The sequence below is a fragment of the Cnephaeus nilssonii genome (genome assembly GCF_951640355.1).
Source record: "Cnephaeus nilssonii genome assembly, chromosome: 11".
NCBI lineage: Eukaryota > Metazoa > Chordata > Mammalia > Chiroptera > Vespertilionidae > Cnephaeus > Cnephaeus nilssonii.
Window position 1 is genome coordinate 41,219,200 of NC_137082.1, and position 60,948 is coordinate 41,280,147.

Genomic DNA, 60,948 nt, shown 5'->3' on the forward strand with positions numbered 1-60,948 from the left:
GAACCTGTTACCTTCCTTGCAAGCTATATACCATATTTCTATTGATGCAGCATAAAATTACATTAGCTTTTTTATACAGAATAATATTTTTGAACCATTTTGCATGTATATAAGATTTATATCCCCATCTTTTCACATGCATTATTGTCACAATCCAGAAACCTCCCTTGATTTATATTTTTTAGCCTCAATAAAGGGCTTTTGTATTGGTCTTTGTTAAATTACATCATGTTGGTTTTCATTCCAACATTCATGTTTCATTTTGAATCTTGATTTCGCCTTTCAATATATTAGCTATGGCTACTTGCTCTGTGTCACCTACAAATTTGATGAGCAATCTTTCTAACCTTCAGTAAAGACTTTAATAAAAAAAAATATATTGAACATGGTAGGATAAAGAGCCCTATGGCATGTCATTAGAGACTTCCCTCCAGGATGGCATCATAACTATCTAAAGCAGCCAGCGAACCACATACACAAATAACAATACCGAGCATTAGATGGCATGTGCTAAGCGAGCAGTGAGAAAAACAAACATGATACAGATAAAAAAACAACCCAGAACCAACAGACAAGGCTCTCTACTTTAGGAATTAATTTTTCAAATACAATTTTGGCTACAACAGGGCACTTTCAAAAGGTGTCTTTCCTTCCTGAAATGTGTATATACTATATAGGTACTAGGGTTACAGCATAAAATCCATTTCCTACTATGGGTCTCACCCAGAAATTCTTCATACTGGTATAGTAAAGCATGAGTAGGATTTGAAATGGTATAGAGAAGGAGAGAATAAGCCAAGCCAAAAAAAAAAAAAATCTTACCATGTTTTGGATCAATCAACTCCTATAAATGTGACTCTTCCCATTGCTCGTTTTATTCCCCTCCACCCCACCCCAGCCCCTTCTATTGTAAGCAACCCCAACATGCAGAAATCAATTTTTAAGTATATATATTTGCAATGATTGTTTGGTTTTCCAAGAAATTATTCACTTTTAAAATAGGTCTAAAGAAGGCTCATTTACAAGGCAAGTGGCCCTGGTTTAACACACAATCATTTGACACCCATTTTTCAGAATACCAAGAATACAAAATATGCAGGATTCCTGTGATTTATTTATATTATGAAACAAACCTAATGTTAAACATGACCCTTGAAACTGTCCCCACATCTTTCCAGTCAGAACACTTTGATGATATAGTAAATATCACTATGGTTCCACTTTGAAGAAACAAGATTTAAATAGGGCTTTGCCCCATCAAGTAAATTTTTTTACTTAAAACTTAAAATCCTCTTCAAAAGAAATACCTCAGTAAAAAAAAATGTGCAGTAAATTCTCAGAAATGACATAACTCTGAAGCAATTCTGGTCTCACTGGTCACATTAAATCATGACAGGTTCTGGTCTCTCATTCTCTACCCTCTGTTCCATTCTTGGTCTGAAAATTAATTACAGCTAGGAACCACAAACTCAGAATATAATTTAAAACTTGAAGCAACAAACCCATTCACTGAATCAGATCACTCAGAATTCAAAATTTTTAAAAATTCATTTTTAAAAGAGAATCCCAAAACCTTTTTGTTATATGAAGTTAATCATTACAAAAGTATCCCATCAGAAATAGCTTTTAAGGTTATAAACCCCATAACAACTTGGATTCAGATTTAGGATATCTAAAAAAGAGCCCTCAGGAAATTAACCCAATAATCATAAAGAGCCCATTTTGATAAAAGGGGAGCATGCGTGGAAAGGACTTTGGAGAACATCTGCATGAGGAGGGCACTAGACAACAGGATTGCCTGGTCCACCTCCAGATTCAGATCTTGTTTCCACCACACACTTGACCTTGAGATTGCAGGTGATGGACTAGACACAGCACTCCCTAAATCAGTAATTTCTAACTTCCGCTAACTAACTTCCAACCTTACCCAAAAGAAGAATAGGGGGAAAATAAGGGGAAACTTAGTCCATTACTTTGAGATGAGATCTGAGTAATTCTTTGCTGGGTTTTTTTCCCCCTTCTTTATACAAAAAAAAAAAAGAAAGAAAGAAAGAACAGTCATCCTCACTCCACTAATATGAAAGATTCTTAAGAGCAAGGACCATATCTAATTTGTTCATTATTCTACCCCCAGCACCTAAGTAGTAACATATTTCAAGGTGCTTTTTGTTTGTTTTCTGTTTTTTTGCTGCCCACTATCGAAGCAAACTTCTTATTTTAAATGATTCCCTAAAGTGTGCAGTAGAATCAGTGCCTCTCCTTCTCACCCTTGGATAGCTAGGATCCTGGTATATGCCATAAGAGAGGGCATCCCCCTCCCCCACTGGCTGTTGCAGAAACAACATAAAAACACAGGGATAGCCTGTCTCTCTTGGCAGCAGCAACAGAGACAACAGTGACCACAGAGGCTTCCTAACCAATCTATTGCATAGTGTGACCTTGACTTTGCTGCTGTTCCCATTGTCTCTTGATTTCTGCTTGCTTTCCAAGCTTGACTCTTTTGTATTTCTATTGCCTCTGTGAGCTACATGGTTTCTTCCATGGAGTTCTTTTCTACTTAAAGACAACTTCGCTTACTTGGAAACCAAAAGTGAAAGAGGCACCTAGGATGTATTCAATAAATATTTCTTAAATTAAGAAATAAATTAATGAATCAATGAACCATCACCAATTTTCTATATAACACTTTACAATTTCCAAGAACTCTCCCATATTCTGAGTTTTGCACCTGGTGGCTGCCCCCACTAATGTTCCAATATTTAAGTTACAATATTTAACGTAAGAGCTGGGGAATAAAATTAAAATATGAACATAAAAGAAAGTAAAACAATTTTTTCTCAAAGGAAATTAGATAGTCAAATAGCTCCAAAAAAAGAAGTCTATAAATAGGAACTAAAACTTCAGCTATGAACTGAATGACATTCACCGGGTCCACTGTGGTTGAAAACAGTTCACCATCTGAGTCACTGAGGGAACAGCATCTGCAAGTGCAAAAACTATATCTCTTCAAAACACAAAAATGTTTGCTTTAATCATATGAATCTATCTAACCTCTGGCTTGTACTTTTGAAATATATTTTTATTGATTTCAGGAAGAGGGAGAGAGAGATAGAAACATCCATTAGAGAGAAATATCAACCTGGCTGCCTCCTGCACGCCCCCTACCGGTGATCAAGCCCACAAGCAACAGGGCATGTGCCCGAATCCAGAACTTTGACCTCCAGGTGCATGGGACAAGAGGACCCTCAACCAACTGTTTCTACTCACCCCACATTTACTGGAGTGAAATCAACCATAGCTCACTCCTTCTCCCTAAAAACACCGCTACTTAGATTAATACTAAAAAGTGGGGACGGGGGCAAATTAATACTAATTTACATCCAAATTAAATATCTGTAGTTTTGTAGCAGATGTACTAGTATACAGAATATCATTTACAGGATTTTCGGAAATCTTTCACAAGCCCAGATGGAAAAGTTTAAGGGCTTTCCACATATTACAAGCCATGTTTGAAACATGGTGGTTCAAAGCATAATGTTTCAAAATTGTCCTAAGGATTTCACTTTCTTTTTACCAATTTATGTCGATAAGGTAAAGAACTTCACATGGGCATCATATTTGGTTTATGGGAACACAAAGCCCCGAAGCCAGGTTTCCCCAGTCTGATAGTTGGAAGACCACTACAAAATCTATTAAACCACCTCAGTAAGCAAGACAGGAAAGGCCATTTTGTGTTCAGTGACCTATGCACAGCCCCGTGGATTGTGATGAACCTCTGAGGTCCCTCTTTGACTCTGTATCTGATCTCCAGGGAGCCAGTGCTCACCTCTTTCAGGATAAGGTCTAAAGAGCACATTTCACCAACAAAGGGAGATAGTAAATACTTCAAAGTAGTTTTAAGAAGAAAGAAAAATGAAACATTGGGGATGAGGCGCTTTAAACCTTTAATATTTTTGTTCTCCATAGCCTATAAATGCCCTGTATAATTTGTGACGCCCATAAAACGTAGTATAAAAAAATAATTTCAAATTGTAAGGAAAACCACATGAATTTAATACGACCAAAGAAGAGAACATAAAATGTATATACCAAAGGACTGCCCTCTGGCTTCCAGGGCTTTTCTGACATAGGCGCGCGCGCGCGCACACACACACACACACACACACACACACACACACGCACACACGGCTTTTCATACACTATCTGGCCACATCAAATCCTTCTACAGTTTTGCATCAATATAACCCTAATGGCTTCTTTAGCTTGTATTCGCCACACAACTGTGCCCGCTCCTTGTTCTGAAAGCCTGGGTCAAAGAAGAGGGAAATGGAATCCACCGCCCTCGGGCTCCCGGCTCCTGCCTCGAGGGCACCAGGAGACGGCGGTGCGCGGGCTGGAACTCACCGTCCTCGACCCGATGGGGCTCGCCCTGCCCTCGAGGAGGGCGGCAGCGCCGGGGAGCCAGGGTCCGGGGCGCAGCGGAAGGCGCAGGGCCGCGAGGCCCTAGAAGCCTTCGCCTTCGCCTTCGCCGGCCGAGGAGCTCCCCGCGGCCTCGCTAGACCCCGCGCCCACGTGTGCGGGACCGGAAGCGCCCGCCGGCCGCCTTCCGCCTCCCCCACCGGGGCGCCAGGTGGGCAGGGGCGCCAGGCCGGGGCACCCACGGGGCCGTGGCCTCCACCCTCCGGCCCTTCTCTTCACTCCCCCTTCGGCTCCTCCACCGGAGGCGGGAGCAGGCCGAGAGGGGAGCCAGGCCCGTGGCCTCGCGCGCGCCCACCGCGCCGGGCCCAGTGCGAGGAGAGGAGTCGGGGTCGTGCGCGCTCGGCCGGGGCTGGGGCCGGGCCAGGTCGCCTGGACCAGGGCACCCGAGGGCCGGGCCGACTTCCCCCTTATCCCCCGCGGCCTCCTCACCCCCTACTCGTTCCTGGAATCGATCGCGGCCGCTGATTTTTCACAACAATTGCAGCTGTCTAATTCATCAGTGAATAATTAAATCAGAAGCGGCCGGGCCTGCCGTAGCGTCGGAAACTAGGGGTCTCCCCCTTCCAGATCCCATCAAATCGGGGCCTCGTTGGGAGACAGGAGGGCAGACGGGGACAGGCCTCGGCCTGGGTCCGAGCTGGTGGGGAGAGGGAAGGCGAGCGGGGGCGCCGCTCCGGGTGCGGAGAGAAGTGGGATTCAGGAGGGGCGCGGGGTGGCCTGCGGGAGGAGGTCGAGGGGGGCACTGGGCGCGCCGACGGGCGCGGCTGCCAGGCCTGCAGTTCCCCCGCCGGTCCTGTCGGTCCTCGGGGCAGGTCCACCCCGGCCCCGCCGCGCCCCGCGCGGGGCTGCGGTTTCGGTTTGGTGCGGACCCTGACTTTGCGAAGGGAGCGGAAGCCCACCCTCGGGAGGCGATCTGCCTCTAAGGAAGATGGAGAGGAGCCGAGAGAAGCGCCTAGAAACGGCATTGATTTAGACATCAATCCTGGCCGGCTCCCTCCGCCTCCGCCTCCCGCCTCCCGGGCCGCGGGGCCGCGCAGCCCCCTCCCCGACAGGCGGCGCGGCGCGGGCCGGGAGAGCGGGACCGGGGGCGAAGGGCTCGGCGGAACCGGGAGAGCGCGGCCGGCCCGGGAGCCGCTCGCAGCCTCCCGCGCCCGCGGCCTCGACGCCAACAGGTCTCCCTCCGCAGACGCGAGCGCGGCGGGCACGGCGCTCCCAGCCCCGGCGGCGGGCGCCCCGACACCCGGTTCTTTGGGAGCAGACAAACCACCTGTGCCCGGCCGGCCCGGAGCTGAGTCCAGGGGCCCTGGGGGACCGCGTCCCGCAGTGAGACAACGGCCGCCTCCGAACCTGCGGACGGTCAGAGTTGCTTTTTGTTACACGTTTGGAAACAATAAAAAATTTAAAGTCCCCAAAAGTGACATCGAAGCGATTTTCCAAAGATAAAATGCTCCTTCAATAATCTGAGCGTGGCCTTTTGATCGTGTTATTTTGAAAGATCAGCTCCGACTCCCTTTGGTTATGTCATGTTTGGAAGCTCAGACCAAGGAATCTAAAAAAATATATTGATTTTCTTAAAGAAATGGTCTGATTCGCGTAAACATTTTAAATCCTCGGGTTTCTTCGTTTCAAATATAAATATTATATTTTGAAATCGGAAAATATACTTCTCAAGTTTAAAATCTGGCCAATTTTTTTAAGTATACTGTATACTTTTTTAAAATTCTATGGGAGCAAGACAATTGAAATTATACAAAAAGACTTTAATAATCTACCATTTTCATAGAAAGGGGAAGTCCTGGATGTTTGTATCAATACCTAAACAATATTGAATATGCAATCAAAAATAGTTATGTCCAGAGCAAATAAATAAGTAATCGTTTTTAAGAAGGTCATAAATAAAAGGCGATGCCCGTGCTTAGGGTCTCAGAGCAACTTGAAAACGGCTCCACTTTCAGTTAAATTTGTCCTTTTTACTGCAACTTTTGCCTTCCCTTTGAAAGGACAACAAAAAGATTTCACGCACAACTTGACCTGAACAAAAGGACCTCACGCCAGTTTATCTTTTGTGGGGTGACAACCGGGGAGAGGAAAACTTTATTTCAAGCACACTTGAGTTGTATTTTCTGAAATCCACGGTCAAAAAGAAAGTAGGATGGCAGACCCACAAAGGCTACAGGGCCGGGAACTGAACGTCCTGGGGAAGGAACTGGAAGTCCATTGAGAGCAAATTCATCCTCGCTCTCCGGCTACGAAGTAAGTCGTTCTTGTGAGAGCTATGCTGGTGGCTTCCCACCCCAACCCAGAAGAAACCTTCTGATCTTCGCAGGTTCGAATCCTCACATTCCCCTTTACTTCTTTGAATTTGATTTCCCCCGAAAGAGTGAAATTATGTCTCCCACCGATTCCACAGTAATAGCAGCCACGAAAACAGAACCGAAATGGGAAGGGGGGCAGATAAGGTTTTGTGATGGGCCCCGAATTCCCGGCCGAGGTCCCAAAACCCAGCCCCCGTGACAGTGACCTCCTGCCGGGATCAGAGGCCCCAACACCCACTCCTGCCCAAACTCCTCCCGCGAGGGGGCCAGGAAAGCCGGAGAGGGCAGGGATGCATGCATGCGTGTGTGTGCGTGTGTGTGCGTGTGCGTGTGTGTATGTCCCTGAGGACACAAAACTCCAACAGTTCCCTATCTATAGGAGTGGGGGGGGGGGCGGTGATCAAGGTAGGTGACCTAGTCCCTGGCTTTCTTCAAAACTAGGCAGGTGGACACCCTGGCAGAGTACCTCTGCGGTGCTCAGTGTTCTGGCTGCCTCTCCGGACTCCGGCCCCTGAAGCAGGTGTCAACGCTCTTTGGGGTGGGGGTCTTCTCTTCCCTCCCCCAAGACTGACCATTCCCGCCCGCGGACTACTGAAGCTGTGGTAGGGCTTGCCCCCAGCCCAGCCACCCTGTTGGGTTCACCCCTGCTGTCCCCATTCCCCACTTTCCAATCTAGGCACTGGGCTTGGGGCTCTAAGGGAAGGCTCTCCTGTACCTTCATCCCCCGCCCCCCAAGAGGCCAGCTGAGGGTGGGAAGAACACTAGCAAACTCCAACTCTCCCCCACCCTGGCGCAAAGTGTTCTTTGTTAGCCAAAAAGTTAAGGGCGGTCAGTTCCTTGCCAGCTCTGCCAACTAACCTGGTGTTTTCGATTTTTAACAACATTCACATGGAGGAAGGATACTTCCATCTCACCACCTGGACTTTTTTTTTTTTTTAACTTTCCTAGATTCAACCGAAATCTAAATGTGTCCATGAGTTTCTGAGCTGAGAGGCCAAAGGGAGTTCGCGGAGCTTTGGTTTTAGTTTTCCTCACCCGGTGCTCAACTGGCCCCAGCTTTCAAGCAGAGGAAAATTGAAGCTAATGGAGATATCAAACAGAGCCACAATTCCGAAGGCTCCCTTTTCCACCACCAGCACCCACCGTCCATCTGCAAGTGTAATCACAGAGCCTTGCGGTGTCTTCATCACCAGGGGCTCCGGAAAAGGGGGGAGAAAATTCTGTTCCATGAAAAAGGCACCCTCTATTATCACTTATTATTTGTGTATAGCAACATAAGAATTTCTCCCTCCTCTTGGAATTCCCCCACAATATTTAAACAGCATTTGTCGTCCGATTCGTACAAACGCTTGAGGCCTTTCTGGAAGCCCATTTCCATTCAAAGGCTAGAAAATTGCTCTCCTTCCTTTAAAAAGGGGGTGGGGGCAGGCGCAGCAGCGGCAGCTACAATAGACAACAACAAAAAAACTTTCTCCTGCATAATCCTGGCTCCCGGAATGACAAAGAAAATATATTGACTTACCCCTGAACGGATGATGTGTTTGATAAGGGGGGGACTTTTTTGAAGATTTCTGTTCGGGAGCTGCACAGACAGCTGCAATTCATGGACGATGCTGATTGCCAGAAACGCTATAGATTGGCATGGGGTCTGCAGCTCACAGATCCTGATCAATACCCCTACACTCACACGCCAGATGGTTTGGGGAAGGACAAAAATAAAATAGTCCAAATCAACCCACCATTATGTCTTTTTGTAGTGCTCGGATAAACCTAGTTGTAGCACAAATGTTCTCTGCTCGACACAAAACCTTCTCCAGCATTTTGAACATTTGGGTGGAAATCAGCAGCCCTCCTCTTCCCGAGATTTGGGTTGTGGTTACTGTTGTTTGGTGAAAACAAAGCTGTTGGGCCCCTCATCCAGACTGGGCTTACTTGTGGGCTCTTTATTTTTGTGTGTGTGAATAATTTATAGGGTCTCTGTTTTAATTGAATGTCCACTGCTTTCTCCCTCTCAGAGCCTAAAAAACAATTTAATGTGAAAACACGTATGAAAAGTAAAAATTTCCAGTCTTTTTCTGCAATTGCTAGCTCAAGTTCAGATTTTTTTCCCCGTTACAGTACAATAGGTTTTACATTTGTCTTCAAAGCTGCATTTTATGTAAAGGCTTCTTTTGACCCATTTAAGTGTTTGATCTTAAAGAATATCAGACCTGTGGATGTGGCACACCAAGAAATGGACATCCTTCCCCTGGTAAAATGGCTAGTGCAACTGTTTGTCCAGATTCTACTAGTCATGAACTAGCTCTCCTGCTACCACAGTTCTGTATAGTCTATTTGCTGATCAAATGCCAAGGGGAAGGGGGAACAGGCATGTAACTTCAAATTAAAAGAAAAAATTCTGAGTCGAAGAACTTGTGAAGCCTAGTGTATATGTCCTAAACAAGGGGCAGTTAGAAAGCATTTTTATTTTCTTAAAGAACAATAGAAAAAGAAACATCAAAGATACGTTAAAACGTATTTGAAAACCTTATTAGTACTGATGTTCTTAAAATTATCTTCAAGTAGAAAATAAATATTCTTCCTTTTTTTTTTTGAAAGAAAGGGAAAAGGGCATGCAAACCTAATTCAGTCGAAAATTAGGAGGCTGGCTAAACATACCCATTAATTTTCCTTTTAAGTGGGTTTTGGTTTGAAATATAAAACCTCAAACCACCATTGGAAAAAACAACGTGAAAAATCTGCTTTAATCTACCCCAATGAAATTATACACAAAGAAGCCAATACTATTTCATGATTTCCCTGAGATCGCCAATATTGATCGAGCAAAGGGGGAGCTACGGTGGGAGAGAGGGAGGAGAAAGGGAGGAGGGAGAGAGGGAGCTAGGCAGCGAGAATATGCAACTCACCTTTCAACTCCCCAGTACTTGACTGCTCCCAGGCACACCGAAATGCAATTCCTAGGATATTTATCTTGATAGCCTGGTAAATGAGTTTATCATTTTGAAAAATTATTTAAATGGCAACTTATATATTTAGTTTTCTGTATTGAGGCACTGCCTATCCATGTCCAAGCCTGGGATCACTGGCCAGTCTTTGAGGCTGAAGCCAGGGCAGAGGAGGCTGCTTCAGCACCAGGGCATACCCGACAGACTCCTTCCCCTAGCTTGCACTCTTATTGCCTTTTGTTCAATTCCATGTATATTTCAAATAATAACTGTTTCAAATTATCCCAAGTGTCCAGCGGCCATGTATAAGGTGGGGTGTGGGGAGAGAGACGGTAGGAGAGGGTGAGAGGGAGAGAAAAGGCAGAGAAACAGAAAACTGAATTCTTTCACCGGTCTAGTTTTGTGACATTACAGATGTGAGCATCCAGAAAAGTATGTCTACAATCCACTTTCTTACCCAGGCTTTGGTATTACAGGGAAGCAGCTATTTGAAATAATAACTGGTAAGGTATTGTCCGGAGCTCCATGGTAGACCTGTGAGTAACATCACTGTACACTTCATGTGACAGGATTGGGGGGGATGGGGTGGGCTCAGGAGGCTCTGTAGCTAGAAGAGAGGAGGGCAGCCCTAAAAAGTCAGGGAGACTAAGAACTATTTTCAACGCTTTCTTCAGCTCCTGGAAGGCACATACAGTATGCCAGACTGTGCCCTTGTTTTCCCAGCAAGTTTTCTCTAACAGCTGGAAGTGGTTGGAGGGGGCTGTCTTAAGGAGACCCCCTGCTCTTCTTTTTGACAGCTGATCAAAAGAAAATAGGTCACGCTTCTCAAACTTATGTCCACCCTGTCCTTAATTACTGTCTCTTTAAACAAAGGCAACATCTGCGCAACCTCGGCTAGCTTGAATCTTCTGGAGGCAAACAGAGCGCGCAACCTGCTTTGGAAGAATCTGCTACTTTTAAGGCTTGCGGTGTCCGGTGGCTCTGTCGCTGCCACCTCTCTCCGTGCCCCCACCCGGGTCGCAGAAATCTCCACCTTCTCTCGACCCCACTCCGGGGTTACCGAATAGCGGAAATTCTAGGTAAAAGAAGGTGTACTTTTTAAAGCTGCGGCTTGAGAGCGTTCTAGAACTTGCCGGGGTTCTGGTCTTTTCAGAAACAAGGTTTGGATATGCCAATGTCTGCCAAGGCTTCATGGCATCTACCACAGCCCTAATCCGGGGTGTTCCTCTCCCGGGATTCGAGAGGTGTGTGTGTGTGTGTGTGTGTGTGTGTGTGTGTGTGTGTGTGCGTTCGTGTGTGTTTGGGGAAAGATCCACGGGTGTCGTCCCAGACCGTTTACATACTCCCTGCCCCCAAGAGAAGTTTGCTTACTTTAGGCAGCGGCAACAATCTTGCCGCAACACCCACCCCCACCCACACACCACCACCGACAATTTTTAAAATTAACAAGTCTCTAATGAGGCAAGCATTTGGTCACATTGAAACCGAAGCTCTTGGAGTTCTAGCTTTGTTCTGCAATCTAGCAGGGCCCTTCTGAAGCCTCATAACAGGGAGATTTATGGGCTCGCCAGATAATTAAATGATATTATTGTGTTAACTTTGCATGCACTACCACGGGCCGAGCCGCCTGTGGGCTTGCTGCCTCCGCCAGCCGCAGCTCACCGGCGGCGAGGGCGCTGGAGTTCCTCTCGGGGGTAAGATGAAGCACGCCCCAGTCTCGGGAATTTGCCCTGCATTAGAAAACATTAGCGCCCGCATTTTAAAATGCTAAAAACTACTGGCTCCCAGCTAGGGACGCTTGGGAAGTGGCTTGCTGAGACCTGTGTTTGTTTTTACACCAGCAAGTAGCGGAGTCCTTTCCTCCCAGCTTTCTAGCCTGGAGAAAAGCTCCGGGGTGAAGCGAAGGGAACTGAAGCAAGGCCCTTTTCCCCCAGATCGCAGCTGTTGGGGTTGGGAGGGGAGAGACACAACGCGGCATCTTTAACATAATTTCTGTCCCCAGCTCGCACTCCTGCCTCTCTCTTCCTCTTCTACCCCTTCTTCCCCGCCCTCCCTCTCTTTGACGTTTGATTCCAGTGGCAGAGGAGAAAAAAAAAAAGACAGAGCCGTCAGCCAAACCTGAAACGCGCAGCCCCGCCTCCTCCTAAGCCATTGGTAGATGTGCGCAGGAGGCCCGCCCCCCAGGCCAGCCGTGGCCTCGGAGTGGCTGTTCGCGGCGCTCATCGGGTGCTGCCCCGCCCCGGGTCCGGGAGGGTAGGTTGGCTGCCCCGGCCGGCGGCAGAGCCCTTCTGGACAGCTCCCGCTCACCCAAACAGAAGCCGTCCGCACCGGAGCGGGCTGGGACATGGCTAGGCTGCGCGCCGGCCCGAGCGGCGGGGCTCGGTGATCCCTCCCTCCCTCCCCGCCCCCTCTCCTCTCCCGCACGCACGCCCCGCCGCCCCCACCCCGCCCCCACCCCGGGCGCGCCCGCCCGCAGCCCGGGGCGCACACCGCACGCACGCTCCCCCTCCACACACTCACGCAGTCTGGTGCCCTCCCCTGCTCCCGCGGCGGAGCTCCGCCACGCGCGCCTCGCCAGCCCGCCGGCCGCCCCCGCCGCCCCCGTGCCCCGATGGACTGAATGAAGGCTGCCTACACCGCCTATCGATGCCTCACCAAAGAACTAGAAGGCTGCGCCATGAACCCGGAGCTGACAATGGAAAGTCTGGGCACTTTACACGGGCCGGCCGGCGGCGGCAGCGGCGGGGGCGGCGGCGGGGGCGGCGGGGGCGGCGGCGGGGGCCCGGGCCATGAGCAGGAGCTGCTGGCCAGCCCCAGTCCCCACCACGCGGGCCGCGGCGCTGCCGGCTCCCTGCGGGGCCCGCCGCCGCCGCCAACGGCTCACCAGGAGCTGGGCACGGCGGCGGCAGCGGCGGCGGCGGCGTCGCGCTCGGCCATGGTCACTAGCATGGCCTCGATCCTGGACGGCGGCGACTACCGGCCCGAGCTCTCTATCCCGCTCCATCACGCCATGAGCATGTCCTGCGACTCGTCCCCACCCGGCATGGGCATGAGCAACACCTACACCACGTTGACGCCGCTCCAGCCGCTGCCGCCCATCTCCACCGTGTCGGACAAGTTCCACCACCCGCACCCTCACCACCACCACCCACACCACCATCACCACCACCACCACCACCAGCGCCTGTCGGGCAACGTCAGCGGCAGCTTCACCCTCATGCGCGATGAACGCGGGCTCCCGGCCATGAACAACCTCTACAGCCCCTACAAGGAGATGCCGGGCATGAGCCAGAGCCTGTCCCCGCTGGGCGCCACGCCGTTGGGCAACGGGCTGGGTGGCCTCCACAACGCGCAGCAGAGCCTGCCCAACTACGGGCCGCCGGGCCACGACAAAATGCTCAGCCCCAACTTCGACGCGCACCACACTGCCATGCTGACCCGCGGTGAGCAGCACCTGTCCCGGGGCCTGGGCACCCCGCCCGCGGCCATGATGTCGCACCTCAATGGCCTGCACCACCCGGGTCACGCTCAGTCCCACGGGCCAGTGCTGGCACCCAGCCGCGAACGTCCACCCTCGTCCTCGTCGGGCTCGCAGGTGGCCACATCCGGCCAGCTGGAGGAGATCAACACCAAAGAGGTGGCCCAGCGCATCACCGCCGAGCTGAAGCGCTACAGCATTCCGCAGGCGATCTTCGCGCAGAGGGTGCTGTGCCGGTCTCAGGGGACTCTCTCCGACCTGCTCCGGAACCCAAAGCCGTGGAGTAAACTCAAATCTGGCAGGGAGACCTTCCGCAGGATGTGGAAGTGGCTGCAGGAGCCGGAGTTCCAGCGCATGTCCGCCTTACGCCTGGCAGGTAAGCCCAGAGAGTCACCTGGAGCCAAGCTGCTGGGGAGAGGACTCCGGGGTGCTTGTGGCCCCAGGTCAGCACACCTAGCACTACTCTGGGTTCCCGCCTGTTATCCCCTACACACTTCCTGTTCTTGACTTTATTTCTTGTTCCACTTCCTCTTTCTCTCTTCCTTCTCTTCTTTCAGCTCTCTCTTCTATTTTTCTTCTTTTCCTTCCTCCTCATCTACAGCTTTGATCTACCGACTCCCCCCTACACACACACACACACACACACACATTTCATTTGCCTCCCTCAATGTGTCAATGTTGCCCTCTCTTTCCGAGGCGAAATGGGGTGCCTGGTATCCACTAGGAGCCCTCTTTTTCCAGGACTCACAGAGACCAGGTATTACCCTTGTTCAAAACCCTGTGCATTGAACACTTGCTTAAACAATACATTTCAGTTTTCCAGGCTGCCTAGTCTCCCTGTATGGAATCGGTTGAGGGGCTTTGCTCTTCGGAAGAGAAAAAGATCTCTCTGTTCTCCTACCCACCATATCAGGCAAACTTCTTTGGTTATTGGCAGGAGTCACAGCCTTGCCCGCACCGGGAACTGGTGGCTAGACTGTAACAGCGCTTCCTGAGCCCTTCTTTGGCCTTGGCGTTGGCGCAGGGACTTTCTGACCCAAAGAGCCGACTTGGGCTAGCTCCCACGTCACTGTCCACAGCGAGGGGAGCGTGCAAGGATGAGGGTTTGCACTGCCACATTAACCTCTGGGAGAATGGGGGAAGAGAAACTAAGAATGGAGAGCGCTGTGCCTCACTTGCCAGCCACCCTTGCCCCGCTCCTAGCGTTTGCTGGGATTTGCCGAGGTTTGGCTGGGCTTGGAGAGAGGTTAGGCGCTCTCAGGGAAGAGGTGCTGCGAAATTAAGATGCAGGTTAGTTAATGCATCTTGGCCGCGGGCTACAGGCTCCGCCTTTGCATTAAGCGGACGCTGATTGTGCGCGTCGCGCCGTGGCGGGGAGGGCTGACGACCAGCGGGAGGGGACGAGTTGATGCGCTGGTTACATTGTTCTGGAGCTGCCTCGGCTCTTTGTGCCTCCTCTAGTGGCGGAGCCGCGAGGTACAGCCCTCTATTGTTCTAGGAGCACAGACACCTCCTGCGTGGGCGGCGGGAGCTGTAGAGAAAAACGCAGCAGTGGCTGCGCCTTTCTCGCAGTTGCGCGCTTTTGTGCGCACAGAGCCAGCGAGGTGCGCGTGGCAATTGCGCTGTTCTTAGGAACCAGCCGGGGGCCCATAGGGTCTAAGTGTCCAGGCACCCCATTGGGGAAGACACACTGTACCCTATTGCAAACAGGATTGGGCAGCTTCTCTTGGACCGGAGCGATCTCTCGGGGCCCGCGGGCCATCAGGGGGATAAGTTGTAGTGGCATTGATTTCCATAGGCGGGGACAGTGGGACTCACGCGGTTCTGTGGGTTCTGAGCCAGCCGCACACAACGCGCTTCCGGAGGGGAAAGCTCGGCTTCCTCTCCGGCGCCCCGGGCTTTCCTCGCACTGCCCAGCCTGGCTTATGGGGTGCACTCTACCGACAGCGGACCGGGCTGGGGGACGTGACAGACAGCATTTTCACCCAGGCTTGGGAGGGGGTGTTTCCGATCTGAACACCTCAGCCTTTGCCTCCAGCGGCCCCGCAGTGTTGATCTGGGAAGATAAAAAGAAAACTAGCTTTGCCGGAAAGAGCTTTTCAAATCGGCGCACGCCAAGTACTTTTGCTTGGATTTAGAAGTCTACTTTATCTCTCTCTAGCTTAGTCTTCATCCTCTCCTACATTTTTCTCTGATTTGCTCTTGGTTCCTAGCAAAGATTAAGCAGTGAATAGAGAGTAGCGGTGAGATATAAATTGGAAGCTTACTGACAATTCCCAGTACGTTCAATGAATGGTGTGATTCCCTTTTGTTTTAACCCCCCCCCCCCCCCCAAGTCTCTCTCCTGAGAGCTCTAGCGTGTGCTAGCTTCCTGGACAGAGGCGGCCAGAAGGAACTTGGCAGCTGGTCTTTGGGGGGTACAGTTAAAGGCTGGATGACAGCTATTCCATTCCAGCCCATCTCAGAGTACTGTCGCCCCCTCACGCCTGTGGAGCAAAGGACAGAGCTAAAAAAAAAAAAGAAAGAAAAGAAAGAAAGAAAGAAAGAGCACTGCCTTCCTTTCTATGTATCTGAAAGTGGTGTGGCAAGTCATGTTTTACTGTTAGCACTCCGAAATGACTGGGTTGAAGGATAAGTGTGGCAATTCTGCGGGGACCCCACCACTGAGAGTCTCAGGATGACTCCTCTGGGGCTTTTAGGAGGAGCCCCCAAACTGCCTCTGAAACTGCCTCCTTCAGAGAGTGGGAAATTCCTGCTGAATGCTTTGCTCAAGCATTCAAATTTGGTCTGTTTTATTACCCCAAGTTGAAAAGGGACAAGAGCTTTAGCCTTTTTATCTGGTCATTTTATCAGCAACTACAAGCATGTTGAGTGGTCATTATTACATAGAAGGCTTTTCAGTTTGGGGTCGGTAGATCAGTCTCTTCAGACACTGACACAGAAGCTGGGTTGGTAAGTAGGTATTATGTACTCGGGAGCATGAGGGGACTGGAGCAAATGGAGAAGAAAAGCTGAGGCCTTTACCGCCAGGAGTATCGATCGATTGGAATCCCCACCGGGCTGGGCTGTTGCTGAGGGCCCACACTGTTGGGCTCCGGTTCCAGGGGTTAAACAATCCTAGTAGCTCCACAGGGCTGCTGGGCCTTGTCTCCCAGCCCTGTGCCTAGAAGTGGTGCCACCCTCCCACTCCTGCTCCAGACCAGGCTCGCTCTATCTACCTACCTACCTACCTACCTACCTATTTCCTTTTAGTTTCCCTTTCTCTTTCTCATTTTGGGCCCCTCTGAGTCTTGCCAGAGGCCCAAGCAGACAGGGGTTTGAGGGACTTAAGAATTAAGATGTCTGATATGGACCATTGCCTGCAAACCTCACGTTAGGTGAAGCACACTGTCACAACAGAAGCAGGTCCTTCCTCTCCCCCTGCCCACCTCCTCGGTGTACACAGCTCAAGGTAGCATTTCAGGAGGGAAAGGAGAAGACGTCAGGAAACTCAATTGCCCCAGCACTAGGCTTCAGAGAAATGGACTCCAAGTGCGGGATTTAGTTTGGAAAGGGTGGCAGAGGCAGCAACTGCTCCCAGCTGGGCCTCTTCAGGGGCTTCCCACTGCCGGCTCCCGCAGGGCAGTTTTTATGAATTGTGGCAGAGGCTGGGAGGACACACTCCCACGGGTTTGAGAACCAACACTCTCCAGCTTGCCAGGAAAAGCCTCTAAACCAGGGGTCCTCAAACTTTTTAAACAGGGGGCCAGTTCACTGTCCCTCAGACTGTTGGAGGGCCGGACTATAGTTTTTTTTTAAAAAAAAAAAAACTATGAACAAATTCCTATGCACACTGCATATATCTTATTTTGAAGTAAAAAAACAAAATGGCTAAAACACCCGCATGTGGCCCGCGGGGCCATAGTTTGAGGACGCCTGCTCTAAACCAAGGCACAAACAAGAACAAAGAGGGAGAGAACCCAGACAAGAACCTGGACGGTGTCCCACCCAGGAAAATCGAGGCCTCAGCGGCGGGAGAGTTGCCTCCAACGCCCAGAAGACAAAGCAGAGCCCTCAGCCCTCGACAACATACCCTGTAACCCGGGCTCCCGGGTGGTCTGCTAGGAATCTGCCTCCAGTCCCAGACGTGGACAGACTCCGGACCTCTTCGGGCAGCAACGCCCAGTGGCCAATCTGGAGCCAGCTCTGTTCCCGCAGCAGAGGGCTCTTAACCAGCGCGACCAGATGCCGCCCGGGCCACCTGAGGCCCGCAGCAGTGAGCATGGCAGGGCACCAACTGTGTGCCTGTCTCCTTCTGAGCGAGGCGGGGGTGAGGGTGTCTTAGGGTACACCTCCGACAGGCACCTCCTAAATCAAGGAGAGGGAGTGGGGACTTCATTCTCAGACCTCTCCCCACTCCACACCCCTCACCCCAAGGCTCCCTGCCCACCTCAGCCCAGCTCTCGCTAGTTTAGTTCGGGATCGTGGCCAAGAGGCCACAGGCAACCAGGTCGGTAGGGAACACGCGGTATTTTCGCCTGCTGGATGGTCGGATTAATAATTGAAAAGCTCTCGCTACTGTCCTTGCTTGGTCAAGCCCCGAGTGCCGGTAGAACACCTCCCTTCCACGCATTACGGTGGACGGGAGCGGCCCCAGGAGGCGGGATGTAGGGAGGGTAGCGAAGCCGCGCGAGAGATGTAGCCCCGGCCAGCCGGCGCCCTGGACGAGAGAGGCTGCGCATTTATTTTTATTCCAGGCTTTCCACTGTGTGGTTATGTCACTTTCTCAAACAAATGTGTATATGGAGAGAGATCGATGCTGATAATGTTTAGAAGATTAAAAGAGCATTAATGCTGGCAACAATAACGTAAACGTGTGGACCCAGATTTCATTGATCTGGAACCTGATCCGGCGCGTTTCCAGTAAGCCCGACCGTTCCCAGCAGAGCGCTCGCCCGGGCTCCCGGCGCTCCCTGCCGCGCTGCTTCCCCAGCTCCTGGCGGGTTCTCGGGTCTGCCTGGCGCTCCTCCCCAGGGCGGCCCCAGATACCCGAGGCTTTCTCTTGTCGCAGGACTGCCCGCCTACTTCGCCAGCTCCCCAGCGCGCGCGCACCGCTTCCTGCGTTTTCTGCGCTCTCGCTCCCGCCACTGGCTCTGCAGGTGGCTGTGTGTGGGCTTTGCACCACGCCCTCCCAGCTTCCTTGTCCTGGAGGAGTCCTCTCCCCCTCCCCCAGGCACCTACATCTGCTCCGGCAGGGCCCTGGGCAACTTCGTTCCTCCATTGAAACCATCTAGGAAATTCAGTCACCCCCTCCATATGCGGGAATAACCAGACCCTACTTTGGAAATGTCTCTAAAGCTGCCTGCCAACCCCGAAGCTTCCGGATCCGTGGATCCCCTCTCATCCTTGACTGCTGTTCTCATTAAAAGAGAGAGCTCGTTCGCATTAAATGTCCCCATTCGCAGGCTTTGCACACAGATGCATTAGTTGGACAATTAAATGCAGCCTGATGACAAAGGCCTGGGCTTCATCCCTCAGAAATGTCTGCTCTGCAGCAGGCTAATTAGACCAACCTGGGAAGAGTCTTGTTTCCTACCCAGGCTGGGGCGGGAAGGTAAGAAAACCAGACTGGAAGACCTCCCCACCACATCCTCCTCTTCGCTCCAGCAGGAGAGAACTGGGGCTCTCCTCTAGCCAGGCAGGGAGGTTTGCCCTGGGTAACCGGTCCTGACCAGAAAAGAAAGAACATCTGAGCTCTTCCTTCCTGCCCACACCCTGCCACGGCTCCCTTGCCAAACGCTGGATTATTCTCCCAGGAGGAACAGTAAAGGCGAATTTGACTAGAAAGAAGGAAAGAGATGAGATATGGTGAGGGTGAGACGAGAGCTTCATTGTTCTGGCTTTTTGAAATTATAACTCCAGTTGGAGGAAGCTAAGCTTTTCCTCTCAGAGAAGGTCTCAATCCAGAAGGAAAGGGATTTGCTTTCCTTCTCCAAGAATGAAATGAGAAAAAGGAGGAAGGAAAGGAGTATGGGGGAGAATTGTTTTGCTTGGAGTTGTAACAAAGGATCAATGGATTTTTCTTTCTGTCCTCCCCTGATGGGGGTCATCTTCCCACCAGTAGCATCTGTTTAAGAAGGGAGCTTCGATATAGCTTCTTGATTCCTAGTCAGAATGTGCCCTTACTCCGCTCCTGAAAACTACAGTGAACTAGGTCAGATACAGAAACTGAAGGTGGGTGCTTTCCTTCGGTTAGGGAGACAATTGCCCCTCCCCACATGCCCCACAATAAGGATCCCTATATTCTCCTTCTCTGAGGGTTGAATGGCATTTTGGAGAGTGGGGTCTTAGACTCTCCCCCACCCCCATCTTAGAATCCCAAAACAGGGTGAGGATCCTGGTGAGTGGTGAGGGTGGGACGGAGGGGAAACTGATTCTTCCAGATTCTCTGTGTCTCCAAGAGGAGACTGCTCCACTCCCCTCTTGAGCCAGGTCTGCACAGAGGCAACAGGGACCTGCCCCTCATGGCTTACCTTCCCCCTCTCCAGGCCTGAACCTTGAGAGATCGAGAACCTGCTTCTCCTGCTGTTTCAACCCCAAACTTCATTTTAGGGTCACCTGTTGGTTTTCTAGCCATTAGAACCTTTTCTAAAGGAAGATTAGAGGAAGAGGTTTAAGGAGTTCTCAGGAAGAAAGTACTGGGCCCTACATGCTATGGCTGGTGATGGTGTTGCAGACACTGTGTTCAGGAAAAATGGTATCATGTAGAGCGGGGGTTCTCAACCTTTCTAATGCTGCGACCCTTTAATATAGTTCCTCATGTTGTGGTGATCCCCAACCATAAAATTATTTTCGTTGCTACTTCATAACTGTAATTTTGCTACTGTTAATGAATCGTAATGTAAATATCTGTGTTTTCCAATGGTCTTAGGCTCTACAGCAGCGGTTCTCAACCTGTGGGTCGCAACTAGCAGGGTCGCCTAAGACCATCGGAAAACACAGATATTTACATTATGACTCATAACAGTAGCAAAATTACAGTTATGAAGTAGCAACGAAAATAATTTTATGGTTGGGGATCACCACAACATGAGGAACTGTATTAAAGGGTCGCGGCATTAGAAAGGTTGAGAACCACTGATGTAGAGAGACTCCCTGGAGGAATGAAATTCTCAGAGGAGAAGCAGAAAGATTTAGTTTCTGGGTTCCTGCCAAAGGAAGGGAAATGAGGAGGGAATTAAATAGAAATAATTGCCTGGATAAAGGGCCCTGGGGAAAAGGGTGAATATTGAGGCACCCTAGGCATTAAACTTCACCAAAGACCCTCTGGATTATGTTCACCCCTGACCACTCACAGACCCTTGTTTTTCCTGACCTGGGGAAAGTCACTTCATCCAGGGGGGTACTTTTCTGGTGGGGAGAGACCATGATGAGGAAGCCCAATGGGGCCATTTATGCTGTCAGGTGCAGAGCCTGCTGAAGATGGGCTGGGGAGGGGGGCATCATCACCCCTCATCACCCAATCTGCCCCTCTAATCCATTTCAGTGACTTTGGGAAAGGCTTTTTTATTTCCATGTCTCAAGATAAAGACTGAAAAATAAACACACACCATGCACAGGTTTTTGAAGGGATAGGAAGGGAGGAGGTAGGGAAGATGATTGAGTAACTCAGCCCACCTGATGCCTGAAAAGGTGTAGATAAGCAATGCATAGAGGCAGGCTGCAGGGCGTGCAGATAGAGTCTCACTTGAGGGGTAGGGTTCCTAGAAGCTGTGGACATCTGTTGTGAAAAACTGCCCATGCAAATTTTCCCAGAGGGAAGGGAGACTCTGCCTTCCACCTTGACGCCTCTCTCGCCATTTGAAGATCCATTACTCTTCTGTAGAAAGCAGACTTTGTTTGGGTTGGAAGCACACCTCCAATGTAATTTAATCAGCATTGGACTTTGGCTCATGTAATCAAATATACATATACTTTCTCCTGCAGGAAGAAAAATAATTTCTCTGTAACTGCTATTGACTTGAAGTCATGTAATCTCTGGGAAACATCACGTTTTTAAAGGGAAAGGTAAAATTAAGGGGAAAAGAATCCAGTTTTAGTGGTTTGCCTTGTCATTGCTAAGAGAGCCAGTTACCACCTAAGAAAGGGCAGAAAGAGCATTCTGGAGCTCACATACTTGTGCTGCTGCAATTGTAGATATTTCACTTCAGATTCCTGTGTTGTCAGCCTTCCACATTTATTTTTGTAGGAAACAAGGTTGACTAGCTCACCAGACCCCAGGAATTTGGGCTTTATATTTGCACTGGGTGGACATGCTTGGAGGAACGGGTTTCTTCCATTTTTCTACCCTGTTTGGAGAAGCCACAGACAGCAGCAGCTGGATCCCAGTGGACAGCAAGCCCCTTCATTAAGGATGATTGGTAGCCATGCCAGCTCACTCCCCACTGCATCCCCAGGGCCTTAAGCATGGAGCTCTGCCCTAGAGCATCCCTCTAGATCAGGCTTGGACTCCCCACCCCCAGGGCGAGGCTCTGGGCTTTACCCAAGTTGAGTCTGTTAGGGAATCTGTTGTAAACACAGATCCATTGATTTGCATTTGTCAGAGAGTAAAGTTAAACCAGTGAAAAGAGAAGCCCTTACCCTTTTATGTAGGGCCAGGGAAACCTTTCATATTGATCCTATTGATCCAACCTTTCCCTTTAAGGAAACCACATAGTTAAAGACCCTCGTTCAATAGATTTACCCTTCGCACTTGTGATATTCCTTTAAGTGTTCTCATCTAGGATAGCTGGGCATTAAGCCCACACTCCAAACCAGACAAAAATGAAAAGAGAGTAGGAGGGGAGGGGTCAGGAGGCAGAATTGTGGGAAGTGAAATTGAATCAAACTGAAATGTGTAATGATTTGATTGGGGGTGTTTTTCTCATTCTTCTAAGATGACATGCAGAGATAAAGACAAAATGGATGTATTTAGCATCTCTCTTTTTTTTTTCCAACCAAAGAAAACCTATTTACATGCTAGAGTAGCAACATCTGTGGAACATCATTTTCCACTGTAAAATTATTTCAATCAATCCACTAGCTTGGTTCATTTAAGCTGGTTCACTTCAAAGCAGTAATACTTCCACAAAAATTATTTTGGTTCATTTGTAGCAAATCAGGAATAGAATTGTCCTCCGAAAATGCAGTATTTTCTGGAGGCTCTGTATATGAACATGGACACTGAGAGAGGGCTTGAAGTTGTGTGTTCTGATGGAAGTGGGTAGAGACTAGGCCAATAATAAGGTACAACTTTTCCTACAGTGCAGTGTAGATGGAATAGGAATTATTAAATGTTGCTCAGTCTTGCTCGTGTTTGCAGACATGAAAATGAAAGTCCTCTTTGTTTCCAGAACTGTTGGCACGATCCATTTCCTTTCTTCCTTGACCCTTTGGTTCTGTGAATAACATCCATTTGTGATTTTTTTCCCCCCAACATGGTGCATGTGCAATTCCTAATTGGTTATCTCTTGGGTTGTGTTCAGATATTCATGTTTGTTTTATGTGATTGAAAAATATTAATGATTCCTTAGGTGAGCTAATGTATTTATCTGCTGAGTGAGTTCAAAGGGCAGAGTTCAGCTTTGGTTCAGGTTAATTGAACAGGAAGCAGTGAGCTCTCCAGGCTGTGTTTAACTAGAGTCCCTTAAAATATCACACTCAGCAAACACACAATTTCACAGCCCTCATCCTGGAGTCTGATGTAAGAGGCACAGATCAACTTGAGTTGCCTGTTTAAAACCCCAAAGCAAAGCATAGCAACTGCAACAAAACCCTAGAGTCCCCCTCAGGGAAGAAGAGTTTTCTCATTGGCTAATTGCTTTATTGGTAGCACTGACCTGCAGAGCAGCTGCAGGGGCCTGGATGAAGGCTGAGGCCTCAGAATAATGTGCTCCATTAGAACAGGGCAAGACATTTTTTGTTTACTCAATTGGAGCACCCTGCAAAGTGCCATTAACCCCAGCCCAACAGCACTCCTGCTGCAGAAGCCAAAGGTCAGGCCAGTCAGGCTGTAGGCACAGCTAGCTCTGCCCTGGTAGGAGGGAGGGAGCATCCTGCTGGCATTGCCCTCCCCAAACTTGGCCCAACCAAGTGGGCCCCTCCAGGGATTTGAGCACAGCAGGCAGTTACAAAACTTGTTCACATTTCCCAATTGCTGAATCACATTATTGATGATTAAACAATTTTGATCTAAGTACCATCAATCACATCAGAAAAGAATCCTCCCACTGACCCTTTCTTTTCTATTTATGTTCTCTTCATCCCTGTGAGTTACAGTAAATAGAATTGTGCAAACGTTGCTTTTTAGCAGGAATATAGTCTGGATAAGTGCTTGGATCAAGAGGAGGACAGACCTCCAAACAGGGCTGGGGGTTGTTTAACAGAAAGAAGGTTGGGGTGGACTCAGCAGTTAAGGCTTCCTCCGAGAGCACCTTGAACTAGAGTGCCACCTGCTGGGAGTCTTCTCACTGCAATGAGTCTTGCACCTCCCACAAGGCTCAAGTCCCTTCCTCCACTTTGTTCCTAGATCTTGGACCCCATTCCTCATCATCCTGACCACTACCTATATTTTCCTAGACATTTCTTTTGGGACTTATTCCTGGTCATTTGGGACTCTAACTTCTGCCTTTTCTCATTCATTGCCAAAGAGAAATCAGCGATTCTGCTGTGTGGGGTAATAGTCTGCACATTGAGATAATAGTTTCCTGCTTAGATGGAAAGTGCTTGGAGAAAGAGGGTCAGAGAAAGCAAAAAAAAAAAAAATCTGTGGGAGAGGAGAGGAATGGTTATGTGTGTAAGAGAAATGGTTCAATTGATGGTGCCAGTGAGGGCTATACCAACTGTAAGGTGTTCTGAAAAGGTAAAATATTGCACAAAAGTGAAGGGGTAGGAGAGAATTAGTATGGGCAGGGAGGACATCAGGAAAGAGATATGCCAAAGCAGCAAGCCAGAGGTGGGCTCTGTGAAATCTCCTGGGAAGAGAAAAAGTGAACCAGGCATTTTGCAATTGCAAAGAAGTGAGCCAATGAGCTAGACTGGGAGCCTAGCTGTGGAGCTGGCTGTAGCTCCGTGGGCGGCAACTGTTTCCAGACTCGCATCGATCAGGCCCAGAGCCCCTGGCAGCCTAGCGCCTGTGGGTGGGTTGCTGACTCCACGCCTGGGCGCAGGCTTCAGCACCACGAACAGCGCCATGGAGAGCCCAGAGCCATGCGCTTGGGGGCTGCAATCTGAGTGCCTTCCATCTCGACCCAGAGCTGGGCCCTTTATGGGGTTAAATCCAGGCAGCACCCTCATCAGTAGCTCCAGCTCTCTAGGTCTCAGTACCCCACACTACACCCCCTCCCCCGCAGACTGAACAGAGCCTCAGATTTTCCTCTTGCACCCGTGGCTCCGGTTCTCTGAGCGAGGTCAGCAATAACAAAGGGAGAAGAGGCATTGGTGAAGACAGGACAAAAGGTTCTAAAGGACCCTTTCCTTACAAAGAGGAAGACCATTACCTTTTTCTGAGTGGGGGTTGGAGGGATTAAACTATTTTCACGATGTTCTGCCTTCTGCAGGCACTGATTACTGCTCTCAACATGATATTTCAGATTTCAGATTTCCTCTCAAGGTTTACAGTCTGGTTGCCCTCCCCATCACACACACACACACACACACACACACACACACACACACACACACACAGAGAGAGATATACACAAATGGATACTTTCTCCCCCACCTACTTCTGATTTTTGAAAATATGGCTTTCATTATATTAAACAATACTCTTACTTTATATCAGCAAAATGTTGAAGGAAGAACCAGCTATAGGACAGCACTATCTCCAAATAATCTAGAAACCGGGTTTGATTTCTTGAAAACCATCCTTGATGGGGTTCTCTTTAAGAAGTATCTCTTCATAGCTGTTTTGGGCCACTGGTTGAGTCACTGCCCCCAAGCCACACAATGGAGTGCTATGGCCTTGACCAGGGTGGGAGCTGACATTAGGCACTGACCCCTGACTCTGGCTGCTCTGTTTTATTTGTGTTCTTATTTCAGAGAAAAGAGGCAGGTGGGTCCTTTTGGCCTATGATTGGGGACAATTCACATCTTTATGCGTTTCTAGTAAAATAGCCTTTGCTTTTCCAAAGCTAATTAAAATGTAAAACTCTTCCTTTATTTCAAGGAATTTTATACTTCAAACCTAATTTATTACTAAAGGGAGGTGGAGCATAGGAACAGACAAGTGTGTCCCCTTTAAAAGAAAGTCAAGGGTATGATAAATGAGATTTTCTTCCCTGTGACAATTCATTTTTAAATTCCAAGTGGCTCTTGGATGAAAGGAAGAAAAAAGTCCAGCCCAAAATTAATCTGGTAGAGCAATGATTTTCAATGTTGAAAAAATAATTTTCTGTGTTTAAATATCTAAAATTTTGCTCTAAAAATGAATAGGTACATTATTTGCGAGAACATATTTGAATCAGATCTAAGAACTTGTTTTAGGTCTGTTTGGTAAACACTGATAAAAGCAGTTTTTTGAGCCATATGATCTTTGAATTTGCACTATCCAAATCTTTTCCAGTAAAACATGGATTTGACAGTAAGCAAAGTTGTTTTTTTTTAAAAAAAGTTTTTTGTTTTGTTTTGTTTTTTTAGCAAAGTTCTTTCTTTAAAAGTCTTTTTTTATATGCATCACTGCATTTTATTAAAAATAAGGCAGTCCATAGACACAGATAACAGTATAGTGATTACCAGAGGAAAAGGAGTGTGGGGGAAGGTAGAAGACAGTAAATGGGGGATAAATGACTTGGGGTGGTGAACACACAATACAATATACAGATGACGTATTATAGAATTGGACACCTGAAACCTATATAATTTTATTAACCAATGTCACCCCAATAAATTAAATCTAAAAATAAGACAGTCTACTCTGCAAGCTTGTACTAAATGCATTTCTCTTCTAGTGAACTCAATGTGGTTTTAAAAGAATATTTTGACAAGACTGCTGTGTAAACAGGACCTCGCCTATAGTCTTCTTTGATTTCAAATACTAAAAAGTGTGTAGAGTGAAAGAACTTTTTACTTTTCTGAAACAGTATGATAAATTCCTAAATCTAAAAGGTTTTTTAAAATCTTGGATTCAGTTGCCTCCTAATGTATGCCTAATGAACTCAGTGAATGAATTCACTTCAGTTCATGTTCAAGGCACAAGAGTGAATTCTTTATTCACTCCCAATTCTAACCCCTCTCATCATTTTCTAAAAATTCCTCTGAAAAGGAAGAGACAGTCTTCCTATTGAAAAGCCAATTCCTTGACCTGATTCTGGGCCCCTGCCTCTCCTGCCTTCTTAGGACTCCAAGTTTTTCTGTGCTCATAAAATACTTCCCATCAGTACTTTTGTGCTCCAGTGTCTTCTGTGTTTTTTTGTTTGTTTTTTGTTTTTGGTAAATATATTTTTATTGATTTCAGAGAGTAAGAGAGAGGGAGAGAGAGATAGAAACATCAATGATGAGAGAGAATCACTGATCGGCTGCCTCCTTCCCGTCCCACACTGGGATCAATTGATTGAGCCCACAACCCGGCATGTGCCCTAACCAGGAATTGAACCTTGATCTCCTGGTTCATAGGTCGATGCTCAACCACTGAGCCATGCCTGCCGGGCTCATCTATCTTTTTTTTTTTTTAATGTTCCCCCCAACACCTGTTCTAGCTTTATCTCTTCCTTCCTTTCACTTCTAGAAAGAATTACTATAACTCAGTGCCTATTTCTTACCTTCTATTTCAGGCCCAGCACTTTAGTCTGGTTCCACCACACCTGTTTACTAAACCTGCTCTTACTAATGTCACTATTGAGGTCTTTGTAGCCAAATCCAATGGACACTTCTTAGTTCTTAATCTGGCCTCTCCACAGAATTTGACACACTGCTGACCACCTTTTGTTCTCCCTTTCTTCTCCTGACTTCTGAAATACTATACTCTCCTATTTTTCTTTATAGCATTCTGATCACTCCTTCTCAGCCTCCTTTCTGGGTTCCTCTTGCTCTGTCCAGCTAGCTCGGCATTCTGGCCCAGGCTATTTTATTTTTGCACTCAGTGAACAAACCCTGGATAATCTCATCAGCTGGTTTAGTATCTCTCTACACTGAGGACTGCCAGTCTCTCTCCAGCCTTGATATGTCTCCTGAGCTCCAAATCCCTATTTCCTTCTGCATCTGAACATCTTTGCCGCAAGTCCACAAACTCAGTCTATCTCATGTTCCTGTCTCCTCGCCCCCTTCACCATTACCACCATATACGAGTCTCTTATTTTATTCCCTCTCTCTTTCAATAACATCACCTTGTACACAGAGTCTTAAGTCAGAAACCAGTCATTCTGGGGGAATGGTTTGTATATGTGTACTTATGTCTGGCCTTATTTTCTCGCTTTCCTTTTTGAAAAGGGATATTCTTGTCTATAAATGTTTTGTTCAATAATAGAAATATTAGAACAATTTAGCAAATCAGAGAGACTGGTTTCCCTTTTGAAGTCATTTTAATAATAAGTAAAGTAGCCCTCACCAGTTTGGCTCAGTGAATAGAGTGTTGGCCTACGGACTGAAGGGTCCCAGGTTCGATTCCAGTCAGGGGCACATGCCCAGGTTTCAGGCTTGATCCCCAGTGGGGGCATGCAGGAGGCAGCCAATCAGTCATTCTCTCTCATCATGGATGCTTTTGTCTCTCTCTCCCTCTCCCTTCCTCTCTGAAATCAATAAAAATATTTAAAAATAATAATAATAAGTAAAGTAAAATTGCATATAAATGGTCATTACTTGATATACAGCAAATTCCTAGATTGCTATTTATTTAAATTTACCTGTGAAGAGTAAAGAAAAAAGCCCTAGCCAGTTTTGCTCAGTGGATAGAGTATCAGCCTGCAGACTGAAGGATCCCAGGTTCAATTCTGGTCAAGGGCATATGCCCAGGTTGTAAGCTCCATTCCCAGTAGGGGGCATGCAGGAAGCAGCCGATCAAAAATTCTCTCTCATCATTGATGTTTCTATCTCCCCCTCTCCCTTCCTCTCTGAAATCAATAAAAAAATATATTCTTTAAAAAAGAGTAAAGAAAAAAGCCAGAGGTCAACATCTTATATTGATACGTTTACCCTCTTCCTTTCTCATTTCTTTATCTTTTGGCAAATGAGTACATAAAAAAGTTACTTAGGATCCTTGAGACCCAGTAGTTCAAAAATTTTCAGGGATGTTAGACATAGTTTTGCATACACAGTACTGAACTAAGTAGTAAAGAATAGAAAAAATTAAGTAGCTTTTTTTTTTTTACCTTTGATTTTACTGGCTTTTAAACATTTGAGTGGATAAATCCTCATTTACCTTCACAATTACCCATATGGCATTGAGTGAAAACAGATTTTATTATTATGTCAACTTCCGTAAGAAACTGGAACTAAAATAATTAGCTAAATGTCTTGTGTGGAAATTCTATATTGCCTTGTGATATTTTTATCTTTTTTACAGTAATGCTTTGACAATCATTTTACAAACTATGAAGATCAACTACATATGAACAAAACTTAGTGTTAATTTTAAAACATTCTAGACCAAGCATGTGAAACTCGCTGCTGGCATGTGGCTGCAAGTTTGACATGCTTGTTCTAGACTTTTTCTTCTTGCCTTTAATTGAATGCATTGCTGTGCTGCATGATAATTACCAGTAGAGATGCTCAGTAAGCAATTGACTTAAGTGACTGTCGTTTGTGTGCCTTGCATAGACAACCAAGTTTCCTTTGACAAGTAGGCAGAGACAGGAAGGTTTGGCCAGAGCAGGAGGCAGCTCTGAGGCCTCTCTGAAAAGCCTTGGACTCCCAGTAAGAGGTCGAACTCTCCTCTGGCTGGGGTACAAATGCCTGGACATGGCTGGCACCAAAGGGCACACACTCTCCTTCATTCTCTTCTGCTCAGTGCCTTAGCCTCCTCTTCTGCCATCTTTCAAAGTGGGAGCAGGAGTTAGTACTGCTGAGCTCACCCCTCCCTGACCAGTTTTCCATCTAGAGCCTCAGACTTGAGCTTCCATAGGCAGATTCTGGAAAGTCAATTAAAAGGGCAGGGTGGCCCTAGCTGGTTTGGCTCAGTGGATAGAGCATCAGCCTGCGACTGAAGGGTCCCAGGTTTGATTCCGGCCAAGGGCACATATCCAGGTTGCGGGCTCAATCCCCAGTGTGGGGCATGCAGGAAGCAGCCGATCAATGATTCTCTCTCATCATTGATGTTTGACTGGATTAGGGGGAAAAAGGAGGAAAATCACAGTAGGGATAAGTGGGCTTTTCTATCATAAGCCACAGCAGCTCAGGATCCTGTGTTCTGCCTCAGAATGAGTCTCTGAGATATGAACATCCGATCTGAGATGGGCAAGGAGCCCCAGGCTCAGAAGAGAGGAAGTCTAGAGCAGGTCCTGGGAACCGTGTCTATACGACCCAGATTCCTCTCTCCTTGGCTGCTCTGAAGGGAGTGGAGGCATCAAGCACTCCTTTTCCCCCTCCTCCGTTGGGTAGATCAGTGGAATGAATGATCTTGGGCTTTGGAGTCAGACAGGCTTGAGTATTAATTCTAACTCTGCCTTTACTAGCTCTAACTTAACCTCTCTGAGTCTGTTTCCTCCTTTATAAAGTGGAAATAATATGTCCACCTTCAAGAGCAGATGGAAGCATTAGAGATGATTTGTATAAAGTAGCTGTTGGGTAATAGGCTGATGAACTGTCTTCAGGACTTTCCCACAGAACCCCTCACCTAGAGTGGTGACCTGAGGGATAAGATGGCTTTGGATGTTGGGGAGGAGGAGAGAAAGGAAATAAAGTACAGATTTAATTAAACTTCTGTTATGTGCTATGTATCAGTTACCCATTGGCATAATGCTGAGTAACAGACCATTCCAAAACTCATGGAATGCAAGGGTAAGCATTTTTTTCTCACTTATCTGCAGGACTCGGCTGATCTAGGTTGGTCCCAGCTGGGCTAGCCAATACATCTGTGGTTCAGCTGGCTTGATCATGTGTGTGGGTGGCTCTACTCCACATATTTCCCATCTTCTCCTGGGACCATGGCAATGGCAAAGGGGAATGTGCAAGCAATAATATACTCTAAAATTCCACTGGTGAAAGCAAGTTACATGGCTGAGCCCAGAGACAGAGTGTGAAGGCACTACAAGGTTACCTAAGGAACGTGGGTAAGAGAAGGATTGAATTGGAGCTTTTTTTTTCTGTCTACCTCATATCACATGTTTTGGAACACCTTTATTCTGTTGTTTGTTTTTAAATCCTCACCTGAGGATATGTGTTTTTTTAAATTATTGATTTTAGAGAGAGAGGAAGGGAGGGAGAAACATCAATGTGAGGAGAAACATCAATAGGTTGCCTCCGGTAGGCACTCCAACCAGAGATAGAACCCGAAACCTAGGTATGTGCCCTGACTGGGAATCAAACACATAACCTTTTTGGTGCATGGGATGACACTCCAACCAACTGACCCACCCGGCCAGGGCTGCACCTTTATTCTTGCAGGAAGCCATTTCTATGGTAGGGATAGGATAGGAAAACAAATTTGGCAACAAACAGAAAGTAAATGTGAAAATATTTCAAAGTTCTTTACTATTTTATACTGTATACAAGTAACATAACTATGCCCAACTGCACAGGAGCTGTGTTTCTTTGTCCTATGACTGTTTGTGGACATGCCTAACCTGCAGTCACATAGTAGCAGGAACTCCGAGCTTTGCTTTCCTTCACCTTCTTGTTAGCACTAGCACGGTGCCTAAAACGTAGTTGGCACTCAGTAAATATGGCATGCCATTGATCCCCACTCTCCTGTCCTACTAGGAGGTCCCCTCCAGCCCCAGCAGATGACTACATGTAGCCCTTCATGTATTTTAAAACAAGGCTTCATTTTAAACTTTTCTACTTTTTTTCCACTGAAATAACCACCAAACATCCAAGGTACAAAAGCCAACATCAGTTGCCTACAGAAGCTCAGCCATCCAATTCAGATCTCAGTTATTCTGTGCCGATAAACTCCAAACAATGGGAAGGAACCCTTTGCTCAGGGTTCGATAGTGAATATAGAAGCAATTAGAAGGTGATATAAAAAAGATCAAAAGATTGATTCATTGTGACTCCCAACAGTGTCTAAGGTTTGTTGTTGTTTTTTAACCTTGGGTTTTATATCTGGGGCATGTGTTTTTAAAATCATAAGCAGTGTTAAAAACTACTTGACAGTTTTGTCTTGATTCTTAATGTGGGTGTTAAGAGATGCCTTCCATTAGTAAGTATGCCCCTAGTCAATGTGTTTATTTGTGTCGTCCTTCTTCTCTGCCTGCCCCCTAATGGTCTGGTACACAGAGGGCTACTTGAGCTGATTTATATGGATCTTAGTTGCTTTCATTTGTGCATACTTAATTCAGAGAGGTGATCACATTGATTGCCTCGCCCCACTTTTCAAGACATTGTACTAACACAGATATCTCAGCTGCTCTAAACACATTGTATGAAAAAGAAAAACATTTTAAACCTTTGGAAGCAATTTTAATGGACATTTCATTGTGTTCTATGTTACTTACCTAATTAAATTTCCTTCACATTGAAGTCTATTGAAAATTAAATTGAGAAATATTTTTGAGTTTCATTGGGCAGATAACTTTGTTTAGCTGGATTTGTTCTGCGTACATACGAAATGGCATCCTATGAATCAATACCCAGTGCTTACACTTCCCATGGATATGATGAAATGACACCCTTAGTAGGCAGATGTAGTCCCCTGTTATTCATAACAAGCTGACCCTGAACTCGTTTACCCTGCAATTCCAGAAAGTCCTCAGATTTTTGTGCCTGTTGTTTGGCAGGCTGATTTACTTGGATGCTGAGCATTGTGAACAAAGTTGGTAATCCTTCATGGATTAGCTGGAGTCCTGGGACTTCGGTTTACAAACTCACAGTGTAGCTCAAAGCTTCCTTTGGGGTATACAAAGGTCTTATTTGCATAACTGAGAGGCTGGAATTCCAGACTGGGTTTGAAAACAAATAGGATGAGTTGTCTGAGGATTCATCTCCAGTGAAGAATCTTTCTCCTGTATCTTTGGAAGCAAGATGCAGGAGAAAGTCCTCATCTCTCAGCTCCACCCACTCTGCTATTGAGGACAGCAACACAGTCCCTCCTCCTCTTTTAATCCCAGCTTTCCTAGAGACAGCCATTCCATCAAATTCAAGGACAAGAGAACCTAGGGTGATAGAGCTGTAATTGGAGAGTTGGCATTCCATAAGCACTGCTTTACTATTTTAAAAAATAGTCCCAAAGATCTGTTTTCTGTTGCATTGTTAATTAGTCTTTAAACATTTCAGAAGTCATTAGAATTTTTAAGGCCTTCAAAGTTTATCTTTATCACTATCTTAGTTCTGCTATAACAAAATACCACAAACTCAGAGGCTTGGAAACAACAGAAATGCATTGCTCACAGTTCTTGAGGCTGGAAGTCCAAGATCAGGGTGCCATTATGGTCAGGTGAGGGCCCTCTTCCAGGTTGCAGACTTCTCATTGAATGCTCACATGGCAGAAGGGGTTAGGGAGCTTCCTGGAGCCTCTTTCTTAAAGTGCTAATTTTGTTCATAAAGGTTCCACCCATGTTATTTAAGCACTTACCAAAGGCCCCACCAACCAAAACCATTACCTTTGGGGGTTAGGATGTCAACATATGAATCTTGGGGTCATAAAAATTCACCCCATAGCAATCTCTGTGCCTCAAATGGTAAGTACATCAGAAAGTGTACCTTAAATGAGCTTAAATAAACTAATGCCGTGGTCGGCAAACTGCGGCTCGAGAGCCACATGTGGCTTTTTGGCCCCTTGAGTGTGGCTCTTCCACAAAATACCATGGCCTGGACGAGTCTATTTTGAAGAAGTGGCATTAGAAGAAGTTTAAGTTTAAAAAATTTGGCTCTCAAAAGAAATTTCAATCATTGTACTGTTGATATTTGGCTCTGTTGACTAATGAGTTTGCCGACCACTGAACTAATGCATTTAGATGCTTAGAACAACATTGTGAATGTTTGCTAATTTAGCTGTTATTATTATTGATTAATATTATCTTTTGTAACTTCTCTATACATAAGCAAGGATTTGGCCTGAGTCACCAACTCTCCCATAATTTTTATGTTAAGAGAATTGCTTGGGCTATAGCCTGTTTGACTCAGTGGATAGAGCATCGGCCTGCGGACCGAAGGGTCCTGGGTTTGATTCTGGTCAAGGGCACATGCCTTGGTTGCAGATTCCTCCCTTGCCCGGGCCCTGGTTGGGGCTCATGCAGAAGGCAACCAATCAATGTGTTTCTCTCATATCGATGTTTCTCTCTGTCTTCCACTCTCCCTCAGGGGGGCGGGGGGGGAGGAGAGTATTGCTTGGTGTTGTCATTGAAAGCATGAGCTTCGGTGTTAGATCCAATTTGTGTCCCACTGCACCACTTCCTAGCTAGCTATGAGACCTCAGGCAAGTGGTTAACTTCAGAGAGCTTTGGTTGCCTCCTCTGCAGAATGGGGATAAGGCTGATATTTCACATCGTGTAGTTAGTATGCAGATTAAATGAGACACCACAAGTACTTAGCACTGCACCTAACACATTTACCTCTTATTTCCTCCATACTACAAATGACACCCTGTTCCTCATGGACAGATCTCTTCTTCAGCATCATTTTCACTGGTGGAATTTGTGTTAAGAGAGATTGCCAGGCTCCAGATTGCTTCCTGGATATGATCCTTCCAAACTGGTCAAACACACAGCAGTACTATTGACTCCCACCACCACCCCACTCCCCAACCCTGTGTCCTTTTAAAACTTTCCTAACCATCACAGGCATTTTACTAAGCTGGTGCTTAGAACACGAAGCCTTCTGTGCACACAGTAGATCCTGACTGAATCCTTATTGAGTTATGTTGGGATAGAGCCCATTTTGCAAGCTTGGTACATGTTGAGTACAAGCCCCACACTTGACAGAATTTTACAATTTTGCATGTAAACATTGCAGCTCAGCCAGCAAGTCTCAACTCATTTTTATTTCTCCATCAGGATCACCCCTTCCACCAAGCAGTTATTTTTTCAGATATCCAGGGGGTCATGAGGCTAAAAGTGCTGAGAATGGTTTCCTCTGTAGCATCTTTTCTGGTTTTGATACATCTGGACCCTGCCTCTTTATCACGTTCCCAAATCCATTCATTATGCTTTCAAGTGGGTCCTCATCTAACTCCCTTAAGGGTTCCTGGATGGACTTTATTGCCAAAGCCAGGAGCCTTAAGAAGGAAGGAAGGGCCCTGGCCGGTGTGACTCAGTTTGTTGAGTGTCATCCTGTGCACCAAATGGTTGCCCGTTTGATTCCCTGTCAGGGAACATGCCCAGGTTGGTGGTTTGGTCCCAGGTGGGGCACATATGGGAGGCAACTGATTGATGTTTCTCTCTCACATCAGTGTTTTACTCTTTCTCTCCCTCTCCCTTCCTCTCTCCCTAAAAAAGTCAATAACATTAAAAAAAAAAAGGGGGGGGGTAGGGAAGGAGGAAAGAAAGAAGAAAGGACAAAGGATGGAAGGAGGGAAGGAAGGAGAAAAGGAAGGAAGGATGGAAGGAAGGAAGGAAGGAAGGAAGGAAGGAAGGAAGGAAGGAAGGCCACAGACACCCCCACTGTTGCTTTTCCTGAAGTAGCAATTCCTATAGAATAAAAGCCTGATATGCAAATTGACCGAACAGCAGAACAACCGGTCACTATGATGCGCACTTACCACCAGGGGGCAGCTCCTGCATTAGGCGTCTGCCCCCTGGTGGTCAGTGTGCTCCCACAGAGGGAGCACTGCTCAGCCAGAAGCTGGGGTCACAGCTAACGAGTGCAGTGGTGGTGGTGGGAGCTTCTCCCACCTCTACGGCAACACTAAGGAGCAGTGAGTCGAGCGGTAAGGAGCAGCGAGCAGATGGGCGGACATCCCCCGAGGGGTCCTGGACTGCAAGAGGGCGCAGGCCAGGCTGAGGGACCGCCCCCCTCCCCCCCCCCCCCCCCGCCCCAGTGCACAAAATTTCGTGCACTGGGCCTCTAGTTATTTGCTAATACAAGATTTTAAAGCCTGAATTTTCAACATGCAAGTCAATTTAAACAACCTCTAGAATCCTTTCCTGACCCCAAATTACTCCCAAGGATTAATTGTCCTAGTGGTTTCATGGCCACATTATTTCATATTCATTAGTGTTTTCATGAAAAATTATAACACTAATTAGAGCGGCTCCCAGTTAATTCACTTGGTGATTCATTACTCTCTCCCCTCTTGGTGTTCTGCATGTGGTCATCTTGGAGAAAGCATCCAAGGGGTAATTGCTGCTCTATTCCCTGAATGATCGCCTAATGCCATTAGTTCTGATCCACAGGTGCATCCTGGGCGCTCTTCGGGTCTGGTTACAGCTGCACCCTGTCCCTGCCCTTTGATGCAGGGAGAGAGGGAAGTCTGCAGTGCAGATTGGCCTCTGGAGGGGGCCAGGGCTGCAGAGGGGAGGGAGCGTTTTTTAAAGAGAAAGACGGAGCTTCTGGGTGGCAGCTGAACATCATTTTAACCTCTTCTGGAACCTAAGGTAAAGACAGGATAATGCCAAGAGAAACTGTCCTGAGAACTTGTACCTGGAAGAGAATAAGGCAAGCAAATTCTCTTCGGTTTTGGCAAATGTATGGCCATGTGCTGCCTAGATTCTGGAAGCCTGGTTCTCTCTCAGACTTCTAATGCCCATTCTTATCATTAAAATTGTATTTGACCTCACACCCATTTGGGTTTATTTGTTTTGTTTTTGTTTTTCAAAAAAAAAAAACAGAGAATGCCATATTGGGTGTGAAGAAACTGGAAACCTCTGCCCTTTTGGTGGGAATGGGAAATGGTGCTGCCGCTATAAGAATATGGCAGTTCCTCAAAATCTTTAAAAAAAAAAAAAAAAGAATTACCATATGATGCAGCAATACCACTTCTGGGTATATGTTCCAAATCACTGAAAGCGGGATCTCAAGGAGATATTTGTACGCCCATGTCCAGAGCAGCATTATTCACAATAGTCAAAAGGTAGAAGCAACCCAAGTGTTCATCAATGGATGGATAAATGAAATGTGGTATATACATAAAATAGGATATTATTCAGCCTTTAAAGGAGGGAAATTCTGACACGTGCCATAACATGGATGAATCTTGAGGACATTATGCTAAGTGAAATAAGCCAGTCACAAAAAATACATGTATATCCTGTGTGATTTTACTTGTATATGAGGAATCTAGAGTGCTCCAATTCATAAAAACAGAAAGTAGAATGGTGGTTGCCAGGGCCCAGGGAGAGGGAGAATGGAGAGTTGTTGTTCAATGGGTATAGAGTTACCTGTATTACAAGATGAAAAAATTCTGGAGATTGGTTGCACAACAATGTGAATATATTTGACACTACCGAACTATACACTGAAAAATAGTTAAAATGGTAAATCTTGTTATGTGTATTTTATCACAATTTTGTAAAAAGATTGTCATACAGGCTTAATTTTAAAAATTTGAAAATAGAAAAATACCTTTATATCCCCAGTAAGGAAAGAAAAGTTATAGTTTGGGCCTTTTTTTTTTTTTTTTAGTTATTCCTAGGTAATTGTTTTATTATAAATTTTTTCTGTTGCATTTTCTTAAGGGGTACTTTTGGTGTATAGGAATACTATAGCTTTTAAAAACATATTATTGTAAAATAAAACACGTTTATGGGGAGTACATGAAACATAAATGGATTACTTAATTAATGCTCGTGAAGCAAATTAAATATTGCCAGCACTCCCGAAGTCCCCCTATTCCCTTTCTTACCAAAAACCCCTCCCTCAACCATAGAGGTAAGCAGAAACCTACCTTTTATGATCACCTCTTGGCTTTGTTTCAAAGTTCTTAACACTGAAGTATGTACCCCTAACCACTAGTTTCATTTTGTCGGTTTTTTAACTTGATATAAATGGACTCACTGGGTTTGTATATCTTTGTGTCTGGCTTTTCTTTTTCTCTTCATGTTGTTGCATGTAGTAGTGATTCCCTCTTTTTCATAGATATGTAGTATTACATTAAGTTAATATGCCACAGTTTACCCATTTTCCTGTTGATGGGCACTTTGGTTGCTTCTAGTTTTGTTACAAACAGAGCTGCTCTGAACATTCTTGGACATGTGTTCTAATGTACATAAGCATATATTTCTTAAGAATTCAAGTACAGGTAGTTTATTTGAAAGGTGATCCCAAAAAGCACTGGTAAAGGAGTGGAGAGATAAGACAAGGACGAGAAGAAATCCAATAATAGTTGCTTCATCAAGCACATTTCCACCATGTGTGGAAATTGGAGCTTAATCCTACCAAGTGTTTCTGTTTGTGTCCATAGAATACATTTCCGAGTTCTTCCGCCTGGAAAACAAGGGTGTTGGGTTACTTATCTGGCAGCTCTCATCCCCCACTGATTGGGGGAGCTCTTGGGAGGATCCCCAGCCCCTCTGGCCTGCCCTGCATATGGACAGAGCAGGGTCTGGCAACCAGAGGAAGCCCTTAGGCAAAGAGCTGAAGGTGCTGGCAGTTGGAACGGGTGAAGGCCAGTACATGACAGCATCTGCAACAAGTCAGTCTATCTAGGAGAGAACTTCTGGGTTGTGGGGCATACATATATCCAACCTTATCAGATACTGCCCAACAGTTGTCTAACCTGTTGTACCAATTTCCACTCCAACTGGCAGCCTAGGAGAGAGTCCTCATTTCTTTGCCAGCACTTGGTATTGACAGACTTACTATAAGTTTAAGCCACTTTGGTGGATGTGTAATGTTTTGAATTTGTAATTCCAGGATTACTAATAACTTTGAGCATCATTTTTATATAATTACTAGGGGCCTAGTGCACGAATTCGTGCACCTTGAAAGGAACTGTGGGCCATGAGGCTGCTGTAGGCAGCAGGTGAAAGTGTCAGCACTGAGAGTGCACCCCCACTCACCTGCTCCATCATCCCACCGCAGCCAATGCCCACCATGTTCTGCGCACACCCCCTGGTTGTCAGCGCACATCATAGCGACCGGTTGTTCAGTTGTTTGGTTCTGGTTCTGCCGTTCAGCCTATTTGCATATTAGCCTTTTATTTTATAGGATTAGTGGCCCAGTGCGTGAAATTTGGGATTGGGCCTAAACCGGCAGTCGGACATCCCTCTCACAATTCAGGACTGCTGGCTCCTAACCACTCGCCTGCTGCTTGCCTGATTGCCCCTAACCCGCTTCTGCCTGCCAGCCTGATCACCCCCTAACTGCTCCCCTGCTGGCCTGATTGACACCTAACTGCTCCCCTACCAGCCCAATCACCCCCAACTGCCCTACCCTGCCAGCCCGATTGCCCCCAACTGCCCTCCCCTACAGGCCTGGTCGCCCCCAACTGCTCTCCCCTGCCAGCCATCTTGTGACAACATGGGGCAGCCATCTTGTGATGACGTGGGGGTGGCCATCTTTGTGAGGGTGTGAGGGTCAATTTGCATATTACCTCTTTATTATATAGGATTGGAAGTGTGGATTTCTTTTGTGAAGTGCCCATTCAAGCATGCTTGTTTTCATATTAGGATGTCTAACTTTTTCTTATTGATTTCCAAGAGTTTTTATGTACTCTGGATTCACGGGTTGTCAATCATATGTGTTGCAAATATTCATGGCTCTCCTTTTACTCCCCCCCCCCCCTTTACTCTCTTATTCATGTCTTTTGATACATAGAAGTTCTTAATTTTAATGTGCTCTAATATATAAATCTTGCTCCTTTAGATTTCTGCTTTTTCAGTCATGAAATCTTTCCTACCCTGGCTGGCTTGGCTCAGATGGTTGAGCATCATTCCATTGCATCAAAAGGTTGCCAGTTTGATCCCCAGACAGGGTGCATATGGGAGGCAGTCAATCGATGTTTCTCCCTCTCTTTCTCTCCCCTCCTCTTTCTTTAAAAAAATCAATAAAAACATTTTTAAAAAGAAATATTTCCTGTGATTATGAAGATATTACTCTATATTATTTTCTAATAGCTTTATTGTTTTGCCATTCACACTAATGTCTGTGATCCTTGCAGAATTTATTTTTTGTGTATGACCTGAAGTAAGGGTCAAGAATTGAGCCCCACCTAATGCCTGTCCAGTTACCCTAGCTCCATTATTGAAAGTAACACACTTTCTTCATGTTCTGCAGTACCAATGTTGTCACAGAATCAAGTGGCCATATGTGTATAGATCTGTTTATGGACTTTCTGGTTCGTTCCACTGGCCTATTATATATTCTTATCCCAGTACTACACCATTATAGTCTTATTGGAGGTCTTGATGGTTGATACTGCCAGTCCTCCCATCTTGTTGTTCATCATCAAGAATAGCTTGTCTATTCTTTGATTTATTTATTTATTTATTTATTTGCATTCTCACATAGATTTTAGAATCAGTTTGTCAAATCCCCAAAACTGAAAGGAAAAAAAGAAGAAAGGGAGGGAAGGAGAGAAATCTGCTGGGACTTTGGTCAGAGATTTGATATGATCTATAGATCAATATTGAGAGATTTAAACTCTTTATAATATTGAGTCATTTTATCCTTTGATTTAGGCATTCATTAAGTTCTCTAACAAAGTTTATAGTTTTCTCTGTCAAAATCTTGCATACCTATTTTTATATTTATTTCTATGTACTTGATTTTTGATCCTATTAAAAACAGTATCTTTTTCATTTTCTGTTTGTCATGTTAGATAGAAATACAACTTATTTTTGTCTACTGCTATTGGGTCTAGAATTCTTTTTGTTTGTTTGTTGTTGTTTTGTTAATCCTCACCCGAGGATATTTTTCCATTGATTTTTTTTTTTTTTGAGAGAGAGAGTGGAAAGGAGAGGGAGAGACACAGAGAGAGAAACATCAATGTGAAATAGACACATCGATTGGTTGCCTTCCACATGCGCCCTGACCAGGGTGGAGAATCAAGCCTGCAACTGAGGTACGTGCCCTTGTCTGGAATTGAACCTGGGACCCTTCAGTCTTCAGGCCGACGCTCTATCCATTGAGCCAAACCGTCTAGAGTGGGTCTAGAAATCTTGCTAAATTCTTATATTAATTCTAATAGTTAACCTGTATATTATCTTATATTTTCTATGTATACACAATCTATATTAATTTTTGTATGTTCATCTTGTAACTGAACTTTCTAATTAGTTCTAACAATTTGAGTATTGAGGCTCTAGGGTTTTCTAGGTTAAAATTTCATATCTATATATATAAAGAGCCAGGGTTGTAACATCCAAAATGACTGAAGGCTTGACCGAATGCCAGGCTGCGCACGCAGCAGGCGAGCGGGCTGAACTGCTGACTTCTTGGAGAGAGAGAGAGGCAGGGCTGATCAGCAGCAGCAGTGGCTGCTGGCAAGGCCCGGAGAGAGAAGCAGGGTGATCAGAAGCAAGCCTCTCTCTCTCTCTCCCAGAGGTCAGCAGTTCAGCCCGCTTGCCAGCAGCCTGGGGTGGCTGCTGATCATCCCCACCTCTATGATCAGGCCTGGAGATAGGCCCGGAGATGCTGACTGGCATAGAAACTGACTAATCAGAACCAAACACACTTTCTTCATGGCTACGTAGGAGACAGAGCTTTTGACCAATCAGAACCAAATCTGGGTGAATTGCGAGGAGCCAATGGCTGCCTAGGAGGCAGAGCTTTTGATGCTGACTGGCATAGAAACCCACCAGTAAGAACCTACTCTGGGTGAACTGCAAAGGCAGAACCTAAAGTGGGGGCTGAGGAGGGGTTTTAAGGGCAACAGCTGTTTGGTGTAAGGTGTAAGAAAGTGATTCAATTTTTTAATGACCGGTTTGGCAGTATAGTGCATATGGCTGGCTATCAGTCCAGATATAGGGATTATGTGTTTTTGTCTTCCAAGAGCATCTCCTCCTGCTGAAAAAGGCTTTTCCCCCCCATTTAAGCAATCCTATCCTATATAATCTATACTAATAAAAGGGTAATATGCTAATTAGACTGGGTCAACCGGCCATCTTCCAGACATCCGACTTCCTTCCGGACAAAGCCATGGTGGTGCGGGCCAAGGCAGAGGCAGTTAGGGACAATCAGGCTGTCAGGGGAAGGCAGGCAGTTGGGGGTGAGATCAGGCCTGCAGGGGAGAGCAGTTAGGGGCAAGATCAGGCCGGCAGGGGAGGGCAGTTAGGGGCGATCAGGCAGGCAGGCAGAGGCAGTTAGAGGTGATCAGGCAGGCAGGCAGAGAGGTTAGGGGTGATCAGGCAGGCAGGCAGAGAAGTTAGGGGCGATCATGCCGGCAGGGGGGCAAGGTAGGGGCAATCAGGCCAGCAGGCAGAGAGGTTAGGGGCAGTCAGGCAGGCAGACAGAGGGGCTAGGGGTGATCAGGCAGGCAGGGAGGCGAGTGTTTAGGATCCAGTATTCCCAAATTGGAGAAGGTGCAGGCTGGGCTGAGGAATCCCCCTCCGTGCACGAATTTCGTGCAGTGGGCCTCTAGTTAACTTATAATTATGAGGGTTGTTACTAGGTTCAAGAAGTCCGGAATCAAACTACCTGAGTGTGAATCCCAGCTTTATTACTTACTATGTAACCTTAAGTAATTTGCTTAATCCTCTGTGACTCAGTATCATTAATTATAAACCACCTCATAGTTTGATTGTGAAAATTAAATGAGTTAATATACTTAGAACAGTGCCTATCGAGTGATGAGCATTCAGCTCATGTCAGCTTTTGTCATTTTATCAATTACTTTTATTTCTTTTAAATTTCACTTCTTATTTGTTTTTTCTTATTTTAATACTAGAGGCCTGGTGCACAAAATTCGTGCACGGGGGCAGGGGGTTTCACTCAGCCCAGCCTGCACCCTCTCCAATCCGGGACCCCTTGGGGGATGTCTGGGACCCCTGTGGGGTCAGGCCTAAGCCGACAGACAGACATCCTTAGCGCTGCTACAGAGGTGGGAGAGGCTCCTGCCACCGCTGCTGTACTTGCCAGCCATGAACCTGGCTTCTGGCTGAGTGGCGCTCCCTCTGTGGGAGCACACTGACCACCAGAGGTCAGCTTCTGTGTTGAGCATCTGCCTCCTGGTGGTCAGTGCACGTCATAGCGACTGGTCATTCCACCATTCAGTCAATTGGCATATTAGCCTTTTATTATATAGGATTGAATAATAGTGGTCCTTTCAGGCCTCACCTGAAACTTAACACTTTGAAATATTTCTTTCTAGTTTTTGTTTTGTTTTGTTGACATAATTGGTTTTTGTTTTATTTTTCATCTGTTGAACTGGATTTGTGAATCTGGTATTCAACACTGCAAGAGGAATATATTTTTCCAGAAATCTTTTTCTTTTCAAGCTATGTTATTCAGATAATGATGAAAAACGTGAGTTATTTGTTTTTAAACATAATTGAGATCATGTGGCAAAAGGAGGCATGGATGCTTCTATTTTCCTGCAGATTCATTGGTGTAGTGCTTCCACAGAGGTGCTGTTGAACCACCATCCAGTTTTCCATAATGGCTGTACCAGTTTACATTCCCACCAGCAGTGAATGAGGGCTCTTTTTCTCCACATCCTCTCCAACACTTACCTACTTGTCTTGTTGATAATAGCTATTCTAACAGGTGTGACATGGTATCTCACTGTAGTGTAGATTTGCATTTCCCTAACAGCTAGTGGAGTTGAGCATCTTTTCATATACCTGTTGGCCATTAATATGTCTTCTTGGGAGAAGTATCCTCTGCCCATTTTTAAATTGGATTGTTTGTTTGTTTGGTGTTGAGTTGTATGAGATCTTTATGTATATTGGATATTAACCCCTTGTCAGAGCTGTTGTTTGAAAATATCTTCCATTCAGTTGGTTGCTTTTTGTTGTTGTTGTTGTTGATGGTTTCCTTTGCTGTGCAGAAGCTTTTCAGTTTAATATAGTCCTATTCATTTATTTTTGCCTTTGGGGTCAAATTCATAACATCTTCTCTAAGACCAAGGTCCATAGCTTTATTACCTATGTATTCTTCTATGTAATTTATTGTTTCAGATCTTATATTTAGGTTTTGATCCATTTTGAATTAATTTTTGTACATGCGGACAAACTGTAGCCTAGTTTCAGCTTTCCAATTTTCCCAGCATCATTTATTGAAGAGGCTTTCTTTTCTCTATTGTGTGTTTTTGGATTCTTGTAAAAAATTATTTGCCCATATGCATGTGGTTTTATTTCTGGGCTCTCAATTGTATTCCATTGGCCTGTGTATCTGTTTTTCTGCCAATACTATACTGTTTTGATTATCATTGCTCTGTAGTGTAATTTGAAATCAAAAGTCTGATATCTCTAACTTCGTTCTTTTTTCTCAGAATTGCTTTGGCTATTCAGGGTCTTTTGTGATTCCATACAAATCTGATGATTTTTTGGGTGTCAGGGGGGTGTTGTTTTGATTTGTTTTAATATATTTTTATTTATTTCAAAGAGGAAGAGAGAGGGAGAGAGAGAGAAGCATCAATAATGAGAGAGGATCATTGATTGGCTGCCTCCACATGCCCCACACTGGGGATTGAGCTGGCAACCTGGGCATGTGCCCTGAATGGGAATCGAACCCTGACCTCCTGGTTCATAGGTCAACACTCAACCACTGAGCTACGCTGGCCCAACTCAGAAGTTTTGATATATTGTATTGTCATTCTCATTTGCCTCTCTATATCTTTTTATCTTATCTTGTATTTCTTTGACCAAGTCACTTTTTAGTAGTATGCTGTTTAATTTCCACGTATTTGTGGGTTTCCTTACTTCCTTTTCACAGTTGATTTCTAATTTCAAAGCACTGTGGTCAGAGAATATACTTGGTATGATTTCAGTCTTTCTTAAATTTGTTGAGGCTTGTTTTGCAATCCAACATGTGGTCTATCCTTGAGAATGTTGCTTGTGCACTGGAGAAGAATGTATAATCTGATGTTCTGGGATGAAAGGTTCTGTGAATGTCAATTATGTCCATTTGGTCTAATGTGTCATTTAAGGCCAATGTTTATTGATTTTCTGTTTGGATGATCTATCTAGAGCTGTCAAAGGAGTATTTAGGTTCCCTACTATGATTGTATTTTTGTCAGTTTCTCACTTTAGTTCTGTTAGTAGTTGCTTTATATATTTCAGCACTCTCTGATTGGAACAGTGTTATGCCTTCTTGATATAGTGTCCCCTTTATTATTATAAAACTAGAGGCCCGGTGCATGAAATTTGTGCACTCGGTGGGAGGGTGGGGGAGTGTCCTTCAGCCCAGCCTGTGCCCTCTCGCAGTCTGGGAGCCCCATGATTGATTGCCCCACAGAGGGAGGCCCCGCCCACTGCCGCCGGCTGGGTAGCCTGGGCCTTCCTCTGTGGGGCGATCATGGGGTGATGGCGGGGCCCCCCCGACCAATCGCATCGCACCTGCCTTGGCGGTGGCAGTCAGTGCTGGGTCGCTGTGGCGCCTGCGACCCAGGAGGGACCAAGAGGTCAGCAGTTCAGCCCGCTTGCCAGTCCCCGCCCACCCAAGCCTGCTGCACACACAGCCTGGCGTTCAGTTGTCCGTTCGGTCGTTTTGGATGTTACGAACCCTCGCTCTTTATATATTAGGATGTCCATCTTTGTCTCTTGTTACCTTTGTTATCTTGAAATCTATTTTGTCAGTTATAAGTATGGCTATACCTGCTTTTCTGTGGATGCTATTTTCTTGGAGAATCTTTTTCCACCCTTTCACTTTGAATCTATCTTTGTCTTTGCAGCTTAGATGTATCTCCTGAAGGTAGCATATGGTTGGGTTTTGTTTTTTTATCCAATCGGCTACCTTTTTACTGATAAATTTAGTCCATTTAAATGTAGGATAATTACTGATGTATGAGGATTTCCTATAGCCATTGTTGTTTTCTGGTAATTCTGTGCCTCCATTGTTTTTTCTTTCCTTTGTGTTTCTGTCATTTTTGTTTGGTGGTATTCCATACTTTTTCCTTCTGTTTCCTCTTTTTTTAAGTTATGTGTCTTAGTTTTGGGGATTTTGCGTGTGTGGTTACCAATAAGTTTATGAAAAAGAAAGTTTCATATATACAGTAGTATATATAGAAACAACCAAAGTGTCCATAGATGTCTAGAGTCTCTAGACAAAGAAGATGTGGTACATACATACTATGGATTACTGCTCAGCCATAAGAAAAGATGAAATACTGCCATTTGCAACATCATGGATGGACCTTGAGAATATTATGCTAAGCGAAATAAGTCAGTCAGAAAAAGCTAAGAACCATATTATTTTACTCATATATGTGATATAAAACTGCAACTCATAGACACAGACAACAGTATGGTGGTTACCAGAGGGAAAGGGGTTGTGGGTGGTAAAAGGTAAAGGGGGCAAAATATATGGTGATGGGAGATTATTTGACTTCGGGTAGGGAACATACAATGCAATATACAGATCATGTATCACAGAATTGTACACTTGAAACCTATATGATCTTATTAACATCACCCAAATAAATTAAAAAAAAATAAAACTGCAATGAAATATCACCTCACATTTGTTAGGATGGTTGTCTTTTTTTTTCAAGTGCTGTTAGTGTAATGAGACTGCTGTGGATGTTTGGGATGAGCCTAGCCATATGGGGCTGTTGGCCAACACTTCTTTCAGACAATATCACAGTCTTGAGCTTTTAATTTTAATTATATTCCAGGTGAGCTAGAGTATGTCTTCAGTTATTTTTATTTTCATGAAAGTATATAGCTATACTTTTGAGTCATCATATAACTGAGACTACCTTCCTACAGGACAACCACCTAAACTGCATAAATTCTAGCATTATCACTGCATTGTCAGTTTTGCTCTTAATTTCCTCCAGTGTTGTTTATTCCTTGTTTTCCTGAAAATTTCTTAATCTTTCTCATCTCTTATCTTACCATTTTTATTACATACTGTTACTTATAGAGTTCTGTTTTCTTCTCATTTTCTATTCCTATTTCATAGAAGCCATCTCTTTTTGCATTATATGGAGATACCAAATGACTCTCTAAAATGTTCTTTAAGTTTTGTAGGATATTTTCAGATGAATTTCTTCTAATTTCAGATGATGGTCTCTTTTTCTGTTTTCCATTATTTTTTATGTTTCCTTTGGTCCTGTTTATGAGAAAGACCCCATCACAGAGGGAAGGCAGGGGTGGGTGGGTAGGAAGAGATTAACCAAAGAACTTATATACATGCAAGGGGCCTGGTGCACAAATTTGTGCACCGGTGGGGTCCCTTGACCTGGCTTGCACTCTCTCGCAATCAGGGACCCCTTGGGGGATGTTGGACTGCCGGTTTCAGCCTGATCCCTGCAGGCAAGGCTGAAGGACCCCACCAGTGCACGAATGCATGCACCGGGCCTCTAAAATGCATATAAGATCTTTGGTTAATCTCTTTCCACATCCCCCTTCCCCCCTTCCCTCTGAGATTCACCAGTCTATTCCATGTTTTCCATGCCTGTGCATTGAGCATCTCCCCCTGGTGGTCAGTGCACATCATAGCTACCAGTCGAACAGTCAATCAGTTGAACGGTCAAATGGTTGCTTAGGCTTTTATGTATATACATATGCATAACCCATGTGGTGAAGGGCAGGGGCAGGAGTGGGCTAAAAGGGGTCAACGGGGAAAAGGGAGCGACATCTGTAATACTTTCAACAATAAAGATAAATTTTTTTAAAAAGACCCAGTCAGGTCTGAAGTGGTCCCTTGGAGGTGTGTATGCATTCCTCATGACCTCCTTTCAGGATGGTAGAGCACTCACCCTCAGACCTGCACTAAATTGCCAATTGATACATCTACCCCAGCACCTAACATCTCACCTGCTTTCTCTTCTTTTTTTTTTTAAATATATTTTATTGATTTTTTACAGAGAGGAAGAGAGAGGGATAGAGAGTTAGAAACATCGATGAGAGAGAAACATCAATCAGCTGCCTCTTGCACACCCCCCACTGGGGATGTGCCCACAACCAAGGTACATGCCCTTGACCGGAATCGAACCTGGGACCCCTCAGTCCGCAGGCCGACGCTCTATCCACTGAGCCAAACCAGTTTCGGCCATCACCTGCTTTCTTATAATTTGGCCCTTCTGGACTGACATGGGCTCATCTTCTGCGTCCACTCCTGGATTGCAGACAAGCTGGTTAAATGGAATATGTACTTCCATCCCTAATATACTACACACCAAAGCCTCCTCTTCTCCCTATCCTCACCCAGGGCACTCAGGAAACTACAGCTACTGGGATGTGACCTACCACCGCTGGGGTCCCTCTTCCCCACACCCCCTCATTTTTGTTGTCTGAGAGTTGCAGTTCTCAATTGGTAGGTGAAAGGGAGTGGACAACACCCTGACTGTTTCAAAAGGCAACACCTATCAAGTGAGTGATGGCTGCTTAATTTGAATGTGTGGAAGCTGGAGGACTCAGGTGTTATTTTTTAAGTCCAGTTCCATTGGCCTCTGTTTAGGTAGAAATTCCTCAGAAATGCCTCCATACAGGTTGATTGCAGTTCTGCTTTTCAGCTTGGTGAGTTTTTTATTCTAGGTTAGCTATTTTCAATCAATTTCATCTCATGGCACACACAAACTAATTACCAAAATTTGTGGCACACCAAAAATATTTTTGCCGATCTGAGCAAACAGAGTAGGTATAACTTTGATTCATCTATACTGGATGGCTATTGTGTTGGCTGGTATCATTTTTTTTTTTAATTTGACAATCTAAGGGAAAAGAGGTCAGTGCCCCTGACTAAATAGGCAGGTATTTCATCTTTTAAAAATTATTGTGGTGCCCTGGCCAGTGTTGCTCAGTTGGTTGGGCATCATCCCTTTTGTTGGTCAAAAGGTTGCCAGTTCAATTCCCGGTAGGAGGTGTGCAGGAGGCAGCAAATCAATGCTTCACTATTACATTGATGTTTTTATCTCTCCCTTTCCCGCCCCCTCTCTCTAAAAATCAATTTAAAAAATGTTTTAAAATAAAGGCAGATCCCTATATCTTTTTTAAAAAAATTATTGTGGCACACTGATTGAAAATTGCAGTTCTATGTCTTTGAGACGATTTTAGTGGGAGGTGAGGAGAGGCTGCACCAGGCTGTCTTGGCCATGTTAAGCCAGCTGTTCCTATCCAGAGTTAAATGTTTGTTTTTAGCAACTCAGGACTTCCTGGGTGGCTTGCAGGAATGCAGTTTTGTGGCAGAACAAAAGGTGTCCCTTTGCCAGGCTTCCGCATAGACAGAATAGACTACCAGGAATTGTGAATTCAGACTGAGAGCCCCAAGAGATTTATTCTAATGGTCAAGTGGGGAGTAAAAGCCCCAATGGATTAGAGATGAGGGTATTTGGGTTCTCAGGGCTTGCCACTGACTACCTGTGGGCAGTGTTTGGGAAATCATGTTACCTCTTTTTTTCTTTTCTTACCAGCTGGCCTGGAATATCAACTATTAGAAACCAGTTCCTTGGGGCTCCCCTTTTTCTCTGAGAGTTTCTGCTGAAAGGGAAGCCGAAGTAGAAGGCAAATTGGTGCTGGGCATGCAAGCTCCAGTGCTCAGCAGAACCTGCTGGGAAGGGACCCCGGGAGGAGCTCAGGCAACATGAGATGCAGAGGCCTAGTGCCCTCCTCTGGGAGATGCGCTCTCTGTGGCCACCCTGTATAAGCAAGTTGGCAGACATCCAAGGACCCCCATTTCCTGAGTTCCCTTCAGTGGCTTTGCATTGAAGGTAAAAATAGGGAAGGAAATAAAACTTGCTTTCCCCTTTGAGGCACCAAAACTGAGAATAGTGGCTGGCTTTCATTTGATAATAAATGCACACTGGGGAGTTGCTGTAACACTTGTCATGACCAACCTGCTTATGATCCTCCCAACACCAAGTGAAGGCATGGAGGGTGGGGGTGTAGAGGCAGCAGAAGGTTATCATTGATCATCCATGCAAGAGGAAGAGGGTGCTGCAGGGGAACTCACATAGGCAGAAATTTGCCCCAGGTCAGAATGAAGCCAAGGTGTGGCTTTGGGCTTTGGAGGCTGCTGGGAACGTAATAAACCAAGCCCCCTGGGCTTCTGCATCTCTGCATTTGGGACATGACTCCTTTCCGCTGTCCCCAGAACAAGTGCCCCTGCTCTCTTGTCTCTTCTCCTTTTCTCTCTCTCCTCTCTCACTCCGGCTCCCGCGTCCCTCCTCCTACCCCCTTACCAGCAATGTATGTTCTAAGAAGTCCGGCAGTAGCTCTCTCGCTGGCATGTAGGTTGTTCAACCTGAGTGCCCTCCACATGTCCAGGATAATTTGCCAAATGGCATAGAGGTTTGTCTGGCCAGGGCTTTGGCTGCACTCAGAGTCATTAGGAAGCAATAAGAGGGATGAAACCCAACAACCAAGGATGGCTCCAAGTCCATTTGTGTGGTGTGTCTTCCCTGTCTCTGTCCTTGGTCTCCCTAATAGATGTTGGTCTGGATGGCGCTGGCTACACTGCCTGAGTGGATTGGCATCTGGTCCATGAGGAATGCCAGCTGTCAACCTGGAGACAAAGCCATTAAGTTTCCCAGCAGGCTCAGGCCAGGGTCAGATGGAGAAGGAGAGTGAAGTTCAAGTTTAGCTCTCAAGAGCCAATATCACAGTACTGTCTCCGTAGTAGTCTGGACCAAGGTGGCTTTGACAATAAGCTCAGGATATCACAGAGAAGCAGGGAAAACTGCAAAGCATCTGAGAACTATTTATAGCTTCTACATTTTAGAGAGCACAAGATAATCAAATCATGAGTTGAAAAGATCGTGTCCCTTGCAGCCCTTCTGCTTTCATCAAGAATTCTACCTCCCCAATGGGTGATCAGTGTTCCTGTTACCCTCTGGCCCTCAGTGGCCGATGGATATGCTTAGAGCCTGAGCCCAAGTCTCATGTGTCAGAACCCTCCTCTCCATGTCCCCTGTAGCAGTGGGCCAACACCCATCCCTACATCGCTAAGATATATCAGCATCAGTGGCTTCCTGAACAGTGAATATCTCTATATATAAAAGCCTAAGCGACCATCCAACAGTTTGACCATTCACCCAGTAGCTATGACGCACACTGACCACAAGGGGGCAGACACTCAACGCAGGAGCGGAAACCACAGGCATGGAAACAGGAACAGACTGATGAATCTCAGAGGGAAGAGGGGAAGGGGGGGGTGACATTAACCAAAGATCTTATATGCACACTAGAGGCCCGGTGCACGAATTTGTGCACAAGTGGTGTCCCTCGGCTTGGCCTGCGGGGATCTGGCTGAAACCAGTTCTCCGACATCCCCCAACCAAGGGGTCCTGGATTGCGAGAGGGTGCAGGCCAGGCTGAGGGACCCCACCCATGCACGAATCTGTGCACTGGGCCTCTAGTGTACTATTACAGTGTGTAACTCTTCTATTCTTGTCTCCCTATTTGAATGCAAGGGATCCTGCTATTTTTTAAAGCTCTTGAACATGCAAATTTGTTCCAGAGGAAGGGCTCAGTATTCTATCAGTACCAAAGGGCCACCTCTTCAGAGCAGGCAAGTCCAAGGAGTTGATTTCTCCTCTTTTTTCCTCAAAATCCAACAGGTTTCTTGGAACAAGGCTGGAGGTACACATGAGAACTTACTTTGTAATGCATTTTTCCAATACAACTCCAGCCCCTGTGTGTGTGCCCTCCTTGCTGGAGAGGGTCACTCCCCCTTCGCACTAGCCCTTGTTAAAGGGCACCTTCAGGCTCTCAGGCTGAAAGGTAGAAATGAGTCTCGTTGGGCAGAGTTTCCAAAGCCATATACTGCGAGGCTGAGTGTCAGCGCTGACAAATGCACACCCCCGATGACTTCCTTCCCCTTCCCTCCCCTGCTCCATGGCAAGATCACATTGAACTATTCAGGGAAAGTATTTACTGAATGCAAGGAGGATAGAGCACTTGTGCATTATTTATGAGGGGCTAACAATACCCATCGTATGTAGACTGTATTTGGATATAAATTAGTGATGTTCAGAAATGCCAGTGGTCCAAAGCCTATTAGGATCTCTGACATGTATGTGAAAACGCATCACAGTCTTACCTTTCCATAAGGCTGGGAATTGGTTATGAGACAACTTTACAATGAAAACAAAAATCTTTAACCTTTTCTTTGCCGTTAGCCCTCTGGACAGTTTACCATTGAGGAAGTATTGGGAAATCATTTCTAATTATGAATTCCTAGCCTCATCTTTCTCCTTTCTCTATGAAGAAGGGATAGTTACATTTACTGAGTGCCTATTATATACTGAGCATTACAGCTAGCTTCTTAGTGTCCAGAGTGTGAGCATTAGTATCCTCATTTTATAGATGAGGAAACTGAGGCTCAAGGTCATGCAGCTGATAAGTGGCTAATGTGGAATTTGCAACAGGTCTCAATGTCTAACTGAGGCTTCTTAACTTACATTTGACCCACCCGCTGGGCAGAAAGCAAAGGTTGTTCTTGGCATCTGTATCAGTTATCTGTGGCCACAATAATGCTACATTACACAGAACCACAAAACCAGTGGCATATAGCCATGAACATTTATTCTTGCTCAGGAGTCTACGGACCAGCTGGGTGACTCTGCCAATCCAGACCTTGCTGAGGTGGTCTTAGCTGGACTCGCTCCTGTGCCTGCAGTCAGCTGCTGGGGTCACTGACCCACTCTGGCCTGGGCTTGTCTCCTGCTGGCCAGGCAGCATCCCCAGGGTGTGAACAAAGCACACTGCTTTCTGAGGCCTGGGCTAGAACTGCTACACTCACGTCTGCCACATTGGGTTGACCAAAGCAAATCACCAGGCCAGCCCAGACCCACAGGAAAGGTGAACAAACTCCCCCTCGTGCTGGGAGGAGCTGCAGTCACATTGCAGGGGGATAGTTGTTAGGAGGGAAGAATTGGGGCCAATTTTGCAATTAGTCTGCCCCAGTTCCCTCCTCGGGGCTGCTTGCCCCCTTGGGAACACCTGCTTCCTGTAAGCCTCAGTTCCCTCTGCTCCCTCCTCTCCAAGCCTCTTCTTATTCATGATAAGGAGCAGAAAGACTGCAGAGAACAAAATCAGCCCTCTTCCCCTGGGGAAGGGGGGCAGTCAGTCTGGCAAGGGTTAGCCTTCAACCAACCTGATCAGTACCAGCCAGAAGGTGTCAGGGGTCTAGGGCTGAGAGCAGCAGGTCTTCCACGGGTCTTGAAAACAACTCCAAGAGAGTTCTTTCTCTGCCTGAATCCCATGCCTAGGGCTGATCGTTTCAGCTGACACCTGTTTTGCTGGTGGAGCGGGATTCCCCTCCTCTCCAGGGACACTGACCCTCGCCTTCCCCTGGGCATCTCTCTGGCCACAGCACTGGGGCACCAGGTGTCAGGTGAAGTGTGGTTTCAGGACAACCCCCAGCCTGCATCTGCCTCACAGAACCAATCAGATACTGTCTCCCTTACCCAACACACACACACACACACACACACACACACCCCACACACACACACACACACAGAACTGAGGTCCAGACACACGCCCTTCCAGGGAAGACCAAAGGGGAAACCGAGGCAGGCAAGGGTAGACCTCTGCCTACCCCCCACTTTGCTTCTCCCTACCACTCTGCCTTCCTCTCCCCTCCCCACCAACAGATGCCCTGGCTTCCAGCAACCCTCAGCATGCAAATACCAAAACACCTTTGTCATAGGACTGAAAATTAGTGGTGGGTGAAAAGCAGACTTTTCTGGCAGGCTGGTTACTGACCTCTGTGTTTGGCATCTGGGCTTCTCCCCACCTGCAAGTTCAAGGAAAGCAAAGTACATCATGTTTTGAGGCCTCCTAAACATTTTCCTCCATTCCCGGGGCTGTCCCTCACCATCTTGCCTCTCTTCAAATCAAGCCAACCCCCTTTTGAAGTGAGTCCCCCTGGCTTTATAACTTTGCCTCATGCCCAACTACACATCTTCATGCTGCCCATATATGGGTGCTGGACAGAGCTGTGGCCATTTCCTCTGGGTACTTGAGGACAGCTGGATTCCTGAGGATGCCTGGGAGCAGCCTGACCTTGGAGGGGCCCGGTGGGAGGCAGGAGAAAGGTCAGTGCTGGAGGCCACTTGTATCTTTCCTGGTTCGGAAAGGTCAGCTACAGGGAGTGGCACGTCCTTGAAGACGCACCGTCTTTATCCCATTTCTGACCCTCTGAGGGAGAAGAGCATGGTGGCCAGGAGGGAAGAGGCAAGTTGGCATCTCAAGATCTTGAGGGAGGGGGCTTCCCTCTTATTTCACCCTGGGAACCCAGTGGTTTAAAAAATGTGTCTATCCATGACCTGGACCCTAGATTCCTCAAGCAGTAACTGACTGATCCTTTGTTGTTAACCACAGATGCCTCTATCTGTGCATCTCTACCTGCCAGTCTCAGGTCCTGGTCCACAGGAAACAGCCAGCATTCTTAATCTGAGCTGATGCTATTTCTGCCCCAAAGGGGCGGGGGTAGGGGGACAGGGAAGGCACTGTAGCTTGGGTAGAGAGCCTCATTGTAGATAAACAAATGATTTCTCCTAGTCTTTAAAATAGAAATGAGCTCTCAAACCTCCATGGCCCACATAGAGACCACTACCTGTGGAGAGGAGGGGAGGGCAGGTAGCTGAGGGCTCTCAGCATCCACAACCCCTCCTCACCATCGTGCAATATTAAGTATCAACCTGTACGTGCCCTTCTGATTTTATCCTACAAGAGGGAGGAGAAGTAGATCCAAGTGGCCTCATGCTTTCTAGTGGCAGAGCCTTCCTGGAGTAGCTGGAACCCGGCAGTGATGGGACCCATCCACATCAATGCTGAGCACCCACCATCTGTTGGGTTTTTAATCACATTCCTGGGTTTTGGGAGCTACTTGGAATTTTCCTAACTCTTTAGAAGTGGGTATTTGACTGTAGAGTATAATGTTCTTTTTTAAGATTTTTTATTGATTTTTAGAGAGAGGAAAGGAAAGGGAGAAACATTTATGTGAGAGTGAAACATCAATTGGCTGCATCCTGTACGCTCCCTACCGGGGATGGAGCCCACAACCCAGGCATGCGCCCTGACCAGGCATCAAACAGGCAGGCAACCTTTCAGTGCACAGGATAATGCTCAACCAACTGAGCCACTGTGGCCTGTGTTTTTTGATTGTTTATTTTTTGGGTGTATTTTTTTGTTCATTTAAGTATTTCCTGAGCAGCTAGGGAGATACAAAGGTGCTTAAAACATGGTCAAAGAGGTGAGGCAAATGAACAAGTAGAGTAGGAAGAAAAGTTCACTGAATCACAGCAGTCAAAAGACGAGTGCTTTAGGAGATTAAGGTGAGATTGCTTTCAGCCTGGAAGGGGACATGGGTGGGTGGTAAGTCAGGAAAGGGCATTGAGATTAAAATAGAAGACTTCAGTCTGGACTGTTGATGATGCTCAGCATGGACTATATTTATCTCTCCTTTTCCTCTTTCCCCATCTTTGGGCTTAATTTACCAGTAGTGCCAGGATTATTCAATGTATTTTTTCTATACTTGCTTTGCATTTTTGCTTTAATGTCTTCTACTGAACTAGGTGCTTTCAGCGTTTTAGGAGTTTGTTTGTTTGTTGCAGTTTTTTGAAGGATTCTTGACTGTTTGATCTTGGTGTTGATGGTTTTGAGTCTTTTCCATTCTGGTTTGATCTTTGTGTTTGCCTGGAGTATCTTGTGCAAATTCCTTTACTGGAGCTTTTTCTCCAGCTTTTTCTTCTTCATCCTCATCATCATCATCTTCATTAGCAGCAACTTTTTTCTGTGAAACTTTGCTAGCACTTTCAAGGGCAGAACACATTCTGGATATACTTAGAAGTTTTACATCCTCCTCTTCATCTTCTGACTCTGCATCTTCCTCCACAGCTACTAAGTGCTGTCCACAAAGATGCAAGGACCCTGAACCACACTTCAACCATAAGACCACAGGGGGTGTTATTCAAAGCCACCAAAGGAAACCATGAGCTGTCCAGACATTTCCAGAGTGGCCAGTGTTAACTGTCAGTGGACTGCCTTAGCAATTCTTTTTTTTTATTTTTTTTATTTTTTATTTTGAATATATTTTATTGATTCTTTACAGAGAGGAAGGGAGAGGGACAGAGAATCAGAAACATCGATGAGAGAGAAACACCGATCAGCTGCCTCCTGCACACCTCCCACCGGGGATGTGCCCACAACCAATGTACGTGCCCTTGACCGGAATCGAACCTGGGACCCTTGAGTCCGCAGGCCGACGCTCTATCCACTGAGCCAAACCGGTTTCGGCTGCCTTAGCAATTCATCGCCTCTGCTTCAGCAATGTGCAGTTCATTCTTTGCACCAGCCCCTAAGCTGGCCACTCAGAATGATAATCGGTGCTCCTTTTCATCATTATACACCTTAAAGTGATCATCTTTGTCAGCCTTGAGTTCACAACTGAAAAGATAGTTCTGGGGCCTCAGAGGGCTCATGTCTATGTCCATCAAACCTTCCATGGGGTGGTAGCACGCACTTAGCGGGGAGAGAAGGTGGACCGAGATAAACAACTTCTGTTCCCCAGAACAGACGCATAGGACAGAATCGCACCAGGGAAAGCTCTCCCTCTTTTTATTTTCCTTCAGCCCTTGACCAACTGCTTTTGTGGGCAAGAATCATGGGGTGAATACTGTTAGTGTTTGTTATTTCTGTAACTGTCAGAAGTGGTGGGCAACCTGGCTCTTTGAAACGCGGAGAAATAAGTACCTTGTAGCATAAAAAATATAAAAAGGAATTGTGGATGGCATTGTCAGAGGCAAGAACTGGGCAGGTTATGTACCTACTGCCTCTTTATTTTGGGCTCTCAGACTGGTACATTTGCAGACCACAGGCTACTGCCTGGCATCTGGTGGCTTTGGGCAGCTCTTGGGAAGGCATACACGGATCTATTGCTCTGTTCTTTCTCTGCAGTTTGCTGTATTAAGCCTTTAACATTTTCTCTTAAGTTTGATATGTGTGTATGTGTGTGTCTGTGTGATCTTCAGATACTCCATATGTAATCTTCAAATATTACCACTGTTAGGACAATGTGAAGCTGCCAACACTGTCTAAATACTCCATTAAAAGCACAAATAAAGCATTACCTGAAGAATGGTCAGTATTAGTATGAAAACTGAAGGCTGTTTTGTTAATCCAAAGGAGCATGAATTGACAGAGGGTCTCAGCCAATGTTTATAGGCGATACCTGCCCAGAGTTGGTTATCAGGGGGCTTCCTCAGAATCCCACAGATGAAGGCTTGGCACCAGCTGTCCCAGGAGGTTGGGCAGGAACAATAGTCTGGGGACCTGAGGTGGCAGTGTGCTCAAGCACACTGGCTCCCATGTCTCCCAGGGGCCCGAGGAGGTATGTAAGAGTACGGGTTCCAGAACCCTGCCCCACACAGTGGGACCCGCAGAGCCTTGTGCCCAGAGCATGGGGGCCGTTTCTGTAGAGAAAGATGGAGACACTGAAGGACTGGATTCTTGCCCTGGGTCTGCAGCAAATTTGGAATGTGATCTCAGGTCAGTCCCTTACCCTCTGGGTCTCCATTTTTTTTTTTTTTTAAATGAAAACAGTTCTGCCTGCTTATCTTCCTTGGGATTGCTGGGTTACTCCAGTGAGAGGGAGGGTGGGGAGGGAGCATTCACGTAATGTTACTCACGTAGGCCTCTGTAGAGGTGAGCATCATTATTTCCATCATTCAGGTCAGGAAGACAGGCACTGAGGGGTTAAGGAATTTGCCCAGGTCCCATGAAGGAGCCCAGATTTGGAACTTTCCATTCCTTCAAGGTGCTCCTCTGAGATTTTAGAAATCAGGTGGAGGCTTGGTCCTCAAACAGGCATGTGGACCAGCAGCATCACCTGGGAGCTTGTTAGAAATGCAGATGCTCAGGCCCTGGCCCAGGCTGCCTGCGTTAGAGTCTGCATTTGAACGAGTTTCCCAGGTGATTCCTGTGCACCTTAAAGTTTGGAAGCAGTGCTGTCAAAGAGTTGAGATTAGATGAGAGAGAGTACAAGTGAGAATGAGATTATGGCAAACATGCATCATTCAACAAAAACGTAAGGTCCTCACAGGGATGAGCAAAGAAGGAATCTTTACTGGGAAACCTGTCCGCTGTTTCAGCCTTTTCTGAGTTCCGTTCCAGGGGAGCCTGGTCTGAGAAGTCCAGACCTCCCAGAAGAACAGGCTTTCAGGTGGAAACAAGTGTGTGTGTGTGTGTGTGTGTGTGTGTGTGTGTGTGTGTGTGTGTATTTGAAGAACACGCTTTCAGGTGGAAACAAGTGTGTGTGTGTATTTTCTACACTTTCAGGTGGAAACAAGTGTGTGTGTGTGTGTGTGTATTTAAAATTCAAAGATAGCAGGATTACTTTTCTTTTTCAAAATGAAAGAAGGAAAAGTCAAGAAGAAAGAATTCAACAAAGCAAAGTGTCATCACTTTTTATTTCTGTCAGGAGGGATTCCTTTATGGGAGACAGCATCCAGCATCCACCGGGTAGGGTGGCCAGTTAGGTGGGGGAAGTTCAGCTTCCAGAATATCTTTCCAATGCGGGTTGGTCCTCAGGTTAGAATCCTAAGACCCATCAGAGTGAAGGCTGTTCCCCTGGCCCTCAGCCGGCATTGGAGAGCAGCCCCACTGCACGTTGCTCCCGAAGAATACAACCAGCTTGAGGAGTATGGAAAAGCACCGGGCAGCATCCCGAACTGCTGGTCTTGGGAGAACATCAGTCTGGCACGAAGAGATTCTCAATCTGGGGCCAGAATGTCCAGCAGGATCTGCTTCGGGGAAAGGTGCTGGATGCTGTGCCTCTCCTCCTTGCTTTTTCCAATGAACTCTGCTGAGGCTACACACCATCCCTGGGCGAGCTGGGATTTCTTTCCAGTGACTTTTAACACATGTCCCCATGTTGAAATTTGTAATATGTGTGCACTGCATTACTTAACCCTTACAAGTCACTTTTCTGAGACCAAATCTGTTTATAAAGTATACATTCTTGAAAGAGTTAGGACACCACTTGTCCTCAGCCTCCCAAGCCTTCATTTATGTTCATGGCCCCAGAAAGAACTAATTGGGACTATCACACAGACCTGATCCCGGCCTTTGAGAACTTGTACAGGAAGGCAGACTTAGTGACACATAAATTAATGTCCTGGCTGCAGATGTCAATCCAGATGTGGGTACTCATCTGCTAAATCAGAGACTGTGCATACTGATTGACATACCAAGGACCCTGAGGTCCTGTCATTTTAACTTGGGGTTCTTCCACTACCCTCAGCCCTGGTCTTCTTGTATTGGCGTCACTTCAGACTAGCCAAATTAGAATAGGCTAAACCAATTTTTTCATAGCCTTTCCCTCCCTATTTTTTTTTCTTAAATTTTCAAAAGTCTGGAAGAAGGGGATTTAGTTCGGTATGATACCATCATTCTATCACTTCTAATTTCATTCTGTTATCAGTTTTTTGAAGCATGTAGGTAGAAGCTTTGATTTTGAAACATCATGCACTTTTTAAGTTTTGACTTCCCACAGTGATTTCAGATCAGTTGTAACAATTCTCAAGAATGAATATGAAAGAGGAACTGCCTAACCAGTCTCCCCTGGGGACCTGGAGTCCTCACTCCCTTCCCAGTCCCTGATTTCAGAGTTAAAGAAATTTAAGCAGGTCCTGGGGGTGAAGGCGAGGTGGAAAAAGCAACTGGTTTCAAACCAGACTTGAAAACAGCCCCGCTGTCTTCTTTCTCCCTCCGCGTACTGACCGATGCCTTCTGTCGCCCGGAGATGAACTGGGAAGGCTGGTTATTGACAGCTGGGCAATTTACACAATAAAGTTTAACAGTTTGCATCCCCTTGTCTGACTTTGTCGATGTTTTCCATAGATCACCTTCTCGGGAGCCAGGACTGACTCTCTCCTTCCTCTCTTTCCCTTCCAGCATGCAAACGCAAAGAGCAAGAACCAAACAAAGACAGGAACAATTCCCAGAAGAAATCCCGCCTGGTGTTCACTGACCTCCAACGCCGAACACTCTTTGCCATCTTCAAGGAGAACAAGCGCCCATCGAAAGAGATGCAGATCACCATTTCCCAGCAGCTGGGCCTGGAGCTCACCACCGTCAGCAACTTCTTCATGAACGCCCGGCGCCGTAGCCTGGAGAAGTGGCAGGACGACCTGAGCACCGGGGGCTCCTCGTCCACCTCCAGCACTTGTACCAAAGCCTGATGGAAGGACTCTCAGTTGGGCACAAGTCACCTCCACGTGAGGAAAACACATACCAAAAGAAAACACAGAGGAAAGAGACACTGGATCTTAGCTGGGGCCCTTCACTGGTGATTTGAAAGCACAATTCTCTTGAAAAGAAACTTCTAGCTGTAATCATAGGCCAGGTGTTCTTTTTTGTTTTGTTTTTAATGGCTATGGAGCCCAAGTGCAAGCTGAAAATTAATCTCTTTGACCCGGACTTTGTCCTCTGAGCATGCTGAGCATCTCAGAAACCCAAATGGGGCCTTCCTGGAGCAAGTTCATTTCAGTGTAGTGTCGACCAAGCTCAGGATTGCTTAAAATGTCAACAGCCCCACTTGGGGTCCTATCAACCTCTTGCAGTCAGAGTTCTCACGAGTAACTGTGGGAATTCCGCCTGAGTTTGGGCTCCCAAGATGCTACTTTAAGAGAAGACTCTAGCAACCAGAATGACCTCATTTGCTTTCCAAGTGCTTAGCCACATCACACCACATACACCAAAGTTCACAGCCATAACATAAAAAACATCGGATATGATAATTACTGAGCACAAGTATTAAATATGAAGTTAAAAACAAACAAACCCAAGGACCTGTTTTTCCAACTCAGGCATCTTTTCATTGAATGGTTTTGAAAGCTTTAAGTTGGTCCAGTTTACAATTTTCTTTTCTTTACCTCCTGGAAATCTAATACGGTCTTGGATCCATCAAAACAACAAATCAGTTCACTTGAGCTCAAAGTATCAAGCACAACGAAGATAAACAGAGAAGAAAGGAAGGTTTTGGATTCACCACCTCTGGATTTTCAAGACACCGATTGTGAAGTCATTAGGGAATCATTGGGAATAAGGCTTCAAGCACATTTTGCAGTTTGCTACAAATTCTGTTTGTACATAATGCAGACGCACACTCAGGAGGCCAATTTAACTGTTATGGTACACGGAGCAAATGCAGCATTTTAAAAGATCTAGATTTTTTTAGGTCGTTAATGTATCCTTCTTGGTTGTTAGTCACCTGGTTCCTCCTATTGTGCATTCTGACCACCACTTAACTCATTCTCACTCTTTCAGATTTGGGTTGTTCTCTCGTCCATCCCATTGGTAGGGATGTTTTCAGTGTTTTCTAACAAGAAAAAAAAATAATAATTCAAATCGCCATACATGTTATGCATCTAGCCCTAAACCTCTTCCATTGTTAAGTTGTCCTAGAAAAACAGCTGAATAAAACTGGAGAAAACACAGCACACCAAAGAAGCAGAATACTGCAAACCAAAGACATGTGTTACTTGCCATTTTCTAGCCTAAAAATACTGTGATTACTTTTAGAAATCAGAAAACCTCTGCAACTCCGAATGGCATTCAGCTCTTGCATTTGGCTCACCATCAGGCTGAGCAGACAGGCTATGCCAAGGACGTCAGCCAAGCCACCCAGGGAG

At 46.2% G+C, this 60,948-nt stretch overlaps 1 protein-coding gene and 1 pseudogene across 2 annotated transcripts; one reads left to right on the top strand and one right to left on the bottom strand.

The window, feature by feature from the left end:
- Positions 1-12,359: 12,359 nt before the first annotated feature.
- On the top strand, positions 12,360-60,064 carry ONECUT2 (one cut homeobox 2; the record flags this gene model as incomplete). The annotated part of the gene is made up of 2 exons (XM_079783556.1): positions 12,360-13,593; positions 59,210-60,064. 2 exons carry the CDS (start codon positions 12,360-12,362, stop codon positions 59,494-59,496), a joined length of 1,521 nt encoding a protein of 506 aa, XP_079639682.1. The 3' UTR covers positions 59,497-60,064.
- On the bottom strand, positions 54,772-55,761 carry LOC307106843 (nucleophosmin-like; annotated as a pseudogene). Its single transcript has 2 exons — positions 55,543-55,761; positions 54,772-55,285 (listed from the first exon to the last, which is right to left on the bottom strand). The product of its transcript is annotated as a nucleophosmin-like (transcript).
- Positions 60,065-60,948: the final 884 nt, after the last annotated feature.